This window comes from Hordeum vulgare, chromosome 1H (genome assembly GCF_904849725.1).
Source record: "Hordeum vulgare subsp. vulgare chromosome 1H, MorexV3_pseudomolecules_assembly, whole genome shotgun sequence".
NCBI lineage: Eukaryota > Viridiplantae > Streptophyta > Magnoliopsida > Poales > Poaceae > Hordeum > Hordeum vulgare.
The window spans coordinates 511,827,900-511,899,758 of record NC_058518.1 but is presented as its reverse complement, the minus strand read 5'-3'; the positions used below and the strand labels follow the sequence as shown (position 1 = coordinate 511,899,758).

The 71,859-nt window shown below is 43.9% G+C and overlaps 2 protein-coding genes across 3 annotated transcripts; both read left to right on the top strand.

Annotated features, from left to right (window-relative positions):
- Positions 1-23,695: 23,695 nt before the first annotated feature.
- Positions 23,696-30,045, top strand: LOC123421312 (paired amphipathic helix protein Sin3-like 3). Of its 2 annotated transcripts, XM_045107527.1 has the most exons (16): positions 23,696-23,845; positions 25,816-26,041; positions 26,114-26,336; positions 26,418-26,519; positions 26,629-26,703; positions 26,786-26,840; positions 27,151-27,281; positions 27,365-27,510; positions 27,644-27,750; positions 27,848-28,099; positions 28,245-28,546; positions 28,679-29,014; positions 29,127-29,188; positions 29,291-29,429; positions 29,616-29,776; positions 29,863-30,045. In XM_045107527.1, the coding sequence occupies exons 2-16, from the start codon at positions 25,878-25,880 to the stop codon at positions 29,933-29,935; spliced, it is 2,328 nt and encodes a 775-aa protein (XP_044963462.1). In that variant the 5' UTR covers positions 23,696-23,845; positions 25,816-25,877; the 3' UTR covers positions 29,936-30,045. The 2 variants fall into 2 exon arrangements, with proteins under 2 accessions (XP_044963462.1, XP_044963463.1); XM_045107528.1 differs by lacking the exon at positions 29,863-30,045 and having other exon boundaries at positions 29,616-29,780.
- A 26,890-nt stretch (positions 30,046-56,935) lies between these two features.
- LOC123452347 (structural maintenance of chromosomes protein 3) lies at positions 56,936-70,296 on the top strand. Its single transcript, XM_045128991.1, has 29 exons — positions 56,936-57,059; positions 57,971-58,021; positions 58,112-58,187; positions 58,693-58,731; positions 58,837-58,904; positions 58,982-59,053; positions 59,272-59,351; positions 59,437-59,515; positions 59,586-59,703; positions 59,780-59,955; positions 61,026-61,271; positions 61,348-61,469; positions 61,547-61,691; positions 62,223-62,395; positions 62,489-62,588; positions 65,124-65,260; positions 65,350-65,551; positions 66,430-66,517; positions 66,597-66,746; positions 67,213-67,364; positions 67,478-67,669; positions 67,745-67,928; positions 68,015-68,085; positions 68,278-68,429; positions 68,581-68,749; positions 68,835-68,981; positions 69,060-69,155; positions 69,363-69,537; positions 69,789-70,296. Exons 2-29 carry the CDS (start codon positions 58,007-58,009, stop codon positions 69,977-69,979), a joined length of 3,615 nt encoding a protein of 1,204 aa, XP_044984926.1. The 5' UTR covers positions 56,936-57,059; positions 57,971-58,006; the 3' UTR covers positions 69,980-70,296.
- The last annotated feature ends 1,563 nt before the right edge of the window (positions 70,297-71,859 follow it).

The window sequence follows — 71,859 nt, the reverse complement described above, 5'->3', positions numbered from 1 at the left end:
ATCCAAGTAACTATCGCAAACTCATCCCTTGCATTTACTTTTTTGCCTTTTGCCTCTCGTTTTCCTCTCCCCACTTCTGAAAAACAAAATTTACAATTTTTTTGCCTTTTTCGTTCGCCCTTTTCTTTCGCTTGCTTTCTGTTCGCTTGTGTGGTTGTGTGCTTGCTGAAGTCACCATGACTGAAAACACCAAATTGTGTGACTTCTCGAATACTAATAATAATTATTTTATCAGTACTCCAATTGCTCCCGCCACTAGTGCGGAATCATATGAAATCAATGCTGCTTTGCTAAATCTTGTTATGAAAGAGCAATTTTCCGGCCTTCCTAGTGAAGATGTCGCATCCCGTCTTAATACCTTCATTGAGTTATGCGATATGCAAAAGAAGGAAGATGTGGATAATGATGTGATTAAATTGAAGCTATTTCCGTTCTCATTACGAGATCGAGCAAAAACTTGGTTTTCATTTTTACCCAAAAATAGCATTGATTCTTGGAACAAGTGTAAAGATGCTTATATATCCAAATATTTTCCACCGGCTAAGATTATCTCTCTCCGTAATGATATCATGAGTTTTAAGCAACTAGATCATGAACATGTTGCACAATCTTGGGAGAGAATGAAATTGATGATTAGAAATTGTCCCGCTCATGGCTTGAGTCATTGGATGATTATACAAATCTTCTATGCTGGTTTGAATTTTGCTTCTAGAAATATCTTGGATTCCGCCTCCGATGGAAATTTCATGGAAATCACATTAGGAGAAGCCACAAAACTCCTAGACAATATCATGACAAACTATTCTCAATGGCACACTCAAAGGTCACCTACTAGTAAAAAAGTGCATGCTATAGAAGAAATTAACTCTTTGAGTGCTAAGATGGATGAATTAATGAAATTGTTTGCTAGTAAAGGTGCTCCTCTAGATCCAAATGATATGCCTTTGTCTTCCTTGATTGAGAATAGCAATGAGAGCTTGGATGTTAATTTTGTTGGTAGGCATAATTTTCGCAACAACAATGCTTATAGAGGTAACTTTATTCCTAGGCCTTTTCCTAGTAATCCCTCTAATAACTTTGGCAATTCCTACAAAAATGCTCATGGAAATTACAATAAATTACCCTATGATCTTGAGAGTAATATTAAAGAGTTTATCAACTCGCAAAAGATTTTCAATGCGTCCATAGAAGAAAAACTGCTCAAAATTGATGACTTGGCTAGGACTGTTGATAGAATGTCTCTTGATATTGATGCTTTGAAATTGAGATGTGCTCCTCCCAAGATAAATATGGATGAAACTTTGAAAGCTATGTGTGTTTCCATGAATGAGAGTAAAGAAAGAACCGCCCAAATTCGTGTTAGATATGAATGGCTTAAAAAGCCGTGTTCTCGTGATGAGAATCACGAAGATCTGAAAGTGCTTGGTGTGACTCCCATTGAATCCTTGTTTTCTAATGTCAAACCTAATGATGATTGGGCTGGATATGAATCCACTTTGGTTGAAAAACGCCCAATAATTCAGAGTCTATCTACCTTGATGCTAAAAGCATTGAAAGTGGAGTAGAGGATATCAAAACTTTGAGTAGTGATGAAATTACTACTTTGGATTTCAAGTAATTCAATCATGATACTTGCTCTTTGATTGAATGTATTTCCTTGATGCAATCCATGCTAAACTCTCCACATGCTTATAACCAAAATAAAGCCTTTACCGATCATATCGTTGGTGCTATGATGAAATCTCTTGAAGAGAAACTTGAGTTGGAAGTATCTATTCCTAGAAAACTTCATGATGAGTGGGAACCTACTATCAAAATCAAGATTAAAAACTATGAATGCAATGCTTTGTGTGATTTGGGTGCTAGTGTTTCCATGATTCCAAAGTCTTTATGTGATGTTCTGGGTTTTAATAAGATTGAAGAGTGTTCTCTTAATTTGCATCTTGCGGATTCTACTGTCAAGAAACCCATGGGAAGGATCAATGATGTTCTTATTGTTGCAAATAGGAACTATGTACCCGTGGATTTCATTGTTCTTGACATTGATTGCAATCCTACATGCCCTATTATTCTTGGTAGACCTTTCCTAAGGACTATCGGTGCCATCATCGATATGAAGGAAGGGAATGTTAGATTTCAATTTTCTTTAAAGAAGGGCATGCAGCACTTTCCTAGAAAGAAAATAAGATTGCCTTATGAATCCATGATGAGGGACACTTATGGTTTGAGCACCAAAGATGACGATACGTGCATCTATCGCCTTTTGCCTAGTTAAGGGTGTTAAACAATAGCGCTTGTTGGGAGGCAACCCAATGAATTTATTTCTTTTTCTTTCTCTTTTGTTGCGTCCACACTATCATAATTCTGTTATGATTGTGTATTTTTTTTTCTTTTTGTGTTTGAGCCAAGCAAAACTTTTATGATTAGTCTTGGTAATGGTTGTTTGATCCTGCTGGAAAAAGACAAAAACTTTTCACTCACGAGATGATTTTTCATTTTTATTCAGAAAGATCTTTTGAGTTGATTCTTTTTGCTACTGGTTGATATGCCTTTTTCCCAGACAGTCGTAATTATTCAGAATTTTTTAGGTACCAGAAGTATACGAAGTATACAGATTGCTACAGACTGGTCTGTTTTTGACATATTCTGTTTTTGTTGAGTTGGTTGCTTGTTTTGATGAAAACTATGGTTAGTATCGGGGGGTACTAGCCATGGAGAAGTGAGAATATAGTAGCCCAACACCACTATAAATAGAAATCAAGGTTGCTACAGTACCTAAAGAGGTGGTAGTTTGTTTTCTTGTGCTAATGATATCACGAGTTTCTGTTTATGTTTTGTGTTGTGAAGTTTTCAAGTTTTGGGTGATGTTCTCATGGACAAAGAGATAAGGAGTGGAAAGAGCTCAAGCTTGGTGATTCCCAAGGCATCCTAAGCCAAATTCAAGGACACCAAAAAGCCTAAGCTTGGGGATGCCCCGGGAAGGCATCCCCTCTTTCGTCTTCAATCCATCGGTAACATTACTTGGAGCTATATTTTATTTCACCACATGATATGTGTTTTGCTTGGAGCGTGTTGTATCGTAGGAGTCTTTTCTTTTTGTTGTGTCACAATCATACTTGCTGCACACCTTTATAGAGAGACATGCACTCATCGTAATTTTGCTAGAATGCTCATAGTGCTTCACTTATATCTTTTGAGCTAGATAATTTTGCTCTATGTGCTTCACTTAGATCTTTTAGAGCACGGCGGTGCGTGACTTGGTAGTTGGCGTATGCTTTGAAAGTAGTCCCAAAGGTGATAGGTACCCAAAGAGGATACAAAAACCTCCATCTTCATGTGCATTGAGTAGAAAGAGAAGTTTTGATTCCTCTCAATTAGTTTTGAGACGTGGATTTGGTAATACTAAGAGTTATGTTAGTAGGGTGTTGTGAATCTAGAAATACTTGTGTTGAAGTTAGTGATTCCCGTAGCATGCACGTATGGTGAACCGCTATGTTAGGAAGTCAGAGCATAATTGATGTATTGATTGCCATCCTTTGTGTTGAGGTTGGGATCGTGCGATGGTTAACACCTACCAACCCTTCCCCTCGGAGTATGCGTTTAGCACTTTGTTTTGATTACTAATAAAAACTTTTGCAACAGGTATGTGAGTTCTTCGTGACTAATGTGAGTCCATGGTATAGATGCACTTTCACCTTCCACCATTGCTAGCCTCTCTAGTGCCGCGCAATTCTCGCCCGTACACAAACCCACCATATGCCTTCCTCAAAACAGCCACCATACCTACCTACTATGGCATTTTCATAGCCATTCCGAGATATATTGCCATGCAACTCCCACCGTTCCGTCTCATCACTTGTGCCGTCACTCTCATATTGCCATTGCATGATCGTAAGATAGCTAGCGAGATGTTTCAACATCATACGCCAAGCTAGATCGTTGCACATCCCGGTACACTGCCGGAGACATTTCCTATAGAGTCATTTCTAAGCTTTGAGCTGTGAGTAAATAAAAGTGTGATGATCATCATTATTAGAGCATTGTCCCATGTGAGGAAATAAAAAAAGTAAGAGGCCAAAGAGCCCAAATAAAAAAAAGAGAAAAAAAGAGGCCTAAGAGCCCAAATAAAAAAAAGAAAAAGAGAGAAGGGACAATGCTACTATCTTTTTCCACACTTGCGCTTCATAGTAGCACCATGTTCTTCATGATTGAGAGCCTCTCGTTTCGTCACCACCATATGCTAGTGGGAATCTTCATTATATAACTTGGCTTGTATATTCCAATGATGGGCTTCCTCAAAATTGCCTAGGTCTTCGTGAGCAAGCAAGTTGGATGCACACCCACTAGTTCTCCTTTTGAGCTTTCACATACTTATAGCTCTAGTGCATCCTTTGTATGGCAATCCCTACTCATTCACATTGATATCTATTAATGGGCATCTCCATAGCCTTTTGATATGCCAAGTCAATGTGACCATCTCCTCCTTTTTTGTCTCACAACCACCACCACACTCTATTCCACCTATAGTGCTATATCCATGGCTCACGCTCATGTATTGCGTGATAGTTATAAAACGTTTGAGAAAGTAAGAGTGCGAAAACAATTACTTGGCCAATACCGGGGTTGTGCATGATTTACATTAGTTGTGTGAGGATGATGGAGCATAGCCAGACTATATGATTTTGTAGGGATAACTTTCTTTGGCCTTGTTATTTTGAAAGCTCATGATTACCTTGCTAGTTTGCTTGAAGTATTATTGTTTTCATGTCAATAGCAAACTATTGTTTTGAATCTTACGGATCTGAACATTCATGTCACATGAAAGAAGTTGCAAAGGACAACTATGCTAGGTAGCATTCCACATCAAAAATTCATTCTTTATCACTTCCCTACTCGAGGACGAGCAGGAGTTAAGCTTGGGGACGCTTGATACGTCTCCAACGTATCTATATTTTTTTATGGTTTCATGCTATTATCTTGTCAAACTTTGGATGTTTTGTATGCCTTTTGTATATTTTTTGGGACTAACTTATTAACTCAGTGCCAAGTGCCAGTTCCTGTTTTTTCCATGTTTTTGACCCCTTTCACAGGAGGATTTTAAACGGAGTCCAAACGGAACAAAACTGCCAAAAAGATTTTTCCAAAACAGAAAAAGATCGGGAGACTGAGAATCAGGGCAGGAGGTCACCAGGGACCCCACAAGCCCCCTAGCCGCGGCCAGGGGGGCTGCGCCTCTCAGGCTTGTGGGCTCCCTGGGCCTCCTCTACCCTAGGTCTTTCGCCTATAAATTCCCTAAAATCCTAGAAAAAATTAGAAGATCATTGAAAGTACTTTTCCGCCGCCGCAAGCTTCTGTCTCCGCAAGATCCCATCTGGGGCACGTTCTGGTGCCCTGCCGGAGGGGGGATTCGGATACGGAGGGCTTCTTCATCAACACCATGACCTCTCCGATGATGCGTGAGTAGTTCACCATAGACCTACGGGTCCATAGCTAGTAGCTCGATGGCTTCTTCTCTCTCTTGGATCTTCAATACAAAGTTCTCCGTGATCTTCATGGAGATCTATCCAATGTTATCTTCTTTTGCGGTGTGTTTGTCGAGATCTGATGAATTGTGGATTTATAATCAGATTATCTATGAATCTTATTTGAGTTTCTTCTGATCTCTCTTATGCATGATTTCATATCCTTGTAATTCTCTTCGAGTTGTGGGTTTTGTTTGGCCAACTAGATCTATGATTCTTGCAATGTGAGAACTGCTTGGTTTTGGGTTCATACCGTGCGGTGACCTCACCCAGTGACAGAAGGGGTAGCGAGGCACGCATCTTGTTGTTGCCATCAAGGGTAAAAAGATGGGGTATTCATCATCGGTTTGAGTTACTCTGTTCGTCATGAACCCAATACACTAGATGCATGCTGGATAGCGGTCGATGTGTGGAGTAATAGTAGTAGATGCAGAAAGTATCGGTCTACTTGTCTCGGACGTGATGCCTATATGTATGATCATTGCCTTACATATCGACATGACTTTGCGCGGTTCTATCAATTGCTCGACAGTAATTTGTTCACCCACCGTGATATTTGCTATTTTGAGAGAAGCCTCTAGTGAACACTATGGCCCCCGGGTCTACTCCACACCATATTTTCAGCCTTACACTTTTTCTTCATTTCACTTTCCGCCTTCAGATCTCACTTTGCAATCAATATTGAAGGGATTGACAACCCCTTTATAGCGTTGGGTGCAAGCTCTTTTGTGTTTGTGCAGGTACTCTGGACTTGACGAGATTCTCCTACTGGATTGATACCTTGGTTCTCAAACTGAGGGAAATACTTACTGCTCCTGTGCTGCATCACCCTTTCCTCTTCAAGGGAAAAAACAACGCAAGCAAGTCTCCGTCAACGTGTCAAATTTTGGTGATGTTGTTTGAGAAGTAGCAGTGATTCCCGTAGCATGCACGTATGGTGAACAGCTATGTTAGGAAGTCGGAGCATAATTGAATTATTTATTGTCATCCTTTGTGTTGCGGTCGGGATCGCGCGATGGTTAACACCTACCAACCCTTCCCCTAGGATTATGCGTTTAGCACTTTGTTTTACTAATAAAACTTTCGGAATAAGTATATGAGTTCTTCATGACTAATGTGAGTCCATGGTATAGATGCACTTTCACCTTCCACCATTGCTAGCCTCTCTAGTGCTCCGCAACTTCCGCAGGTGCACAAACCCACCATATACCTTCCTCAAAACAGCCACCATACCTACCTACTATGGCATTTTCATAGCCATTCCGAGATATATTGCCAGGAAACTCTCACCATTCCATCTCATGACATGTGCCGTCACTTTCATATTGCCATTGCATGATTGTAAGATAGCTAGCGAGATGTTTTAATGTCATACGCTAAGCTAAATTGTTGGACATCCCGGTACACTGTCGGAGGCATTTCCTATAGAGTCATCATTGTTGGAATTATGCCCTAGAGGCAATAATAAATATAGTTATTATTATAATTCCTGTATCAAGATAATCGTTTATTATCCATGCTATACTTGTATTGAATGAAGACTCATTTACATGTGTGGATACATAGACAAAACACTGTCCCTAGCAAGCCTCTAGTTGGCTAGCCAGTTGATCAAAGATAGTCAGTGTCTTCTGATTATGAACAAGGTGTTGTTGCTTGATAACTGGATCACGTCATTAGGAGAATCACGTGATGGACTAGACCCAAACTAATAGACGTAGCATGTTGATCGTGTCATTTTGTTGCTACTGTTTTCTGCGTGTCAAGTATTTGTTCCTATGACCATGAGATCATATAACTCACTAACACCGGAGGAATACTTTGTGTGTATCAAACGTCGCAACGTAACTGGGTGACTATAAAGATGCTCTACAGGTATCTCCGAAGGTGTTCGTTGAGTTAGTATGGATCAAGACTGGGATTTGTCACTCCGTGTGATGGAGAGGTATCTGTTGGAATTATGCCCTAGAGGCAATAATAAATATAGTTATTATTATAATTCTTGTATCAAGATAATCGTTTATTATCCATGCTATAATTGTATTGAATGAAGACTTGTATACATGTGTGGATACATAGACAAAACACTGTCCCTAGCAAGCCTCTAGTTGGCTAGCCACTTGATCAACGATAGTCAGTGTCTTCTGATTATGAATAAAGTGTTGTTGCTTGATAACTGGATCACGTCATTAGGAGAATCACGTGATGGACTAGACCCAAACTAATAGACATAGCATGTTGATCGTGTCATTTTATTGCTACTGTTTTCTGCGTGTCAAGTATTTATTCCTATGACCATGAGATCATATAACTTACTAACACCGGAGGAATACTTTGTGTGTATCAAACGTCGCAACGTAACTGGGTGACTATAAAGATGCTCTACAGGTATCTCCGAAGGTGTTCGTTCAGTTAGTATGGATCGAGACTGGGATTTGTCACTCCGTGTGACGGAGAGGTATCTCGGGGCCCACTCGGTAATACAACATCACACACAAGCCTTGCAAGCAATGTGACTTAGTGTAAGTTGCGGGATCTTGTATTACGGAACGAGTAAAGAGACTTGCCGGTAAACGAGATTGAAATAGGTATGCGGATACTGACGATCGAATCTCGGGCAAGTAACATACCGAAGGACAAAGGGAATGACATACGGGACTATATGAATCCTTGGCACTGAGGTTCAAACGATAAGATCTTCGTAGAATATGTAGGATCCAATATGGGCATCCAGGTCCCGCTATTGGATATTGACCGAGGAGTCTCTCGGGTCATGTCTACATAGTTCTCGAACCCACAGGGTCTGAACACTTAAGGTTCGACGTTGCTTTATGCGTATTTGAGTTATATGGTTGGTTACCGAATGATTATTCGGGGTCCCGGATGAGATCACGGACGTCACGAGGGTTTCCAGAATAGTCCGGAAACGAAGATTGATATATAGGATGACCTCATTTGATTACCGGAAGGTTTTCGGAATTACCGGGAATGTACGGGAATGACGAATGGGTTCCGGGAGTTCACCGGGGGGGCAACCCACCCCGGGGAAGCCCATAGGCCTTGAGGGTGGCGCACCAGCCCTTAGTGGGCTGGTGGGACAGCCCAAAAGGGGCCTATGTGCATTGGGAATAAAATCAAGGAGAAAGGAAAAAAAAGGGGAGGTGGGAAGGAAAGGAAGGACTCCCACCCACCAAACCAAGTCTAACTCGGTTTGGGGGGGGAGACCTTCCCCCCTTGGCTCGGCCGACCCCTTGGGAGTCATTGGACCCCAAGGCAAGGCTCCCCCCTCTTCCTCCTATATATAGTAGGGTTTTAGGGCTGATTTGAGACAACTTTTGCCACGGCAGCCCGACCACATATCTCCACGGTTTTACCTCTAGATCGCGTTTCTGCGGAGCTCGGGCGGAGCCCTGCTGAGACAAGATCATCACCAACCTCCGGAGCATCGTCACGCTGCCGGAGAACTCTTCTACCTCTCCGTCTCTCTTGCTGGATCAAGAAGGCCGAGATCATCGTCGAGCTGTACGTGTGCTGAACACGGAGGTGCCGTCCGTTCGGCACTAGATCGTGGGACTGATCGCGGGATAGTTCGCGGGGCGAATCGAGGGACGTGAGGACGTTCCACTACATCAACCGCGTTCACTAACGCTTCTGCTGTACGGTCTACAAGGGTACGTAGATCACACATCCCCTCTCGTAGATGGACTTCACCATGATAGGTCTTCGTGCGCGTAGGAAAATTTTTGTTTCCCATGCGACGTTTCCCAACAGTGGCATCATGAGCTAGGTTCATGCGTAGATGTCTTCTCGAGTAGAACACAAAAGTTTTTGTGGGCGGAGATGTGCGTTTTGCTGCCCTCCTTAGTCTTTTCTTGATTACGCGGTATTGTTGGATCGAAGCGGCCCGGACCGACATTACTCGTACGCTTACGAGAGACTGGTTTCATCGCTACGAGTAACTCCGTTGCTCAAAGATGACTGGCGGGTGTCAGTTTCTCCAACTTTAGTTGAATCGGATTTGACCGAGGAGGTCCTTGGATGAGGTTAAATAGCAACTCATATATCTCCATTGTGGTGTTTGCGTAAGTAAGATGCGATCCTACTAGATACCCATGGTCACCACGTAAAACATGCAACAACAAAATTAGAGGACGTCTAACTTGTTTTTGCAGGGTATGCTTGTGATGTGCAACGATGTGATGTGATATATTGGATGTATGAGATGGTCATGTCGTAATAGAAAATATCGACTTGCACGTCGATGGTACGGCAACCGGCAGGAGCCATAGGGTTGTCTTAATAACTAACGTTTGTGCTTGCAGATGCGTTTACTATTTTGCTAGGATGTAGCTTTAGTAGTAATAGCATGAGTAGCACGACAACCCCGATGGCGACACGTTGATGGAGATAATGGTGTGGCGCCGGTGACAAGAAGATCGTGCCGGTGCTTTGGTGATGGAGATCAAGGAGCACGTGATGATGGCCATATCATGTCACTTATGAATTGCATGTGATGTTAATCCTTTTATGCACCTCATTTTGCTTAGAACGACGGTAGCATTATGAGGTGATCTCTCACTAAAATTTCAAGACGAAATTGTGTTCAACCCGACTGTGCACCGTTACTACAGTTCGTCGTTTCGAGACACCACGTGATGATTGGGTGTGATAGACTCAACGTTCACATACAACGGGTGCAAAACAGTTGCGCACGCGGAACACTCGGGTTAAGCTTGACGAGCCTAGCATGTGCAGACATGGCCTCGGAACACATGAGACCGAAAGGTCGATCATGAATTATATAGATGATATGATTAGCATAGGGCTGCTTACCACTGAAACTATACTCAACTCACGTGATGATCGGACTTGAGCTAGTGTAAGTGGATCATGAACCACTCAAATGACTAGAGAGATGTACTTTTTGAGTGGGAGTTTAGCGAATAATTTGATTAAGTTAAACTCTAATTATCTTGAACATAGTCTAAGTCCACTTTGAATATATTTGTGTTGTAGATCATGGCTCACGCGACAGTCATCCTGAATTTTAATACGTTCCTAGAGAAAGCTAAGTTGAAAGATGATGGAAGCAACTTTGTAGACTGGGCTCGTAATCTTAAGCTAATCTTACAAGCTGGGAAGAAGGATTATGTCCTTAATGCTGCGCTAGGAGATGAACCACCCGTTACGGCTGATCAGGATGTTAAGAACGCTTGGTTAGCACGTAAGGAGGACTACTCAATAGTTCAATGTGCAGTCTTGTATGGCTTAGAACCGGGACTTCAACGTCGCTTTGAGCATCATGGAGCATTTGAGATGTTCCAGGAGTTGAAGTTTATCTTTCAGAAGAACGCCCGGATCGAGAGGTATGAGACCTCCGATAAATTCTATGCTTGCAAGATGGAGGAGAACTCGTCTGTCAGTGAACTTGTGCTCAAAATGTCTGGGTACTCAAACCGTCTAGCTAAGCTGGGGATTGAACTCCCGCAAGAAGCTATCACTGACAGAATCCTTCAATCACTGCCGCCAAGCTATAAAGGCTTTGTGTTGAACTACAACATGCAAGGGATGAACAAGTCTCCCGCGAGTTGTTTGCGATGCTGAAAGTCGCAGAGTCTGAACTCCGTAAAGAGCATCAAGTGTTGATGGTGAATAAGACCACTAGTTTCAAGAGAAACGGCAAAGGCAAGAAGGGTAATTCGAAGAAGAGCGGCAAGCCTGTTGCCAATCCGACGAAGAAACCCAAAGCTGGACCTAAGCCTGAAACAGAGTGTTACTATTGCAAGGGTATGGGTCACTGGAAGCGCAATTGCCCCAAGTATCTCGCTGATAAGAAGGCGGCCAAAGAAAAATCAGGTATATTTGATATACATTTTATTGATGTGTACTTAACCGGCTCTCGTAGTAGTGCCTGGGTATTCGATACCGGTTCTGTTGCTCATATTTGCAACTCGAAACAGGAACTACGGAATAGACGAAGGCTGGCGAAAGATGAAGTGATGATGCGCGTAGGAAATGGTTCCAAGGTTGATGCAATCGCCGTCGGCACAGTTTCACTTCAGTTACCATCAGGATTAGTTATGAACTTAAATCATTGTTATTTAGTGCCTGCGTTGAGCATGAACATTATATCTGGATCTTGTTTATTGCGAGACGATTACTCTTTTAAGTCAGAGAATAATGGTTGTTCTATTTCTATGAGTAACATCTTTTATGGTCATGCACCCAATGTGAGAGGATTGTTCATATTGAATCTTGACAGTGATACACACATACATAACATTGAGACCAAAAGAGTCAGAGTTAACAATGATAGCGCCATATTTTTGTGGCACTGCCACTTAGGTCATATTGGTGTAAAGCGCATGAAGAAACTCCATGCCGATGGACTTTTGGAGTCACTTGACTTTGATTCACTTGACACGTGCGAACCATGCCTCATGGGCAAGATGACTAAAACTCCGTTCTCCGGAACAATGGAGCGTGCAAGTGACTTGTTGGAAATCATACATACCGATGTGTGTGGTCCGATGAGCGTAGAGGCACGCGGCGGATATCGTTATTTTCTCACCTTCACTGACGATTTGAGTAGATATGGTTATGTCTACTTAATGAAGCACAAGTCTGAAACATTTGAAAAGTTCAAGCAATTTCAGAGTGAAGTTGAAAATCACCGTAACAAGAAGATCAAGTTCCTACGGTCTGATCGTGGGGGCGAATATCTGAGTTTCGAGTTTGGTGCTCACTTAAGACAATGTGGAATTGTTTCACAATTGACACCGCCTGGAACACCACAACGTAATGGTGTGTCCGAATGTCGTAATCGTACTTTATTAGAGATGGTGCGATCTATGATGTCTCTTACCGATTTGCCATTATCATTTTGGGGTTATGCATTAGAAACAGCTGCATTCACTTTAAATAGGGCACCATCAAAATCCGTTGAGACGATGCCATACGAACTATGGTATGGCAAAAGGCCAAAGTTGTCGTTTCTTAAAGTTTGGGGATGTGATGCTTATGTCAAAAAACTTCAGCCTGAAAAGCTGGAACCCAAAGCGGAAAAGTGCATCTTCATAGGTTACCCAAAAGAGACAGTTGGGTACACCTTCTATCTCAAATCCGAGGGCAAAGTGTTTGTTGCTAAAAATGGAGCTTTTCTCGAGAAGGAGTTTCTCTCGAGAGAATTGAGTGGGAGGAAGATAGAACTTGACGAGGTTGTCGAACCTCTCATCCCTCTGGATGGTGGCGCAGGGCAAGGGGAAACCTCTGTCGTTGCGACACCGGTTGAGGAGGAAGTTAATGATGATGATCATGAAACTCCGGTTCAAGTTTCTGTCGAACCACGCAGGTCGACGAGACCATGTGCTGCTCCAGAGTGGTACGGTAATCCCGTCTTGTCAATCATGTTGTTAGACAACAATGAACCTGCAAATTATGAAGAAGCAATGGTGGGCCCAGATTCCAACAAATGGCTAGAAGCCATGAAGTCCGAGATAGGATCCATGTAGGAGAACAAAGTGTGGACTTTGGAAGTATTACCTGAGGGCCGCAAGGCTATTCAGAACAAATGGATCTTTAAGAGGAAGACGGACGCTGACGGCAATGTGACCGTTTATAAAGCTCGACTTGTGGCAAAGGGTTTTTCACAAGTTCAAGGAGTTGACTACGATGAGACATTCTCACCCGTAGCGATGCTTAAGTCCGTCAGGATCATGTTAGCAATAGCTGCATTTTTTGATTATGAAATCTGGCAGATGGATGTCAAAACGGCGTTTCTTAACGATTTCCTTAAGGAAGAGTTGTATATGATGCAACCCGAAGGTTTTGTCGATCCTAAGAATGCTAACAAAGTGTGCAAGCTCCAGCGATCCATTTATGGACTGGTGCAAGCATCTCGGAGTTGGAACAAACGCTTTGATGAGGTGATCAAAGCATTTGGGTTTATACAAGTGGTTGGAGAATCCTGTATTTACAAGAAAGTGAGTGGGAGCTCCGTGGCGTTTCTAATATTATATGTGGATGACATATTGCTGATTGGAAACAACGTGGAGTTCTTAGAGAGCATAAAGGATTACTTGAATAAAAGTTTCTCTATGAAGGACCTAGGAGAAGCTGCTTACATTCTAGGCATTAAGATCTACAGGGATAGATCAAAACGCCTGATAGGACTTCCACAAAGCACATACCTTGATAAAGTTTTGAAGAGGTTCAAAATGGAACAGTCCAAGAAAGGGTTCTTGCCAGTTTTACAAGGTACGAGATTGATTAAGACTCAGTGCCCAGCAACTGATGAAGATAGAGAGCATATGCGCTCCGTCCCCTATGCTTCAGCCATAGGTTCTATCATGTATGCAATGTTGTGCACTAGACCAGATGTTAGCCTAGCCATAAGTATGGCAGGTACGTTCCAGAGTAATCCAGGAGTGGATCACTGGACGGCGGTCAAGAATATCCTGAAGTACCTGAAAAGGACTAAGGAGATGTTTCTAGTATATGGAGGTGACGAAGAGCTCGCCGTAAAAGGTTACGTCGATGCAAGCTTTGACACAGATCCGGACGACTCTAAGTCGCAAACCGGATACGTATTTATTCTTAATGGCGGTGCGGTAAGCTGGTGCAGTTCCAAGCAAAGCGTCGTAGCAGATTCTACATGTGAAGCGGAGTACATGGCTGCCTCGGAGGCGGCTAAGAAGGGTGTCTGGATGAAGCAATTCATGACGGATCTTGGAGTGGTGCCAAGCGCACTGAAACCAATAACCTTGTTCTGTGACAACACGGGTGCCATTGCCCTAGCAAAGGAACCACGGTTTCACAAGAAGTCCAGACACATAAAACGACGCTTCAACCTCATCCGCGACTATGTCGAAGGGGAGGACGTGAATATATGCAAAGTGCACACGGATCTGAATGTAGCAGACCCGCTGACTAAACCTCTTCCACGGGCAAAGCATGATCAACACCAGAACTGTATGGGTGTTAGATTTATTACAATGTAATTCGCATGATGATGTGAGGGCTAGATTATTGACTCTAGTGCAAGTGGGAGACTGTTGGAATTATGCCCTAGAGGCAATAATAAATATAGTTATTATTATAATTCCTGTATCAAGATAATCGTTTATTATCCATGCTATACTTGTATTGAATGAAGACTCATTTACATGTGTGGATACATAGACAAAACACTGTCCCTAGCAAGCCTCTAGTTGGCTAGCCAGTTGATCAAAGATAGTCAGTGTCTTCTGATTATGAACAAGGTGTTGTTGCTTGATAACTTGATCACGTCATTAGGAGAATCACGTGGTGGACTAGACCCAAACTAATAGACGTAGCATGTTGATCGTGTCATTTTGTTGCTAGTGTAAGTTGCGGGATCTTGTATTACGGAACGATTAAAGAGATTTGCCGGTAAACGAGATTGAAATAGGTATGCGGATACTGACGATCGAATCTCGGGCAAGTAACATACCGAAGGACAAAGCGAATGGCATACGGGATTATATGAATCCTTGGCACTGAGGTTCAAACGATAAGATCTTCGTAGAATATGTAGGATCCAATATGGGCATCCAGGTCCCGCTATTGGATATTGACCGAGGAGTCTCTCGGGTCATGTCTACATAGTTCTCAAACCCGCAGGGTCTGCACACTTAAGGTTCGACGTTGCTTTATGCGTATTTGAGTTATATGGTTGGTTACCAAATGATTGTTCGGAGTCCCGGATGAGATCACGGACGTCACGAGGGTTTCCGGAATGGTCCAGAAACGAAGATTTATATATAGGATGACCTCATTTGATTACCGGAAGGTTTTCGGAATTACCGGGAATGTACCGGGAATGACGAATGGGTTCCGGGAGTTCACCGGGGGGGCAACCCACCCCGGGGAAGCCCATAGGCCTTGAGGGTGGCGCACCAGCCCTTAGTGGGCTGGTGGGACAGCCCAAAAGGGGCCTATGCGCATTGGGAATAAAATCAAGGAGAAAGGAAAAAAAAGGGGGAGGTGGGAAGGAAAGGAAGGACTCCCACCCACCAAACCAAGTCCAACTCGGTTTGGGGGGGAGACCTTCCCCCCTTGGCTCGGCCGACCCCTTGGGAGTCCTTGGACCCCAAGGCAAGGCTCCCCCCTCCTCCTCCTATATATAGTGGGGTCTTAGGGCTGATTTGAGAGAACTTTTGCCATGGCAGCCCGACCACATATCTCCACGGTTTTACCTCTAGATCGCGTTTCTGCGGAGTTCGGGCGGAGCCGTGCTGAGACGAGATCATCACCAACCTCCGGAGCGCCATCACGCTGCCGGAGAACTCTTCTACCTCTCCGTCTCTCTTGCTGGATCAAGAAGGCCGAGATCATCGTTGAGCTGTACGTGTGTTGAATGCGGAGGTGCCGTCCGTTCGGCACTAGATCGTGGGACTGATCGCGGGATAGTTCGCGCGGCGGATCGAGGGACGTGAAGACGTTCCACTACATCAACCGCATTCACTAACGCTTCTGCTGTATGGTCTACAAGGGTACATAGATCACACATCCCCTCTCGTAGATGGACTTCACCATGATAGGTCTTCGTGCGCGTAGGAAAATTTTTGTTTCCCATGCGACGTTCCCCAACAGTATCTCGGGGCCCACTCGGTAATACAACATCACACACAAGAGTTCACCGGGGGGGCAACCCACCCCGGGGAAGCCCATAGGCCTTGAGGGTGGCGCACCATCCCTTAGTGGGCTGGTGGGACAGCCCAAAAGGGCCCTATGCGCATTGGAAGGAAAATCAAACAGAAAGAAAAAAAAAAGAGGAGGTGGGAACGGAAGGAAGGACTCCCACCCACCAAACCAAGTCCAACTCGGTTTGGGGGGGGAGACCTTCCCCCCTTGGCTCGGCCGACCCCCTTGGGGCTCCTTGAGCCCCAAGGCAAGGCCCCCCCTCTCCCACCTATATATACGGAGGTTTTAGGGCTGATTTGAGATGACTTTTCCATGGCAGCCCGACCACATACCTCCACGGTTTTTCCTCTAGATCGCGTTTCTGCGGAGCTCGGGCGGAGCCCTGCTGAGACAAGGTCATCGCCAAACTCCGGAGCGCCGTCACGCTGCCGGAGAACTCTTCTACCTCTACGTCTCTCTTGCTGGATCAAGAAGGCCGAGATCATCGTCGAGCTGTACGTGTGCTGAACGCGGAGGTGCCGTCCGTTCGGTACTAGATCGTGGGACTGATCGCGGGATTGTTCGCGGGGCGGATCGAGGGACGTGAGGACATTCCACTACATCAACCGTGTTCACTAACGCTTCTGCTGTACGGTCTACAAGGGTACGTAGATCACTCATCCCCTCTCGTAGATGGACATCATCATGATAGGTCTTCGTGCGCGTAGGAATTTTTTTGTTTCCCATGCGACGTTCCCCAACAATCATTGCTCTACGTATTGAGTTGTGAGTAAATAAAAGTGTGATGATCATCATTATTAGAGTATTGTCCCATGTGAGGAAATAAAAAAAAGAGGCCAAAGATGCCCACCAAAAAAAATGAAAAGAGGCCAAAGAGCCCAAACAAAAAAGAGAGAGAAAAAGAGAGAAGGGACAATGCTACTATCTTTTTCCACACTTGTGCTTCACAATAGCACCATGTTCTTCATGATTGAGAGTCTCTTGTTTTGACACTTCCATATACTAGTGGGAATTTTCATCATATAACTTGGCTTGTATATTCCAATGATGGGCTTCCTCAAAATTGCCCTAGGTCTTCGTGAGCAAGCAAGTTGGGTGCACACCCACTAGTTCTTCTTTTGAGCTTTCACACACTTATAGCTCTCATGCATCCATTGCATGGTAATCCCTACTCATTCACATTGATATCTATTGATGGGCACCTCCATAGCCCGTTGATATGCCGAATCAATGTGACCATCTCCTCCTTTTTGCCTCACAACCTCCACCACACTCTATTCCACCTATAGTGCTATATCCATGGCTCACGTTCATGTATTGCGTGAGAGTTGAAAAAGTTTGAGAAAGTAATAGTGCAAAAACAATTACTTGGCCAATACCGGGGTTGTGCATGATTTAATTCGTTGTGTGGGGATGATGGAGCATAGCCAGACTATATGATTTTGTAGGGATAACTTTCTTTGGCCTTGTTATTTCAAAAGTTCATGATTACTTTGCTAGCATGCTTGAGGTATTATTGTTTTCATGTCAATAGCAAACTATTGTTTTGAATCTTACGGATCTGAACATTCATGTCACAAGAAATAAGTTACAAAGGACAAATATGTTAGGTAGCATTCCACATCAAGAATTCAGTCTTTATCACTTCCCTACTCGAGGACGAGCAGGAGTTAAGCTTGGGGATGCTTGATACGTCTCCAACGTATCTATAATTTTTGATGGTTCCATGCTATTATCTTGTCAACTTTGGATGTTTTGTTTGCATGATTATGCTATTTTATATCTTTTTTGGGACTAACCTATTAACTCAGTGCCAAGTGCCAGTTCCTGTTTTTTCCGTGTTTTTGACCATTTTCAGAGAAGAATATTAAACAGAGTCCAAACGGAATAAAACCTTCGGAAATATATTTTTTCCGTAACAGAAGATTCGCATGGAACTTGAGAACCAAGGCAAAGGACTCCGGGGGAGGCCACAAGCCCCCTAGCAGCGGCCTGGGGGCGCGCCTACCAGGCTTGTGGGCCCACCATGACTCCTTTGCCCTACTTCTTCTGCCTATAAATTCCCTTAAAATCCAAAACTGCCAGAGAGAGCCACGAAAATACTTTTCCGCCGCCATAAGCTTCTGTCTCCGCAAGATCCCATCTGGGGCACGTTCAGGTGCCCTGTCGGAGGGGGGATTCGGATATGGAGGGCTTCTTCATCAACACCATTACCTCTTCGATGATGTGTGAGTAGTTCACCACAGACCTTCGGGTCCATAGCTAGTAGCTAGATGGCTTCTTCTCTCTCTTGGATCTTCAATACAAAGTTCTCCATGATCTTCATGGAGATCTATCTGATGTAACCTTCTTTTGCGGTGTGTTTGTCGAGATCCGATGAATTGTGGATTTATGATCAGATTATATGTGAATATTATTTGAGTTTCCTCTGATCTCTTATATGCATGATTTTCGTATCCTTGTAATTCTCTTTGAGTTGTGGGTTTCGTTTGGCCAACTTGATCTATAATTCTTGCAATGGAGAAGTGCTTGGTTTTGGGTTCATACCGTGCGGTGTCCTCACCCAGTGACAGAAGGGGTAGCGAGGGACGCATCATGTTGTTGCCATCAAGGGTAAAAAGATGGGGTTTATATATATTGAATGAATTTATCCCTCTACATCATGTCATCTTGCTTAAGGCGTTACTCTGTTTGTTATGAAATCAATACACTAGATGCATGCTGGATAGCGGTCGATGTGTGGAGTAATAGTAGTAGATGCAGACAGTATCGGTCTACTTGTCTCGGACGTGATGCCTATATGTATGATCATTGCCTTAGATATCATCATGACTTTGCGCGGGTCTATCAATTGCTCAATAGTAATTCGTTCACCCACCGTAATACTTGCTATCATGAGAGAAGCCTCTAGTGAACACTATGGCCCCCGTGTCTACTTCACATCATATTTTCAGCTCTAAACTTTTACTTTGTTGCACTTTCCACCTTCAGATCTCACCTTGCAATTAATCGTGAAGGGATTGACAACCCCTTTATAGCGTTGGGTGCAAGTTTGTTTGTTTTTGCGCAGGTACTTTGGTGACTTGTCTTGATACTCCTACTGGATTGATACCTTGGTTCTCAAACTGAGGGAAATACTTACTGCTACTATGTTGCATCACCCTTTCCTCTTCAAGGGAAAAACCAACGCAAGCTCAAGAGGTAGCATTTGCTAAAATGGATCTATGTTGTTTGAATTCGGCCGATTTGCTTTTAAATTCTTGTAAACTTGCTTTTCTGAATCGGAGCTCGCCGGCGTTGCCATGCTTCGTCGCTGGAGAAGAAGAAGAGAGAGGATGCGCGCGCAGGGGAAAATTGTTTGACCGTAGTCGCCGCCATCTGGGTCCCATGCCGACGTGGATAAGCTGTGGGTCCCGCCGGTTCCACCTAATCCTGATAGATATTGTGCTTAAGGGCCATGTCGCGCATCGGCTATTTGTGCGCACAGAGGTGTCGCAGCAGCGCCATTCTTGCGAACAATGCCGGTTTGCAGCCAGTTCGTATCAAAAACGTCGCACAGTAGCTATTGACCCCCCAACTACACATATTGAAGAGGATCAATGTCGTAGACTGCCATTTGGGTTAGGGTGCTGGTGATTTGCTAGAGATGGGGATGAAGAGTATGATGGCAGTGATGATGGTGGAGGCAATTTTGAACATGGCGTTGAAAGTGGTACGACACGTGGAGGGGAGGGTGTTTTTTTTGGGAAAATATGGAGCTCAAAACATCTGGAGTTAAGCCTTCTTTGTTGGATAATGATAAATTCTCACAATGGTTGGTGCAATTCAATGATAAGCCACCCATGCCAAGGCAATGATGTCAATCGTAATACCTTGTTGTGATATATTCAACAATTTCATCAAGGCCGTGTAAATCATGAACCATTTGGTGGGATTGATAGATGTAGAAAGCACACCACTTTCTCCCTCGTTCTCATAGGCTGTAAGATCAAACTGGTCAACTAATCCAGGTCCAGAGTTTCCAAGCCTTTGGTCAAAGACTAGGCTTGGCCCAACCAGGAAAAAGTCAATTTGTGTCTCAACATATGATAGAGTGGACTCAAATCTAAGACTCCCATTCCATGTATCAGGGCCCAACAGTAATGTTTGACGATTCCACGGTTTCATTCATTCCGCTTAAAGGCCATGTGGACTCTGGCGCAACGAGGGGAGGAGTTATACCAAACTAGATGGAAGTAAATGTCTTTGTTCACACTGAAAATTCAACACAGGTGGCGACACCAACTGCTTTTTATGCGGCTCAAAATCATAAGTAGCCATATATATAAAGAGCATTAAGTTTTCCTGATCTACTCCATTAATATCAATAACCATCCATGCATCATAATTAAGTATAGTTGGAAAACACATGCTTTTATTGGGGGGGCTAGAATTCAATTTGAAGGACTAATACTTGTCCATTGCATTTAATGTTCATTTTTCCAATGATTGAATTCTTGGACCACAATTAGGTTCACCCTTGCCCCATAAAGGAAAGTATCACTTAAACTTATGGCAAACAAAAGTTCTCCGATGCAAATCCAACCTTCTTGCAAGGGACCGCAAATGAATATTTACCAATAGATGATATCTACATCGCATAAGCCTTACCACCAATTGAGTATTTCAAAGCAATACAAGCAGATAGCCACGTACCTCATTAAGCTTGAAATATGTCCTTCCAAAAGGGACAACCATATTTAAATGGTCAGACCTATAAGTGGGGTGCACTCTCAATGAGGTACACCATTGCACCTCCTAGACAAAAGCCAAGCCTAACTTTGTATCAAGCCCAGGGTGGATAACATGGAATGTGAATCATGTTAATCGCAAGAAGACGTTGGAGAGGATGATCGTATTAGAAAGAAAATTTGGTGGGTGGAAAAGGAGATCAGCGGTGGCTAGGTGGAGGGGATCACGAGGAGGCTTAAGGGGAGCCACTTTATTCCCTTTACCATCCTTGGCAACAACTCTTTATTTGGAAAAATCCCTTTACCACTTTTTTCCCTTTACCATCGCTGGGAATAACTCTATTTATCAAATCCTAGACTATCATATGTCTTGTTTATACTTAAGTCTATGACATCTACATAGAAAAAGCTCAGCTTCATTCCCTTTAATTCTCCTCAACTTAGTGCCAAGGACTCCATGGATTCCTCACTAAGACTGTAGTCCACTGGTTCGAGTTCATTGCAATCAACTCTTTATGTTCCAAATCTTCAATCTCATCATCTTCTTTCTATCAGATCATCTTCATCATTCCTATCCATGGGCGTATTGAGAACATGTTGAAGAAAATCATATTGTCGTTGTACTTCGAGCTCATACCTCTTCTCCTCTAATTCAAATTACTTCATTCCCTTTTCCTCTAAAGCTAGCCTAAATGTTTGGCTGCCATTTTCTCCCTCTATTTTTATGAGTTTTTAGAGGATCAACGTGAGCTCCACCATCAATGCCGATCTTCTTACTAGTCTCATTTTGAGTGCCTTTCTATTTTTCTTCAAACTATGCTAGGGGTAAGCTTCCCAAAGTAATCACTTATCTTTATTATCCCACATTCTCTTCCCAAGATTTCTTCCTCAAGTTGTCATTTTCTATAGCACCTATCTCATGAGCTTTTAACCCTTGTATCTAAAGGCCCTCTTTACTTCTCATGATACCATCCTTGCTCCACCCCCTCTAACTCAAAGTCCACTCCAAAGATCAATATCTCCTTAGAAAAAAAATAGTTTAGGGTGCTATTTTGTTAACATCCCCAACTCCTACTTTGGCTTTAACCATTTCATGTGCAATAGCATCCATGTATATTTTCATAACTGGTCTCGGGGCAAAGGCAATCTCACAGAGCCTAAGAAATGTTTAAGGCGATGATGCACCCTCCAATCCTCACCGAGATGGTATGGAGCTTCCCTATGGCATGACTGTCAGGACCCAGTAGGTCACTTTGATCACCACCTCAATTTCTAGCAACATGAAATCACCTAAGTGCTTCTTCAATACAATCGGTTTAGCCTAGTTAGGAAATCTCATGATGTAAAATCCTCTTTTCTTGGGCTTTTTCTCTCCATCAACAATTCTAGCAAAACATAGTTGGAGAACCATTGAACAACTATGTCTCATCCAGATCACCAAATTTGATCCCAATTAATGTCATTGGGTTGACTTGTTCTATGTGATGCATGTACTTAGGTCATGTACCAAGGACCAAAAACCATATGTCTCTCGGTTAAAAAAGGAATACCAAGCAAAAAAATGTGCACACAAAGATGTAAGACACGAAGGAGACTAGAGCTTGAGGATAACATTTAGGTGAACACACACACACAAACACTCTCTCTCTCTCTCTCTCTCTGCTCTCTCTCTCTCTCTCTCCCTCCCTCCCTCCCTCCCGCTCCCCCCTCTCCCTTCCTCCCTTCCTCCCTCCCTCTGCCCACTCTCCCTCTCTCCCTCCATGCCCTCTCTCCCTCTTCTCCTCTCTACCCCCTCTCCCTCTCCCCCTCCCCCTCTCTCTCTCCCTCTCACTCTCTCCGTGTGTGTGTGTGTGTGTGCGAACATCTGCAATAGCATTAAGACCGAAGAGCATGTGACACAACATATGTGTATTCAAAACAACCACCATGCTCCGAGATCTCATGAACAACGAGGCTCGCGACCGCCTTTCATCTAGGGAACATCCATGGGCTAATATTTTGCAATGTCTACATCAGATTACCATACTAGTGATACACACGAAAGCATGGATCGCCTCGGTCGCTTACGATGAAATCGGCTTCTTCTACATGTCCAAGCATGCCTTCGTCATATTCCTATTCCCTCTCCTCTATGTTCATCTCAAGCAACTCGCCAAAATCCTCCCTCCATTTATGTTCTATACTAGCTTTTGGCCATGAGGATATTGCACCAGTTGAGGCTCTATTTGTGAGGTGCACAAAAAATGGTTATATCAATCATATTTTGTATGGACCGTCAAATCTTAATTCAATGGTTCAAAATAGATTGCGCTAATGTTCATCTTCCTCCTCCCTTCCTACTTCCTCTTTTCGATCCCGAACACCCCCAACCTACCCCGCCCTAACCGCTGTCCTCCACCACCCGCGGCCGGCGGGAGCTACCACGCACCGCCCCACCCTCCCATCACCAACCTACCCCCACCGTCGTTGCTGGCATCGTCCTGACCATGCATCCCTCTAATCCCGACACCGTCCATGAAAACCTCGTGCGATCCACTGCACGTCTCACCCCTAAGGACAGATAACAAAGCCATTACTTCACCCTAAGATAGATGGTGAGGCTATTTCTATTCCGGTGAGCTTGTTTCTCCTCCGACGAGGTTCCGCCGAGAGGGAAGGAGGGAGGAAAAGGTGAGTGACCCGAAAAGGAATTTCGGGCACACGAGAAATGGCACATCCGTTCTTTTTTTACCTAGTACTGGCCGCTCTGTGTACATGACCACTGGGTGACCCCGACTGCGACCCGGTCTGACCCCAAACCCCAACCCCACCCCGCGCCGCGCTCAAACCCCATTTCTACCTCATCTTGGCCGCGTCCTCGCCATCGCCATCGCCATCGGAAGCTTCCCTTCCTCCTCGCTCGATCCCGACCCAGGCCCGTCGCCGTCGGTACGTGCTCACCGACTCAGCTCTCGATCCCGATCCCGATCCCACCCACCTTCGCTCACCTGTTGTATCGATTGCCGGATGAAAGTTGCGACGGAGATCAGCCGACTTCCGGCGACCAGACGGGCCCACGCGCGCGGTCGCGCCGACCGGGATCCGGCGACCCAGTGCCGGCGGCACTGGCGTCGTGTGGTTGCGTACTCTTCTGGGCGCGCGGCGCCGGCGACCAGGGCCGGCGGCCTGTTGATTGCTTGCTTGATTACATCGCGTTAGGTCACGCCGGCTTTTCCCATCCCGCGGAACGCGAGCACGCCGATCCGTACGAATCCGCAGCAACCCTTGCCGTACGCACGCGCAATTGGTTTTCTTCCCTTCCCTGTTTGCAGTTCCCATCTCTTTCATAGCGGATTCCTTTTTTTAGAATTCTTTGGCCAATATATGAGATATGCTGGTGCTCATGCGATTACCTCTAGATGTTTTAGAGGTTCCTCCTTATTTTCAAGCCAAAGATTACGCTCGTCGGTCAAACCGAAATTAACTTGTTGTTCCGCATTATGACACTTCAGCCGGTGGATTATCGCACGCGAGCTCCGCCGCTTCCTCTGTGTGAGGCGTTTTCTTTGCGGTGCCTCCTTTTGCAACATTTTGTGCAACATCACGTGTGTTGCAAAATTGCCTTCCGCAACAGCACCCATGTTGCAAAAAAAGATGAAGATGAGAAAAGGTTGCAAATGTTTTTTCTGCAGCATCATCCGTGTTGTCAAAATTTTCTGCCGCAACAACACCCATATTGCAAAAAAGTGAAAGAAAAAAAAACTGTAACATCACCTATGTTGCAAAAGGTTTCTGCAACATAAGCTTTGTACCAAAGGATTTTGCAAGACTATCCTTGTTGCAATGATGAGGACAGTGTTAAACGCTACTAGCTTTAGATCTAACGGCTGCCGTGCCGCCGGATCTTTTGATCCGCTGACCTATTTTTAGACCGTGCTGCCTTATTTTCAACCCAAAGATATTGTGTGCTGATTAATTGAAATTATGTTCTTGCGCATTTAAGCACCTGCAGCGATTGCGAGTCTTCTAAGTCAACGGTCGTGGGTATTGATTAGTGGAAATTGAGGTTTTGGCTAGTTGCACGTTTTGCAGTCGTGTCGAAAAATATCAAAGTCAGCTAAAAATAGCACTTCCTCTTTTATTTCCCTTCTTATATACTATCTGCACCACTACACAAGATGTTTGCGTGTATATGAATATCATTGTCAAACACCCTAGAAAAAGGGGAAATGCGGCAATCATAGATTTTGGTAGTCTCGGAATTCAGACATGCCATTAATTGATGCATTTTCGTTTATGATGTGCAGGTGTTGTCGTTTGTGTATTAACTTGCAGGACTGGTTATATACTGTTAGGTTAGGCCAGCTTATCGCGTCGACGCAGGAGCCTGATTGATTAATTCGAATCCGCAGCAACCCTTTCCGTAGGCACGTGCTGCAATCGGTTTTCTTACCTTTCTTATGTTTGACATTCCCATCTCTTTCATAGAAGTTTCCTTTTCTGTATTTTTTGACCAATATACGAGATGTGCTGGTGCTCATGTGAGTACCTCTAGATGTTTTGGAGATTCTTCCTTATTTTCAAGCCGAAGATTATGAACGTCGGCTAATGGAAATTAAGTCGTTGCATATCTTAGCACTTGCGGTGATCGCAAGTCATCGATTAGTGGAAATTTAGGTTTTGGCTAGTTGCACATTTTACAACCGTGTTGATAATATAAAAAATCAACTAAAAGATAGAACATCCTCTTTTATTTCCCTTTTTATCTACCGTCTAAACCACTACACAAGATGTTTGTGTGTATAGGAATATAACTGCGGAACACCCTTAAAAAGGGGAAATGCGGTAATATATAGATTTTGCTAGTCTCAGAATTCAGACATGCCATTAATTGATGCATTTTCGTTTGTCGCGTGCAGGTGTTGCCGTTTGCGTATTAATTTGCAGAAGTGATCGTCAGAGCTAGCAGCAGTGAAAGAAAATGGTGTCTCCCAATGAAGCTGACGACGACAATATTGGACACAAAAAGGGGAAAAAAGAGCACACGTTGGAGACTATGCAATGTTTGCTGTTTGCTAGAGAGAACCTCCCCGGTGACGTGTACCACGAGTTTGTCAAGACCATGAACGAGATTGGGAAAAAACGGTATGTATGTTCTTAATAATTAGTCGGTATCAAATACTTTGTTCATCACATTCATACAATTCCCAACTGCAGTGCCGACCCTGACAGTGAAATAAGGAACATCTGCCCTGAAAACTGCATAGAGACGGCGTTAAAGCTATTCCAGGGCTGTGATACAGTTAAACAGAGCTTCCTGAACTTTACTGAAGGCCGTAGCCCCATCGAAGGGAATAGCAATGTCGATGCAGATGTCGAAGCCGTTGTTGTCAAGAACCCCCTGCTACAGAAACCAACGGATTTTCTTTCCAGAGTGAAGGTGCTGAATAAAAAACTCATGGTTGCTCCTTCTATCCGCCTGTGGTTGCTAACAAGATCTTCGACTACCTTATGACTGCAGACATGCCCTTACATCAGCGACGATGATTATGCCGCTTTTTTGCAAACTATGCAAGATTTTTGCAAGGACAGGACCATGACCCCTCGAGAAGTTTACAGTAATGTACGTATTAGTTCTTCAGAAACTGTGTATTAAGTAATCATGCAGTAATTTCTTTGTACAAGATTGGAAAAGACCAGGGTGTCTGATTCATAATTCTTTGTCTTGGTAGGTGGAGAGATGCATGCGCAACTGTCCCGAGCTGTTGGAAGAGTTTGTAGATAATTATCTCCCTGAAGACCTGAAGGTACCCTTTCTCATCAAAGCGACATCATTCAGTTTATTATGAACTCATGTGACATGGTCATGTCATTGATTCTCCTTTGCAGGCCTCAGTTAAAGCAAATGATAATCACAGCTTGGATGGTGTCCATATGAAAGAAGGTTTTTCCGCTCATCCTGCCCTGAATGCAAACAGTCCCTAGGTTCCTTATTTCAGCATTCACTTATGATAGCTGGATGCAAATATTTATGCCCTTTTCTTCTTAATTACTCCCTAAGATGCTATTTACAATCTGCGATTCAACCTATTTTGTTTAAGTGCATCCTTGCTATTTACCAACACATAAATATCGCAATTGCCATGTCTGATTGTCCCTAGATGAAACTACAAACTGCAGTTCTGCAGCAGGATCGGTAACTTAAGATATATACTAATCTCTCGTAGCTAATGGAGTGTTGCCTCATACTGAAGGGGACGAGGAAGGCAAGGTTAAACCCTTGCGAGAATGGACTACCTCAAGAATTGATGAATTGCCCCCAAAAGTGGAACCCAAGGAACTCAAAAGGCATTGCACTCCTAGCTATTACCTGCTGCCAGATAATGTAAATCCCTACAAACCCATGAGTTTCTCATGTAAATTACCACTGGCATAACTAATCCAAATCATACTTGTTCTCCATCGCAGTGTATACCTCTATTGAGTTACCGGACCAAACTGGGAAGGTCTATTCTCAACGATGCTTTGATTTGTCCTGTATCTGAGGAGGAAAGCCCTAACCATAAAACTGCAAATGAATATGAAGCAACAATGTCGCTTTGCGAAGAAGACATGTATGCACCAGTTGCTAATTTGTTCATTATTGTTCAGCCTTTGTTTTATTCGTAAATATATCAGCGAATAACCGATGATTTTCGTAGTGCCCTGTTGTTTTGAAGATGATTCACTGCGCTGTTCTTTCTTCAGGTTTGAGAGTGACATGCTCCTGCAGTGGTTTCGTGTGACTGCGGACTTCATTGCCAATCTCCAACATCGTGTTGGCAGCAATGTGAAGATTAGGGAGCAGCTAACTCGTAAGATTAGCTGACAGCACAGAAAACTTCGACTCATCCTCTTTGTACGTTCAGCTAACTAACTATTCCTTTTTTGTTTGTTTGTAATTGTGCAAAGCTCTACACAGGAGGTGCATCATAAGACTATATGGTGAGGAATTTCTTGAAGCTCTGTTGGATACCAACAATGCAAGTACTATTCTCCCTATTATACTTTCTCGTTTGAATCGGAGCATAGTAGAACTACGGGATGCACGATTGCATTTGCATAAGACTTGCTCAGAAGTTATAGCAAAAAATTACTACAAATCACTTGATCGTCGCGGCCCCTCTTTCAAACAATTGGATGCGAAGAGAATGAGCCAGAAAGGTAGTCTCAACTTTCACTCTGTCTCAAATATAATAGTACTTGTAAGTTGTAGCTAGCATTTGGCACTGCTCCATCTACTCAAGAAAGTCTTTCCTTTTTTTTTTTGTTATTATTAGTCTTGTTTTCATACATATTCCCCGTGCAGCTTTGCTGGCTGAAGCCAAGAAAATCAATAAAATGAAGCCAAAGGCTGAAGATCAATATGCTAATCCTGATATACACAAGGACATAAGCAGTATAATCTCATCTGCATGCGCTTCTGAAGAGAAGCAGATGGTGACTTGGACAAAAATAGTACATCCATTTCTTTCTGCTCACTGTGCACGGCCTCCATCAGAGGAAACCGCAGCTCCTGAAAAAGCTTGTGAACATTGCGGCACCAGAAAACATGCTCTCAATAGCAATCCTGATGCTTTCGCTGCCACTAATCTTCCTCTATCATCCAAGGTAATCATACACATAAGACATAACATTCTGTTCTTCAGAACTGTGTCCCAAATTTTGTATATGCAGAAACACAATTTGTTTAGTATCAATGTCGAGTAACAGTAACCTGCACCATGTCAATTTTCTTTTCAGAGAGGTGAATTTCTAAGGAAAAGTGCCCACGACTTTAGCTCTTCACATGATGGTTCTGGCGCAGACATTGAGGAGGGCGAGTTCATACCCGATCCAGAAACCATTGTGTCGGATGTCATGCTCGGTGCCAGAAAACCAGTAAGCTGTGATGTTGCTGCTTCTGTTAGAGATGGGTTGAGCTCTCGTTGGCGCATAATTGATACTTCCGAACCTAGTACTCGTGACCATTGGAATAAACATGAAAAGAAGCATGAATCAAGGCAAACATCTGCTAAACAGCGTGGTGTGAAAGGAGATACTTGTTGTTTCCTCGTTGTGCTTCGCAGGCTTTACCAGGTATTCTGCTTTATTTTTCTGTTGGAAGTCAAAGGAATATAGTTTTATTTAAACAAACTATTATGATATGTTCTTGTAAAATAATTTTTATTTATTTTTCCCTGTATGGCAGATTTTATATGACAGACTACAGAATGCGAGATATTTATGCACCAGTGACAACCTATATGCAGAGTAATGTTTAGGATGCATATATCTATCTAAAAAGAATTGCTCATTTTTTTCACCATGTAAGAGTTTGTTTTAAAACCACAACTTCTTCATTGAATGGTGCAGATTTAAGGAGAAACTCACCAAGCTACTTTATCGTGCTATTGATAATTCCAATTTTGAGGACTTCTGCCTGAAATTTCTTGGGCCAATGTCTTTTGAACTTTTTACTCTGGATACAGTGATAAACCAAGTTATCAAGCAGGTAATCTATATCCGGTATGGGGGAATGACTGTGAACTCTAACCTACCTATCTTTCTTCGTTCCTAGATCATCGTGAATTTGTTTAGCGTTTGATCGTTGTAATTTCATATAGTTAACACTGCTTATTTGTGTGAGATAGTTGGGCATGCATTAACTTATAATCCAGTTACTTCTGCTTACTTGCAGCTGTGCATAATTTCTTCCAAGGATCCAGACAACTCGATCATTCACTTCCTTGGGAAGTTACAAAGGCCAATTCTACCCAATGAATTGCCGAAGCATGGTCGAGAGGAGCAAGAGAAAGCTCGTGATCATACTGTAAAACTTCCGCGCCATTTTGAGAGACGGTAGTGATCCCCTAAAATGGACTTTATAACTCCATACTGTTTTTAGCCCGTTTTCATTAGTCTAACACTACGCATGTTTTTTCCAGGAAAAAACGCAAGTTGGAGAATGGTGGAACGGATTCAACTCAGCTTGGAGGAGTGACTGAAACTCATCATTGAATGTTATACCCTGGTGTAACGTAACATGCTGGATTTGATTATTTGAAGTATCGTTACAATGAAATTGAGAAACATTATGTTGCTTGTTATAAGAAACTATCCTTGTCCCATACATTTAGTTATAAACCAAAAATGATAATTTACCATCTTTTTGCTCAAAAAACTATTCGTGGTGTGCAATTGATGATTTTGTTTGTTAGAAAACTACTCCAGTCCCGTGAATTTAATTAGAAAGTAAAAAATGATCATTTACTTTGCAAAGTGCAAAAACTGTAAAAATAATCCAGTATGTGCAGGTCAATTGTGCGTCTGTTTTTCTTTTCATAGCGTAGCTATTGGGATTGGGTGATACTAGCCCACATTCCCATCCACCGTTGGTTTCTCCTTTTCATCCGACGGCTATCCAGGTTTGTTTTGTCAAGGATAGGTTTAGGCTGTACAATTCTTATACATGTAGCAGGTCTTGTACTAAAGCAGCATTTGATACATCTCTAACATCCCATTAGTGATTGTTATGATGGTCATCTTACCCGTTTGGCTCAGAGGAGGGTCAATACTAACCAGTCGTGTCACCATCGACGGTCAGTGATGAGAGGAGGGTCAATACTGCAGCACACAACACATGCACATATAACTATTGCATGCATTTCATATGTCATCGCATACAAATATACATTTCATACATCCATTTCATCAGTTGCACATACACTTTAATGTGCACATAACACATGCACATCTCATGCATTCACTACCAAATCAACCTGTGATTGGATTGTTAGAGTTGTATTCCCAGCCATCAGGGTTTAAATCCTGGTGCTTGCATTATTCTGGATTTATTTAGAATTTTCGGCAATGTGCATTCAGTGGGAGGACACGTTTTCGTCGACGACGAGGCCTCTATAGTGACTTCGCAAATCTCAAGATGATATGCCAGCTAAGTCTCTCGGAGGTGCTCATAGAGGTAGGTTTTATGTGTGCTTGTGTTTTCATAGGGGAGCATTTACGTCTGTATTGTGTTCACAAAAAAATCTCATATTCATTAAACATTGCATACATCAAAGTTAAAATATATTTGCGACACTCTAAAAACCATCTTGAAAGCATAATCTTGTATATAACACTATGCTCTTGCCTCTACTGCATGGACGGACGAGATGAGGACACCCAAATATAACAATCTAGACCAAGTCCCCCGCGAGCACGAAGCTCCATCGTCTCACTCTCCCGCTACCTCTCGATGGCTGCAACTAGCTGACAACGATGAGGATTGTGTAGTGGCTAGTGTTCCTTCCTACTCCATGCCTTCAGATCTAGAGGGCTCAAATCTGAAATCTCATCAATCAAGGTAATTATGAGTGGATGGCACGAGTTTTTGTGGATACAAAACTGTCAAATGAAATGTTTTCCACATATTGGATTCCCGAAGCACTAACTGTAACACCCTCCCTCTCATTGCACTTGCATGGTGCATGTAGAATAAAATGCATGCATGGCCACTAGTTTTTTATCTCTTATCTCTATGAATAAAATGTGATGTGAGAGTCAAAGCACTTTAAATCAATTAGACTCAAAGTGAGCCTAATATAATGAAAATCTATTTTTTATATGAGCCATTTAAACCAAAAAGGAAGGAGAGGCAATCTCATCACATATTGTCCCCAAACGTCTCATCACAGATAATGTTATTGTTGCTTATGAGTGCGTGCATGCAATAAGGACACGGAAAAGGACGAAGCCTCTGTGTGCGGTAGAACTAGATATGATGAAGGCATGCGACAGAGTGGATGTATTTTTCTAGAGCAAATGCTTGCACGGTTTGGCTTTGCGCCGGAGTGGATCACTACGGTCATGAGGTGTGTCACGTCAACGAGCTTCTCAGTCAAGCTGAACGGAGTATATACTTATTCTTGTTTTGTGTGGAAGGCTTCTCGGCCCTACTTAGGAAGGCTCAAGAGGAAAATAACATTAAAGGTGTTTCATTTGGGCGCACAGGCCCTCATGTGACACACCTTCTATTTGCAGATGATAGCATTGTTTTTCTAGAGGGCTCTCTCGACAACTTGGGTACATTAAAGGAGATCCTAAGGAAATATGAAGTGTCGTCGGGGCAAAAGGTGAACCTACAGAAGTCGCCCATTTTCTTTGGGAGGGGTTGTCCGCAAGAAGGTAAACAACTTATGAATGCTATTGAAATTGAGACTGAGGCCCTTGGTGAGAGATAGTTGGGGCTCCCGACAGTGGTTGGGCGCTCCAAGGATGGGACCTTCAAATATGTTAAGGAATCCTCCAAAGAAAAAGCTTCAGTATGGAAAGGACAGGGCCTCTCGAAGGCCGCAAGAGAAGTTTTAGTAAAATCTATGCTTCAAGCGACACCGACCTATACCATGAGTTGTTTTCAACTCACGAAGAAGATGTGCGGGAACCTGACTTCGATCTCTTTCAAATTTTGGCGGGCAGCTAATGGTGAACGGAAGGTGCACTGGATAGCATGGTACAAGATGTGTACTGCTAAACAAGATGGGGGTATAGGATTCAAAGATCCGACTACTTTCAACCAAGCTCTTTTGGCTAAGCAAGCTTGGAGGATTTTACAGGTTCCGTCCTCTTTGTGTGCAAGGGTGCTTAAGGCGATATATTTTAGGGATGAGAGCATCATGACTACTACATGTCCGGCTGGGGCCTCATACATTTTCTGAAGCATCTTATATGGGTGTGATTTGCTGCGGGAGGGCACCATTTGGCGCATAGGGGACGGCCAAAAGGTCCTTATCCACCATGAAAACTGAATACCCGGGGAGAGGAGTATGCGACCACTTGCGTAGGAATATGTACATGGTGTGATACGATTTGGTGACTTGCTTACACCAAGCGGGAAGGAATGTGACATGGGAAAACTGGAAAGGATGTTCTCACAGAGCGACATTGATGACATTAAGCAAATAAAGATTGACAGACCCGGAATAGGTGATTACCTGGCATGGAACTACACTAAGTCGGGGCAGTTTTCTGTACATTCAGCATATCACTTGAAAATGACGATGAACAGGGCGAGGACCAGACGGCCGGTTTCCTCATCTTCGGTTCACAAGCATAGAGGATGGATGGCATTATGGAATACAAATGCCCCAAACAAGGCTAAGACTCATATGTGGAGACTCATGAGGAACGGACTAGCAGTTAGTGCAGAGTTATCACGGCGAAGCATCAAGAACGGAGTGTTTTGTCCAGTTTGTGTAAGGGAGGAAACACTCTCCCATTGGTTCTGGACCTGCCTACACTCGAAGATGTTCTAGAAAATCTTGCGGTCGGAGAAAGGACTTGCGGTGGCGACCCCGCCATATTCTGCAGACTCCTCAAGCGCAATTGCAAACTGGCTGCTAGGGTGGTTCGCCAAGGCCACGGATGATGAGAGAGCTGCAATGGTACAATATATATATGGGCTATGGATAGCGCGGAACGAGACGAAGAAAGGAAAGAAAATTACTGATCCACATGAAATAGCTGCATCCGTCATGGCGTACATGGCTGAATGGAAAGTAGTCCACATGACTGAATGGAAAGTAGTCCACGAGAGGAAACCTTCTCACATGAAGGCTAGATGTGCAACGCTGGACAGCTCTTGACGTGGGATGGGTCAAAGCTAACGCTGATGGTGTTGTTTCTAGAAATGCAGGCAAGGGAGGAGGCGGCGTGATCCTCCGGGGTGACCAAGGCGACTTCTGCGCTGCAACTTGCGACTTCTTTGTCGGAGTCACGGATGCTGCTATGACAGAATTGATGGCATGTCGGCGGGCTATTGAGTTAGCTGCGGGAATTAACGTCCAGAAGCTACACCTTGAGACGGATAGCAAGGTGGTTGTAGGCATGCTAAGCGATCCAAACAAGAACTTGTCGGTTGAAGGGGCGGGTGTGGAGAAGATTAAGGAGATGATGTGTGCTTTTAGTAATGTCAAAGCATCATGGGTAGGCCTGGGCATTCGGTTTAACCGAGCCAATCGGTTCGGTTTTCCGGATATCAAAATATTTCGGTTTCTTTAAACTATAAACCGATCGGTCCCTTAAAAATTGAATAACCGATATTTTTTGAACCAATAATTCGGTTCGGTCATCGGTTTTGACCGAACCAAACTCAAGTTCACACATAGTGTATAGTAATTTTCCTTTTTAGCATGACTATGCCGCTCGTGCAAATGAAATGGATGGCAAGTTGCTACCTTTATAAGGCTGCGTATGCTTCCTTACTCAACATCGATTCGAGGTGGTACTAAACCAAAAGCACATGTAGACGTGAAAAACTGTATGGGCCGACTGCTAGATCAATCTTGAGCCTTAACAAACGTGTACGTGACGAAAACTGAGATACGTCGGCCTGCTGAGCCAGTTCGGCTAGGAAAGTGACTAGCGAGGACAGAAAATACTGGGAGGAGCAAGGCGTGTTATTTATTTTCGGTTTTTAAGCCTTTTTGGTTAGTTAAATGTAAAAACCGAATTTTCCAAATAAATTCCGGTTCTGCAGATTCAAGGACCGAAATAGGACACATAATTTTTGGTTTCGGTTCATTCGGTCTCGGTCTTGGTCCTTTCGGTTCGGTACAACGGTTCTCGGTTAATATGTCAGACTTAAATCGGTCTCGCCTATATAGCGCACTACTAGTCCGTCCCACTCATGTAGCTGTCGTGGAAGTTCATTTTTCTCTGTGCTTTTCTTTATCGATTTCCACTATTTGCATCAGTTTCCTTCAAATTTTCTATTGGTTTTCTCTCATTCTCTTTGGATTTTTTTAAATATGGTTTTATTGTTTCTTTCTTGGGCTTTCACCAGTTTTCTAGGGCTTTTTTACCTTTTTTCCTTTCTTCTTTTTTCTTTGTGTTTTTAAGACATGTCCATTTTGCATACACATTATACATTTTTTGTACACATCAAGAGCGTATTTTATACACGTTTAATTTTTTTCAAATACATGATTACCATTTTTCCAAATATACGTTTTGATGTTTACTTTTGAATGCACGATGTACCTTTTTCATATACATATGAAAATATATAAATATTTACTAAAAAATATTAAGAACAAAGTTTTGCGAATCAAATACAAGTTGAAGCATTTTTCTAGATGACACAAAACATTATTTTAACAATGCGAATATTTTCTAAAGAATGTATAAATATTTCCTGAAAATATCATGAACAAAGTTTTGAAACGTGTAAGTTTTTTAAAATTTCCACAGATGTTTTTTGAACAGTATATAGCATTTATTTGAATTACACTAATGTTTTTACATTATCTATTTTTTAAGTGTCAATTTAAATATTTTTGTATTATTTAAATGTCGTGCAATGCCTACAAGTTACACCGTGTTAACATTTTTCAAATTCATGGTCCTTGTTTGTAATGTAAATTTAAGTTTTATTATTTTTTCAAAAACATGAAAAAAGAAAAAAGAATGATAAAAACAAAGGAAAAGTAAACTAAGCTACATTGGCACGCCCATTAGTAGTGATGCCTGAGGCGTGACGAGCTTGATTCTCGCGCACGGCTATGTGTCGTCCATACCGAGACCTAATACATCTTGCCCAAAGTGTGCACGATAGGGAGCCAGTCTATTATTGTAGATGTAAGCGACTATTTTTCTGTGATTATTTATCAGGTTTTACGTTTCTCAAAATAATAATATTGTATTTTATTATTTTGCATTAGTTTCTTTAAGATTTCTCGGGGTTTTCTATAGTTTCCTTGCACATACTTTTTCCTTTTTCTTCTATTTTTTGTTTTTCTTTCGTTTCTATTTGGGTTTTTACCGGTTTCCCTTTTTTGTGTTTTATATTTATTAGTTTACACATATCTATTTTTCCATACAGATGTGTTTTCTTTTCTTACAAGTTAGGATGCGACTGATAGACCATCGTGTGTCTGGCCATATATATACATGAGAATAGAAAATTTACGAAATCATGAGTCGTGACCTTTTGAGCCACGGTGTAGTCCGTCATGTTTTCAAGTAATCACGTTCTGGTTTTACGCGACAGACGAATAATTTCAGCTATGAACGAAATGGCGTACAACAACAGAAGTGGTGGACAGACTAAAAGCAGACGAAATAGTGGTGGTAAGAACCGATAGACGCTTTATTATTTTGCAAAGATAAAGATAAAACATTTGTTTACACAAGTTTAGATTTGTTTTCTAATAAATGAATACCATTTTTTCCTGATACATGTTGTTATCAACTTTTCGAACCCATGTCAATATTTTCCAAATAGAGGAGATAGAAAATAATTTATGAAACAATGAGAATATTTTTTTACATTGTATAAATAGTTTTTAGAAATGTAAAGAAAAACTAAATTCCATTAAAATATACAATTTTCTGGATGGACCAAAACATTATTTGGAATTAAAAGATCATATTTTTTATAATGTATAGAATTTCACAAAAAATCAATTATATATTTTTTGAATGAGTGACCATTTTTTAAATGTTATGAACATTTTTTCTACAAATGCTACCAAATTTCCTAGAATTACACTAACAAAAAGTTTGCACTGTGTTAACATTTTCAAATCTCCAGCTTTTATAATATTTTTAAGTAAATTCAAGTTTAGGAATATATGTATTTATGTATCTGTTTTTCGATGATATGAGCAAAAACAAAAACAAAAATACGAAAAAACAAACATAATAAGCGAACTATCATGCAGGAAAGTTATTGGGCCAGAAATATCCATCCCCTGCCAGATGCGTACTGAAATTACTCAAGTTGAGCAAGTTTTAGATCGGAGTTGTGTCGTTCACCGTGTGTTGTACTATCAATAATGCTACATATACATAGGTTCACATGAGTTTACACGCGGGTGGATTTTAATTGGAGATTAAGGGGATGAGGACCCCCACCCCATTAAAAATCAGAAGGAAGAGGTTAGTTAGAAAGAAAAAATCCTAATGAGCATGTAACCCTTTATAAATCTTTATATGTTTAGAATTTTTGGTTGTACTAGTCATCAATCAATCAAAACAAGTTAAAAGAAGAAGTCGCAGGCGGGTGCTTCTGATCTGATATTAATTATAAGCCCGGCCGGAAACAATTAATCGCGTCAACAGAAAAATAGGAACGAGAAAGAATCGTTCTACTCATTATGTGCAATGAATCAACAAAAAAGAAAAAAACTAGCCAGCCAGAGAAAGAAGGAATCACTACTTTACTAGTACTGCTAATGAATCTATTGCTATACGATCGACATGCATTACTAGCTACAGTAGTACGTACATCATCTCTCTTATGATTCGGGCAGCAATCGAACGACGACGGAAGAAGAAGAGGAAGCAGATCGGCGGCATGCATGCATGCATCCATCCATGACACGATCACATTCACATGCATGCATCACTCACACCTCGGTGGTCTCGAGGTAGGTGGCGAGGCTGTCGGAGGAGCGGCAGGAGAGCGACGAGGCGGAGCGCGGCGCCGCGGAGGGCGGGCGCGGCAGGCGGCGGCCGAAGCTGTCGTAGTGGATCGCGCCGGCGAAGTCCAGCGGCTGGCACCGGCCCCCCATCAGGATCGCGCGCCGCCAGATGCCGTCGTCCTCTTCCTCCTCCTCCTCGTTATCGGCGTCCCCCTTGCCGTCCGCCGCCTCAACGACGCCGCCGGCCGGCTGCCTCCGCGAGCCGGCGGCGTCGACGACGGGGCGCGTCTTCCTGCGCGGGGAGGGGGAGGGGGAGGCGCTGACGCCGTAGCGGAGGCGGTGGCGGAGGAGGCGGCGGGTGGCGCGGGAGACGCGGCGGGCCAGGCTCGACACCCTGCCCACGAAGTGCTCCGTGTACCCGCCATGCACCGCCATCGGCGCTCGTTCGGTGCCTGGCGGCGCGCGCGCGCGTGACCTCTCTCTGGAGAATGGAGATGCGATCGATGGGAGTCGGAGGTAAGGCCGGGAGGAGGAGAAGTGGTCCAGGGTGTTGAGTGCGAGTGAGCAGTAGAGGAGGGATGGAGTGGTCCGACTTATCGGGGTGCGCGCGCGAGCGCGGGATGTTCGATAGGGGTTTGACTGACAACATGCATGCCACGCTAGCTCTTCCATCTTTGACTCAACCTCCGGCCTTTTATCTTTTTTAGTACCATCCAAATGGTCAAGATCCCGGCATTCTTCACCGCAATATGATGTTTCAACGTCGTTTGTGAGTAGGCATGTTATTAAGACATTCTGCAAAAAAAGAAAGGCATTCGTGAGACAAGGGTCACCAGGGCTTTTCCGCCCGCGTCGGGTATATAGATTGAATCCCTTCGATCTATAACTGTGTTTAATCGACGATGATTGTTCTTTTGGTGTCTTGATTCTATAAAGTTTTAGGACATCTTCAACAGTTTATTGGTTAGCTTGTTGGTAAAATATGTCATGTCATCAATCAACACTTTAACATCCAAATACTCCAATAGTTTGTATGAGCCTTGACGGTATGTTCGGTGTCCCGCTGATCAGCTTGTGAGTGTATCCGTGTCGATCCATCGTAAGGGCGCCATTGTCGATGGGCTTGTTCTCATCTCATTAATCGGTGACAAATTTCATGACGAACCAGACATGGATGAACACATTTCTTGTAGTGACAATTTCCTTAACAATGACTTCGGATTGGTTGAACACGTGGGTAATGCTGCAGAGAGAATTTTTTCCCCTGAGACCGTGCTTGCATTATGTGTGGGAACCATTCTTTCAAACCTGAGACCATCTCTTATTTAGCTATAAATTTGCTCAAGATTAATGGGCTTGCCTATGTCCTTCTCTCAGCTTCAACATTGTATCCTCTGCCACAAAATGGATCACAACTTAAAGGGTGCTTTGAGGCGCAGATTGGAATGTGCATCAATTTTTAGACATCAACAGTCCAATTTATTTAACTGCCTATAGGGGAGTTCAAAGTTGAGCTGGAGCCTCGCCATAGAGCTACATGTAAGAGCTATGGCCATTTGTAGACCAGGGTTGATAGATTTGTGTAGTTCTTATTTCTCTTTGGACACAGTGGCGGAGCCAGCTCGGCTGGAGAGCCGGGGCAAAATGCAATACGCTCTACTATATCAGTTGCTTGCCCCTTCAAAATGATGGTTAGCTGTACGTTTATTGCTATTGGTCAGGCTATAGTCCATGGCAGAGTCCAGGCAGCTGCCCCGGCTAGCCGGGAGGTGGCTCCGCCACTGTTTGGACATGTGTACCAAAAACTCCATATAAAGGAAATATCAATATATGTACAACACAAGAGTACCGATTCTGAGTCCCCAAAAAAGAACAACTTATTTGTCACTCCATTTAAATGGTCAGTGGATGTGGAATGTTTCAGGAAGTTTTATTTTCTTCTAAAAAGTAAGTCACAAGAGAATGATAAAACATCAGTTTTCACTCGTTGTTTCATGAACTTCACTGTCGCCCCATAAAATCACACATGTCTTAAATTTCGTTATAAAAAATGTATCATAATGACATGGTTGATTAGTAAATAAAAAATAGCACTGGCAGATTGGTAAAAGGTGTAAGATTGGCATACTCAATAGAATTTAGCTTTTGATGAGGTCAAGCATACAAGAGCAACTAGTTAGCGAGCACTTGTTCGAAAACTTTTCAACGATCACCCCTACGTGTCATCACTTGACGCGTTCTCAGCCGTCGCCGCGTGTCGCTTTCTAAACGTTTTTTTCTGGATTTCTTATTTTTATTCTTTCACACGCTTTTTTGGATTTTTAGATTGTTTTTTCCGGGTTTTTGGGTGATTCAGTTTTTCACCGGTCTTTCTTAGTTTTTCGATGATTTTTTAAAATTCCACAAAAAACATGTTTTTTGATTTTCGCGAGAGACGCGGTTTTGTCTCCGTGAGAGGCACGGTTTTGCGTTTGCGAAAGGCACGGCCATGCCTCTCGAAAATGAAAAAAAAAACTCATTTTTTGTTCTTTTATGAAAGGCATGATTTTTTTTCTTTCCAATATTGTACGTGGGCTAACAAATTCATCCTCGACCACCACGGGCCCGTATGCATCTGACAAAAGCCAGGCCCGCTCGACAAACAGGCCGCGATGCGTTGCTTACGTCCACGACCGACCGAGACACCGACCAGATTACTCAAAAAAATAAAAGACAAGACCCCAACGAGCTCCACCTCCACCGGCCACCTCTCCGTCCTTTCGATCTCTCTCTCTCTCTCCCGACCAATTAATGGCGGCTGCGGTCCGATCCACCATCGGCCTTGCGGCACTCGGGCGTGCGGCGTCCCCTCGCCTATCCTCCTCCGCCGGTTTGACGATCAACCTGCGGCGGCGCACGATGGCCACCAACGGCGGGCAACGCGGCGCCGTGTGGTGAGTAGTTTGTTAATCGACTGTTCTGCGCCTCTTCTTAATTATTGCTATTTTCCTCGGGTGTGATTGATTGATTGCTCTAACCGCCAGCGCCTACTTGGACATGATATAAGTATTTGTGATGTACGTACATACAGGAAGATGTGCAAGGATGCTGCTTTTACCGCCGTCGCCGGCGGTGCAGCCGGTGTCGGAATGATCCTCTTCCTTTTCCTCGCCGAGAGTGGGACGACTCGCCGGTGAATTGGGCCCGGAATATCATGACGATCGATGCCAAGGAGGATTTACAAGATCAAGAAAAGACAGCACGTCCGTAGGCCGGAACATATCTCAAATTAACGAATTATTAATATATATACTTTTTTCGTACTACTATATACTCCCTCGGTTTCTAAATATAAGTCTTTTAAGCGATTTAACTAAAAGACTACATACGGAGTAAAATGAGTAAACCTACACTCTAAAGCATGTCTATATACATCCGTATGTAGTCTTTTAATTAAATTTCTAAAAAGACTTATATTATGGAACGGAGGGAGTATCATCTATCCATAGCTATTAATTAATTGTAGAGATCGATCGTGAGAAGAGGACCTCAAAGGGAGATAGTAGAATTGCATGGGTGCAGTGCACGCACCTATATATGTTTGGTTTTAAAGGTAAATACATTAGTGGTGTCTGTACTTGATTTGCATGTTCGCTTTAGGTGTCTGAACTAACATAATACTTCTCCACATGATGTATTTCTCGTGCACACAATTGGCTAAGGCTGGCCATAGAGGGTGTTTGGATGCAAGATACTAAAACTAGTCTGACTAAAACTAGTCTTTTTAAGAGGCTAAAGTTCCAAGCACCCCTGACTAAAGAGAAGCTAAAACTAATATTAAGGCTAAAATCTTTTAGTCAGGGGTACCCCTACTAAAATGTGCATTAGTCATCTCTCTCCTTATTTAACTCCTCATGCAAGTTCTGGATTGGAGGGTTGGAGGATAATAAATATTCATTAACTTGATTTTAGTCTATTTAGTATTTGGATCCAAGCATGGGTGAGGCTAGCAAATTTTAGTCTCATTACTTTTAGTCATGGGACTAAAACGTATCCAAGCACCCCTATAGTGAGGGTATCATAGCTACTAACATAGTCTTGGGACTAGCAAACATGGTGATGTGGCAAGTAATTAAAGAAGAGAGAGAGTATTAGAGTAACATAGGTAGATACCGTAACATGTTAAATGATATGCTACTATGTGTCATGCATGCCAATAAATGAGATCACCTATGATACTAGTTTATGATACTATGCACTATGAAGGTAGTATCATACAATGGTAACGTATGCATGATACTACTATATGTTACTCTCCACTATGAGCAGCCTAACTGTGCAATATAGTGCATTCGCCGTCCATAGCCATTAAATGCACCGACTTGGCGAGCCAGTGTTGCAGTAGGCCTGCACCCTCCATATGAGACGTATGGGTCCAGCTTGTCGGTGTACAGAGAAATAAATAAGGGCGAACCTCGCCCCCACGCAAGCACGAGCTAATCCCTACACCTGACGCCATTTTTTTACCTTCTAAGCTAGAGCCTCTACCAAATCTTACGCAATACCTTTTCATTGTGGAATTGTTTTTGAATTTTTTTGAATTTTTTCTTCTTGTCCCTACTTCTTCGGATCGTCAGATGTATCATCCGGATCATGGTTGTCACCGTCCTCCTCACCCCCCCCTCCGGTTGCTGCTCTCCAGCGGACCAATGCTGTTGTTGGTGTGTGCCATTGCCGGTCTCTATGTAGGGTTGCGTGGCCATCTGGATGTAGGACTGTTTCTGTTGGTAGTTGTCGAACTGGCTGGATCCATGTCTTCCACCTGCTTGTCCTCATGGCCCCCTTCTCGTCCCTCATCTTTGTTGTCGATGATGTCAAGCATCTCCTTCTATGCATTGCATGCCGGCTCCCCCGCTCTAGGCATTGAAGCGGACAACATGCGGGCACCCATCTTACTTCCTGGCCGCCGTCAGCGTTCGGACAAGTTGCGGCGAAGAATACTCGAAAAAGAGCGGCACTACGTTAATATCGACGATGTAAGGCACCGTACCGATGGGGGTTCCGAGCTGCTTGGCGACATAGTAGTACGGATGCTTGTAAGGCTCCGGCCATGGCACCGTCTGTACTGTGGGTGCCCTCGTCTCGCGGCGTGTGCCATGGCCACGTCGGTCCCCTCGTCGGCCTTGACCTTCACGCCCATGGCCACCACCAGGCGCACCGACGGCTAAACGCTTCTTGAGCTTCTACTTCTTTGTGGTCTTCGCTTTGACGTGACGAATTTGCCGCGTCGCCGAACAAATCTTCGGGTGAGTGTGATGCTCGCATCTTGCGGCACCTACGTCGACTCCATCTTCGATGGGTTCTCTGACGGTTCCATGCGTCGGCGGTGGAAGGAAGGAGAGGGAGAAAACAGAGGGAATTAGGCGGAGAGCGGTGGGGAATGGAAGAAGAGAGAGTGGGATTTTTAAGCGAAAACAAGAGCGTGATACTACAAAAAAGGAGGCTCTGCCTTCCTTTTGGGTGGGACAGGGGTAAAGAGCGATGTTTCACATGTCCGAACTCCGGCAAAGTCTTTCATACTTCCTCCATTTCAAAATAAGTGTCTTAAGCTTAATATAATTTTATACTAGAGCTAGTGCAAAGTTGAGACAGTTATTTTAGGACAGAGGGTGTATTTGTTTTCGATTTGCGAAAGAAAACATGTCCGGATCGTGTCGTAGATCGATATAGGATCGCGTTGGATAGTTTCCATAATCCAAACAGTTACTGGAGGTTTGCTGCTTGGATTTGAAGATGTCGTAAGCGACGTCCACCGTCCCGTCAAACTGGTTTGATCTCTCCAGCGGACACGGTGTGTTGATCTCTCCGGCCGATACAGTTTCTTGGAGTATTTAACCAAAAATTACCACAATTCAGGCAAACGTGCCCAAAAACTACCATTATACGTTTTTGTGCGAAAAAACTACCATTTTTCTAATCCGTTGCTAAAAACTACCAAATGTGAAAACTGCTGGCTAAGCTTCGGTTAAACCAGAATATGACTACCCGACCCCACTTTTTGATTATTCGGCTAGTCGTGGAGTGTGATTGATCGGTGGTGGGGGATTCAAAACTTTACTTTTTTGTTTGAGAACCGCCTATAGCATGTGTAGCGTGGAAGATGGTGAGAACTCTTAGTCATTGCGTTGACAATGAAAGCATGCCACCCAAAATTATTTATCTCTGTCTTCAAAGCTTGAGATGTGGCACCTCTGCAAATCAATGTTTCCCTCTACGAAGGGCATGTCTATTTATGTTCCTGTTGAGTCATCTTTCTCTTATAAAAGCACCAATTAAAGAGCACCTCTGTCATTTTTATGTTTTGCTTTTAACTGTGATTGAGTATGACTGTGACTGGATCTTCTTTGCCATGAATTACAATGTTTAGTCGGCCCTTGGTCTTTGAAGGTGCTCTGCATTTATGTTTTGCGGTCTTAGAAAGAGCTAGCGAGATACCATCTATTCGTACTGCTTCATGTTGTTTTGATTGAAGTGTTGACGTTTGAGGCTTATTATTATTTGCTCGCTAGTTGATTATGCCATTGATATGAGTTTACCGTGAGACCTAGATGTCATTTGCTTATGTGGTTAGCTTGTGATCTTGCTGAAATTCCGGTTATGAGTTAGACATAGTTGCAACAACAAGATCAAACAGAGTTCGTAAAAGTTTTTCTTTTGTCTCTTTCAGTTTGTCAACTGAATTGCTTGAGGACAAGCAAGGCTTTAAGCTTGGGGGAGTTGATACGTCTCCGTCGTATCTACTTTTCCGAACTCTTTTGCCCTTGTTTTGGACTCTAATTTGCATGATTTGAAAGAAACTAACCCGGACTAACGTTGTTTCAGCAGAATTGCCATAGTGTTATTTATGCGCAGAAATAAAAGTTCTCGGAATGACCTAAAAATTTACGGAGAATTTTTGTGAAATATATAAAAAATACTGGCGCAAGAATCAACGGAGGAAGTGGAGCGGTGAGCCCACAAGCCCACAAGGTGCGGGCCCCCGTGGCCACGCCTGGCAAGCTTGTGGGGCCCACAACGCTCCACCGCCTCCAATCTCAGCTCTATTTAGTCCGTCTCGCCCGAAAAAAATCAAGAAGAGTTCATCGTGTTTTACGATACGGAGGCGCCGCCACCTCCCGTTCTTCATCTCGAGGGCAGGTCTGGAGTCCGTTTTGGGCTTCAGAGAGGGGAAATCGTCGCCATCGTCATCATCAACCTTCCTTCATCGTCAATTCCATGATGCTCTTCACCGTTCGTGATAATCTCATCGTAGGCTTGCTGGACGGTGATGGGTTAGATGAGATCTATCATGTAATCGAGTTAGTTTTGGATCCCTAGTATCCATTATGTTCTGAGATTGATGTTGCGACTACTTTGCCATGCTTAATGCTTGTCACTAGGGTCCGAGTGCCATGATTTCAGATCTGAACCTATTATGTTCTCATCAATATATGTGTGTTCTTGATCCTATATTGCAAGTTGTAGTCACCTACTATGTGTTATGACCCGGCACCCCCGGAGTGATAATAGCCGGAACCACTTCCGGAGATGACCATAGTATGAGGAGTTCATGTATTCACCAAGTGTTAATGCGTTGGTCTGGTTCTTTATTAAAAGGAGAACCTTAATATCCCGTAGTTTCCATTAGGACCCCGCTGCCACGGGAGGGATGGGCGATAGATGTCATGCAAGTTCTTTTCCCTAAGCACGTATGACTACATACGGAATACATGCCTACATTAGATTGACGAACTGGAGCTAGTTACATATCTCTCCGTGTTATAACTGTTACATGATGAATATCATCCGGCATAATCATCCATCACCGATCCAATGCCTACGAGTTTTTCCTACTGGTCCTTGCTACGTTACTTTGCTGCTACTGCTGTTGCTGTTGCTACTGTTACTCTGTCGCTACTGCTGTCACTTTGCTGCTACTGGTTACCATTGCTACTGTTGCTATCACGCTACTTTGCTACTGATACTTTCCAGCAGATATTAAATCTTTCAGGTGTGGTTGAATTGACAACTCAACTGCTAATACTTGAGAATATTCTTTGGCTTCCCCTTGAGTCGAATCAATAAATTTGGGTTGAATACTCTATCCTCGAAAACTGTTGCGACCCCTTATACTTGCGGGTTATCACGCGACGACTCCTCTTGGACTCTCTCGCTCCTTCTCCCCCGTCTTGCTCGCTCCGCCCCGCTCCGCCTCCGCTTCCCGCCCACTGGAGCGAGCTCGCTCGCTCGCCTGCTCCCATCGCCATTCCGGCGAGGTACACCCCTTCTCCCCTCCCCCGCTCCCTACACCCCCGCCGCAGTTCGAGCGCGTACCACGGGGGCCTCGAGGCAGGCTACAGGTGTAGTGCCCCAAGTGTAAGCCTTTCCCTTTTTGTAACCTTCCATGTGGGATCACCTTGACTTTGTCATGAGAGTTATCTATGCATGTATGATTTCATGTGTCACCTTGTGTTCTTCTTTTGCATGCATGCATCCATGTCATACCATCCTTGCCATACCTTATGATGCTATGTCTTGATATGATTGCATGTGATATTGCTAGGTGTGATTTATGTGATCTTGTGATTTCATGCTTGTGTGGCTTGAGTGGAGTGGTGCATGTGTTAGCAAGTGCTTAGTTTTCAAAACCAACCACCTTCTCCTCCTCTCTATTTTCCCCTATGTAAAATTCCACCTCTTCCTTTCCCTTTTAAAATAATGCCCATGTTTTAGCTAAAATTGTGATGGATGAGAGATGTGAATTGCTGGTTTTGAATGGGTGTTAAAGGTGCATATGAAATTACAAAACAGATCAAACTAATGTTGTTTTGTAAAATATCTACTTGCTCCTATATCCTTGGTCTTATTTTTATTAATTAGGAGTTGATTTTCCAAGTCCAGGGATGTGCTTGTTATATTTTTATCACTTGTATATACCCATGTGCATTTCTTTCTTCCCTATTATTATTTCTGTAGATAGGAAATCAAAAGGAATGGTTTTCCCTTATCTGCCGCCACAGGTGGGCTTTCTCCCTCCTGGCCGGCCCATCTTCTCTCCCTCACGTGCACAGAGCCCACAAGAGCGAACCTCTCTTCCTCCTCTCGACGTCATCTCTGTACGACCGCAGCTCAACCTCCCGATCGCCTCCCCTTCGATCATGTGGCCCTAGCGCCTCCCCCGAGGTGATATAAGGTGGAGGGAACCTTCCTCCTTCCCTAGGGTTTCCCCTCCTTCCTCCAGCGCCGCCGCCACCTCCCTCCTTTTCTCTTCCCTCTCCCTGGTAAGCTCTCTGTAGAGTAGGAGCATAGAGAGAGAGAACCCTCCGTCGTCGAACGTCGTCCTCCCGTCGTCTCCGGCACCGGTGGCCATGTCCAGGGGCACGGGAGGTCACCCCGCACTCCATTCCCGCCATCGCTGAGGTCGAGGAGCGACCTCAACGACGGCCAGGACCTCATCATCGCCTCGGTCCAGGAGCTCTTCTTCCTCTTGTTCGGTTCGACAGCAGCAGTTCGTCTCCTTCCTCTCCATCATCTCGTCGCCGTGGGGTACCCTCCTTCCTTCCCCAAGGTGAGGTGCCTTCCCCCCTTCCTTCTTCCTCCCTTCTCCCTCGTTGGCTCCGGCTAGCCGTAGTTGCTGCACTTCCGTGCCCGAGTTGTGATGTGTGTGCGTTGTTGGTTGTGTGAGGCGAGCTCGTGCAGCAGAGCAGGTCGTGGCTAGCACCACGCAGCAGCAGAGAGGTAGCGTCGGGGTAGACCTCCGGTGGCGCAGTAGCAGCAGCAAAACGACGAGTAGCCGATGATCTCTCTGTCTCCGTGCTACCTTGTCGAGCGGAGCAGCAGCAGGTTACCCTCGTTCGAGTGAGTGGTGTGTGGTGCAGCGCGTGTAGGTTGTGTGTGTGGGTGTGTGGCGCAGGGGGATACTCACTCTCCCCTCGTAGTAGTAGTAGCACCGAGGCTTCGGACCCCTCGCCGACGTAGAGCCTTCTTGTCTCCATGATCTCTGTCAGCGGAGAGTTGCAGGTGCTTCGCGCATGGAGGTTGTGTGTGTGTGTTGTAGTGCAGGTGCAGTCAGGGTAGGAGGCGTGCCGCAGCAGCTTCGTCGGCCTCCCTGATGCGGCGCAGCAGCAACAGCAGTGTAGAGCCACGGCAGCCTTCCTGTCGCCGGTGCTTCTCGGTGCAGAGCAGAGCGCGCAGCGTAGGAGCTCAGGTAGTTTCAGACCTCCCCTTTGTCAGTAATCGTCTCGTGGCGCAGTGGTGTTGTCTCTGTTGGTTTGCCGTCAGGTGCAGGGTTCGAGTCCCATGCGGCGCACCACCCCTTTTGCAGTATCTTTTTTCATCGATTTGGTAGTAGAAGCTCCAGCAGGCAGACTTAACCTTCCTGTTCCCCTATGTTCTGTTGATAGTATACCAGTAGCAGAGTGGCACGGTTAGTATTTGTGCACCAGGGGGTTCTGAGTTCAAAACCCAATGTGCCCCTTTTATTTTATTTTTTCCTTCATGTTATTTTTTCTTCTTGCCTCTTTGCTTGATGCCATATTTGTGCCACAATCCTTACATGGCTGGGCATTTATTTATTTTATCCTATGCTGCAATAAGAGGTGCCATATCATGTGTGCATGTGTGTGTTCATTGGAGTGGTGTATGTGTATTCACATGGTGTTGGCCACATGTGAGTGTGTGGTATAGTGATGCTTCTTAGTAGATGATCCTAGGAACATATTAATTAGAGTAGATATAGCATGTGTAGATTCTTCTTGGAAGTAGGTACTAGTAATTGATGTGTTGCAATAGGTTGTGTGTGTGGGGTGGCTTAGTGAGTAGAATTTATGTTGTTGATGTGCATGACACAAACATGGGGCTCAAACCCCCATGTCACTTTGTCATTGTGCACATGAACACCACCTTTGTAGTTGTGGTCTTAGTAGGAACTACATGAAATGATGCCCATTCCCTAGGCGTGATTTGGAGTAGTTTACTCTCCCTTAATTTGTGGTCACTTGTTCCAAGTAAGTGTCCCCATATTATAGATGATTTTGGGGTAGAATCTCCCAAGGAATCCAGTGGTGAAGTTTGTTTTTCCATTAGGATACTTTATGGAGTTGACATATTCAGATTAGTTGCAAGTTTGATCTTTGATTCCATGGAATAGGTGGAGCCCAAGGGCATGAGTTTTTGTGTGATAGTAGTAGGGGTTTTGCTCTACACCATAGTGGTGTCAATTATCACTTGGTGTAATGTGTGTGCAAACTATGCCTAGACAAACTGGGCATGTGGCTGAAAAATTCCAGTTTAGTGAAATCTGAAATTTCACCAAGTCTGGGATGCTGGAAACATTTTCTTCTCTTATAGATGAGGATGTGCTGGTCATTCTGTTGAGAACTAGCCTTAGTTCAGTGCTAGGATTTTGAACCTGGTATGTTTGTAAAGCTCCCTCTCAAATTTCAAATCATTTGGAGTCAATTAGGTTGTGTTTCGATTGCTGTCAAAAAGCTTCAGAACAGAGACAGAAACTCAGGTGCAGGAATTTTCACTAAGTCCCAGAGATCTCATGGTCTTGGGAAAGTTTGTTGCCTTGTATCTTCTAGAGTTTAATTCCTTTTGATGTGATTCTTGCTGGTGCTTGTAGTGTTCTTGGTTGGCTTCAGCCACATATATTATTTGTCATGTTTGGAGACCTGTAGCTATGTTGCATGTAGCTCCCAAAGAGCTAAGATGCAGATTATGGCAGATTATGTAGTTTTGCCATTTTGGTCATTGTGTGAGCTTAGGGGGTGTTGTGGTGTTCTTCCTTGCTCCATTCCATTCATGTTGGAATGATACATGTCTTGGCAACCTGGGAATACCAGATTTGTGCCATTTGAGTGTGTGGTGTTGATTCTTCCACGTAGAGCTTGATATCTTGTTTCGTTGATTCCCGTTGATCCGTAGCTCCGTTTGCAATGTTCTTGATATGGTTTTGCACCGTTTTCACGAGCCGCATCTGTTCATGTCTTTCTCATGCATGTCAAAATAGCTTAGTGTACAGTTCTGTCCAGAAACTTGCAGTAGTTTATTTTGCTTGTGCTAGTGATAGAAATAGTGGTGCATGCTCAATTTTCATCTCATGCATCATGTGATTGTTGCATCTTGTGGTGCTGCTGTTTATTGGCTGTTATTCTCATGTTGGGTAGCACCGGGATCGGAGAACGAATACGTGGAGTGAGGAGAGTACGTGCAGGACGAACCAGAACCATTCCAAGCTGAGGATATCACAGGCAAGATGATATGACCTTGATTCCATCTCTAGACTTGTTATGTTAGTTTCGTTTCCATGTCATATTGCTCGCTGCCTACCACTGAATTAAATTGCCTCTTGAAATGCCATGAGCCCAAACACCGTTCTCCTTCCTAGCAAACTTGTATGGCTAAGTAGGCTTGCTCAGCTACTAATGTTAGCATTGCTAGTTGCAGGTGCTTTGACTCATGTGATAACATGAGCTTTGATATCATTATCTTAAATTCTGTTATTTAATTAATGCACCTATATACTTGGTAAATGACGGGAGGCCTAGCCTTTTGCCGGGTGCTTTGTTCCGTTATTGCCGCCTTAGTTACCGGTTACCGGTGTTTGATTCCATAATGATCGCTCCTAACACGTTCGGGGTTGTTATGGGGACCCCCTTGATAAATCGCGTAGTGCTAAGGCTTGTCCAGCAGGACCCAACTTTGGTTTTAATCTGCTAATCACATAATAATCTGCATAGGGAATAGCTACCCCGAGGAATTTAATCAACAACCCGGGCCAGTGCTCCTCATGAGTGTTGGCCCCACCTGAGCGATGTCCGGGGCCCCACTGGTCACCCAGAGGTTTAGCCATCCCGACGTCTAGCTCATCTGTCGTGTCCTGAGACTGAGATACGCGGCTCTTATCAGGGTCGTCGACACGATGGAGGTCCTGCTAGCCTTGTCTTACCTTAGCGGTATATCTTGCGTATAGGAATCCCAGTGAAGCTTTGGTTTCCCCCAGAGTTGAGGTTTTCCTCTAAGGAATCCGACAAGATCACGAGATTCGTGATAGAGGATGCCTTTGTGGCCTGTGTTCATTTGTGATGGACTAGTTGGAGCACCCCTGCAGGGTTTAATCTTTCGGAAAGCCGTGCCCGCGGTTATGTGGCAACTTGGAATATTTTGTTAACATCCGGTATTAGAGAACTTAAAGCAGTTATGTGGCAACTTGGAATATTTTGTTAACATCCGGTATTAGAGAACTTAAACATAAACTAATAAAACTGCCAACTGTGTGCGTACCGTGACCGTCCCTTCGAAGATCTCTCTTCGATCGGGAACACGGTGGGGTTATGAATGCCGTAGGTAGGTGTTCAGGATCACTTAGTGATCAAGTAATCCCGACCGCTAGCGTAGCCCACCTTCACTTCTATTTTGCGTAAGTTAGCCACTTAATCAAGCATAGGATGCTGCAGCCTGATACACTTCTCCCTCAACCTACCCAATAACATGACTAGTTTTGGCACCAAGGTCTTAGATTGCTGAGTCCCCGTGGCTTACGGATTCCTCTGAAACTCCCAGCAGGTACAGGTACCCCAGAGACAGATGATCCCGACGGCACCCAGCTGGCGTGGCAGTACGACGAGGAGACAGACCGCCTCTACGTGAACCATCCAGAGGACTGAGGCGTGGTCGTGATCGTGGGACTGCAGCAGGGTAGCATAGCATTTTCCATGTTTTGTAGTCCGTAGCGGAACTACCTTGTTTGTATCTGTGTTGTACTCTGAGTTATTAATAAGAAGACAGTTCAATCCCGAATTGTCTACTTTTATTATTATTTGTGCTATGTTACTTGCTTGTGAAACGCTTAGATGCGCTTCTTTCCTATTCGAGGGCCTCGACCCCCAGATCGGAAAGGACCGCATCTTGGTCGTTACACCAGGGCTCGCTCCCTCCGACGCAAAACCCGGGCGCGCCCGAGCCAGGCTAGCTAGCTAGGGTTTCGGGTCCCGCAGCTTCTCCCCGCGCCCCTCGTGACCCCCCCCCCCCCCCCGTCGGCCTCCCGTGCAGCTGCCCGGCGTGCCTGTGGCGGCTGTATGGCGTTGACACTTACTATTAACTGGTAGTAGTGACGTGAATAAAACCAACCAACCCATCACTATATATTTATAGATTTAAAAAAAAGTTCCTTTCAAGGTTCTAAAACGGCTACATTCTATTTAGGAATCAATCTTCACTCGGAAAAAGTTCATTTCTTCCATCTTGTATGATCGGTCTTGTCTCCCTCAACGTTCTAGCCATCCAGATGGACAATTTTTTCGTGATCAACTTCCCTCACCATAATGGTGACATCTATTTGCACTGCATCTCCATAGTATTAGCTATAAATGTTAGCAATAGTGGTGACATCTAGCACCGCCGCGGGCGCAAAGCTCACGCGCTCGAGGAGATGAACACCGGTGCACCAACCTAGCGTTCGTGACACCGATCCCCTCAGACGCATCATCCATGATGCCGAAAAGCGACCTTGCCCGGAAGAGCGCTAGCCGCGCTATGCCGGAGTGGTTGTGGGGCTCACGATGACCTTTTGAAGGACGGGGCAACCGTTCTTGCGCTTTGGCCAATTGTGGTGACCGCGTGGCGTGCGTGACGAGCCCATCCGCCACCATACAGTTCCATTGGCCGCCATACGGGAAGTCTTTAGTTCTTCACGTTGAGCATGTTCGCCTCGGCAACACTGGCAATCATTGGTGATGGCCTCCTCGAGCGCATCAAGCTTCGTAGTGTAGTGCTGAAACTAGCACGGTGACATCGCCATGTAGGCTAGGTAGAGGAGGTAGGGAAGCCATCCAAAAAGCCGCGCTAGACTGAGAGACGAAGACAACATCGGGATCAGGTGTCCGCTGCTGAAGTGAGTTGTGCTGCTAGCAAGAAACGTCGTGTGGAATGCAGTTGTATGGACTCCTGCAGCGCACGTGCGCCGGGATGACGTGGGCCATCATCTCCGGGCGCATGTCCTCCATCTTACGTGTCAGCACAACGCGGGCGTTGGTGCCAAACATGGAGACCTTGATCAACATGCACGTGGACGTTTTTGGCTAAGATGACCGCCACGCCAGGTCCCACATAGGCCAAACCACTCTAAAAATCACTTACCACATGGCTAGGGGGTTATCTGTCTGGTTTTCAAAAGGTTAGGGGGATTAAGTAAGCCATTTTGAAGTTCAGGGGTGATGTGGCCCAGATCGAAAAGTTTAGGAGGTTATATACATTTAACTACAATGAACTGCCGCCCCCGCATCCCTGCAACAACGCGAACGACAAGATTATAGATGTAAAATTTGTGTGGAATCCAACCAATCGAGGTCATTCCAAAAACCAATCAAGATAGTGAGGTAGCATGACGCCTAGGACCTCCTCTTCGTCCCACAATCTCCCTCTCTGCTTCCTCGTTCTCCAGTCAGCACCATGTAGTGCCATGAAAATGCAAGGAAAGGAGGAGGGGGCAAAGGTACCTAACATTGGTGAAACAAAGGGGGCATCTCTATCTTGAACACGAAGGGAGTCCGAGGAAGCCATAGAAGCAGTTACAAGTGATGTTGCGCACGTCGGGCGCCACCCGATACACATCTTCACCAACAGTTGCACCGAATCGAAGAAATAAGTAAGTGGGGAGATAAGGAAGAAGGGGAGAGGAACGATCACGAATTGAGCGAAGAGGAGAGCTCGTCGCGTTTGAGTTGGAGGCAGCCGAAACCCTAGCCGAGGGAGGGGTCATGCGCGAGCGCTTGCGGTCACGAGGAGCGTATCTGGCCGGAGGGCAGGAAGCACAGTCACGAAGGGAGCTCGTGGGTGTGCTACGCTCCGACAAGGACCACCAAAATTCGCCGGAATGGCGACGCCTTCAGGCGGAGCAGATTCGCGAGCTCGCGGGGGTGGGGGGGAGCAGCAAGGCGAGCGGCAGCTGCGTCCCTCCGTATGACTCGGGAGAAGCTAGCACTAACGGGGGGCTACAAGAGGGAGGAGACGGGGAGGTGACGCTGGAGGAAGAGGCGAGACCAGGACCTATGAGGGTGACGACGCGAGGGCGCGAGGAGGCGCCGACTAGGTCTCCACAACGGGAGCAGCTTCCTTTTATACTAGATCATTGATGGCGCGCGTTGCTGCACCCGTCTTATTTTTTGATATAATAATAGTAATTTTCACACACATACATATATAGGCATTAAATATGTAGGTTTTATTTATTCAACCTAAAAGAATAAGTCATCAGGCATTTAGGAAAACGCTAAAAACTAAAATAGATTGGAATTCAAGATTATTTCATGTCATAATGAATAAATAACATAATCTCCCATGGTAACCAAGAGGTGAATTGGAGAAACAAACTCAACTTAGTATTGATCTCAAGCCCGATGTACAGATGTCATGCAACTAAACCTAATTGAAAAACTTGAATCATTATATAAAAGAAAATAAACAATGTTGAAAAACCTGTTGTGAATAAACGGTTGGATATATTCGAGATAAGAGAATAAAGGGTACTACTACATCATGAATGTTCAAAGGAAGATGCTAGATTACAGGAGTGCAACATCACATTTTTCGAAAGTAGATATATCTTGTGGGTAGCAAGTAGCAACACATGAATCGTTGGTTTCCTAATTAAACGATGATGAGTGGCGCCACGGGCTGCGCGGTTTGCCGGTTCGTAGTTATCCTTTTTTGACAACGTCTGCATTTCTGATTTTCAAAATGGTTACTTTATCACACAAAATAATTGGCAGCATGACAAAGAGAAAATACCTTGAGAGCTATATCTGTGTATTCTGCATGTGGCCATAAGCTCCTTCGCAATCTTAAGAGGAAGTATGAAACCACTGAACATAATAAGCATCTCGAAGATAAAACAATCAACAAAACATGCAAAAACTGACCAAGACCTAAAAACTGGGAAGAACACCATATCAATCTTAGAAGGAGATGTAACTTTAGATTTTTCTTCCAACTGATGTACAAATTAAAGACAGTTGTATACAGTGACCTTGTTGTTCCAAGATCTGAAGAAAAAAACTACAACAACATACCGTTGGTAGAAGCACCTGCTCTTTATCATGCTATAAGAATCCATATACTACATGTTAACATTTCTGTCCAACAATAGGCTATCTTTACTTTATTAGTTATGTAGATGGATAAAATCTGAGCTGGTGCATTTTTTATCAGTGCAAATCATAAGATGGAATCCATGATAACCTCAAAAAACATAAAATGAAATAAGCACCTCAATTGGACTTCTTTAATGTGCCCGTTCATGTTGAACACTTCATTTTTTGCAGTGTGGACACAAAATGTCATATAATGGAAACATTTAGAGATAACAATGATTGTTTTGATTGAATTGGCATCAGCGTAGTTAATATTGCATACATTATCTCTTTCTTGCGTATTTCTGCAGGTCGTCACAAATTAGAATGTCGTGACCAGCTTTTACTTACATAAGAGTAAGCTCTTGCATCTCAGGAAGACCACCATACATAACATATTTCCTACCATATGGTACCTGCCATTCAAAGCTAATTCACTTCAAATGCTTCTGCACATGCAGATCACTATAATCTCCAAACTTTACAAAAGTGGAACAATTCATGGTTGTACGCTTCCCTATGAAGAGCAATGCCAGGTATCCTATTTGCTTTACTTGGATGGTTGTATTACCGTACTATCAAAACAGGGAATTGTAGCAAGGGTGCAGAGGCATGGTGTGTAGAAACGGATTGCCGATGTACCATGCTGGCCGTCGTTGTTGCCGAGCATGGAGGTTGCACCCTCCGGATGGCAAATGTGGTTGCAGCTGCTGAACCGAACCATTCTCGTTGGTGCGGATGGTGTACATGCCTATGAACACACACGGGCACTGGCCATGGTATTGTTGTGTCCTGCAGGCTGAGCTCGTCCATGAGCACACCCACCTCTTGTTCTTCAAGTGGTGATTTGACTGTAGAGTGTAGACCATGCAACATCAGGTAGTATGTGAACAAATACAGTTATCAAATACTAAAATGGATGCCTGAACTATAAATTATCAAAAATCAAAATATGAGGATGACCATGTACACAAGCTATGGGAAAATGTTCTTCACCCAAATTTTACTGCAGCTTATTCCTATTCTTTTCTTTTCCTTCACAAACCTACATAATTATGAGAAGAAAATTATCTTTGATATATATTGACCGCAAATAAACATTGAACCACTACCGAAAGTGAGTTTTGGAAGAGGGGTTAGGCAGAAAAAAATCGTCAGCCGCTTAGCATGTACCTGTTCCCCTGAAGCTCGGCCATCGAAGCACAGTCACACATGAGGAGATCGACTCGGAGAAAGATCGAAAGCGTCGGTGCCGGAGGGCGAGGTGCGGAACAGCGAAAGTGGTGGGACCCTAAGACGGATCTGGATGGGCTCCCGTGGCATCAACAAATACAGTTATCAAATACTAAAATGGATGCCTGAACTATAAATTATCAAACATCAAAATATGAGGATGACCATGTACACAAGCTATCGAGTCGATGCCAGCACACAAGTCAGACTTGCCTTGACCCCGCACCTCCGGTGGATCCAATCAAGCGAGGCACGCTGCCACTCCATGCACTCGCATTGGAACTGGATGGAACCGGCCACTCCCTTTTGTGCCTCGCATTGGGACTGGATGCAGGACGTCGCGCCTTGATGTTTGGATCGATCCGCCGTTTTCCATGTTCGTCGGCGGTCATGGGAATCAGATGGTAGAGGCGGACGGACATAGAATACCCTCGAGCGAGAGGAAGGCATGAACGGGGACAGGGAACGGGTACCTTTGGTGGACGTCGGCACCGCAACGTGGGGAGGTGAGGAAGGGAGATGAAGAGGAGGCGGCCTCCGCGTCACGCTCCACTGCGCCTCCACCGGGATGTGATTAGGGTTCGCGAGTGGATGAACCTCACGCTCTCCGGCTCTCGCTCGTAGGCCTCCCAAGCCCAATAGTGGGGTTCCTTCGAATGGGCTGGCGTCTCGCGAAAGCCCAATGCACCGGAGGCCTTCCTTTCGGCCCGTGGAGTAGCAGCCCACATGACAGATGGGCTAGATTAAACAGACTGTGGATCACATCGACTTAAACATGAAATCTAACGGCCAGAAACGTCCAGATCGTAAAAACGTTCGGACAAAAATGCAAAACGTTGTGAGGGCTGGCATTAGGTGTGGTTATACTGTCCTTAATGCCAGCATGTGAAATGACAGAAATGCCTTGGGTGGGTGCACAGCAATAACGACGGTAGCACGAGGCGTAATTCAACTGTTCATTCCTACAGTGCTTCGCTTCGATCCGGTGGCTCAGATCTCTCCATCTCGTGATCCGACGGACAAAAATGCATCTAGCAGATGGATCCAACGGTCGAGAGGCTCTAGTCGCTGCGAGCGCGCGGGATAGGATGAACCAGAGACGCAAAGGGCCGGGACTGGAATGGTCGAGCCAGACCGCACCAGCACGCGAGCGGGAGGAGGAACCGGGTGCACGTTGGGCCCTCTCCTCTGGTCTCGTTTCGGAGCAGAGCAGAGCAGCGCGACGACTCCTCTTGGACTCTCTCGCTCCTTCTCCCCCGTCTCGCTCGCTCCGCCTCCGCTTCCCGCCCCCTGGAGCTCGCTCGCTCGCTCGCCCGCTCCCACCGCCATTCCGGCGAGGTAAACCCCTTCTCCCCCTCCCCCGCTCCCTCCGCCGCCGCAGCGGTTCGAGCGCGTACCGCGGGGGCCTCGAGGCAGGCTCCAGGGCTCGCTCCCTCCGCCGCCAAACCCGGGCGCGCCCGAGCCAGGCTAGCTAGCTAGGGTTTCCAGTCCCGCAGCTCCTCGCCGCGCCCCTCGCGACCCCCCCCCCCCCCCCCCCCGCCCCGTCGGCCTCCCGCGCGGACAAACCCTTACACTCGCCCCGCGCCCTAAACCCTAGCCCCGCCAGGTCCGAATCTGATGGGCGGGCTCCGGGCTCCGGGCTCCTTCTCGCGGCCGCGGGTGGAACGGCAATTCGCGGCTCCGGGGTCCTTCTCGCGGCCGTGGGTGGAGCGGCGATTCGCGGCCGCGGGTGGGGTGGATGATTCCTGGTATCCTGGAGTGGTTTACGCGGCGGGTGTGTAGTGTATTGTACTGTAGTGTAGTGCAGTAGGATGCGCACTTCGGGCTGCTGCTTCCTTACCCTGTACGAGTTATTTGTTGGCGTAGTCATGTATAGTTGCTGGCCGCCCTTTGGTTTGTTGGATTGATCTGTCTGTGCCTGTAAATCGGAGGCAGCGGTGCGCTGTCTCACCGGTCTGCGCGGCATTTTGCGACTGTTTCGTTCAGCTTTTGGTTTCTGAGATGCTGACTAATGGCCACCCCTCGCTCAGGCCGGACCAGGAGAACTTGGGAAACCTTAGTTGCTATATGTCCAATTCTTCCGGCATAACCGGACCACTGTAATCCATCCACATTAATTCTGGTCGCGGTTGCGGCTTCAAACCAGAACACCACCTTAGCACGGTTGTTTGCTCGCACATTTGCCGGCCACACTGTAGAGTTTCAGTTAACCCTGATGCTATTCACGAGTGATCTTCCTCTGCTTGCAGGAATTAATGGTGGTCTGATCTCTCCTTGTCTTAGCCATGTATATAAAGAAGGTAACTGTGCTAGCTTCGGAATGACTTGCCTGTGTCTTTTTTTTATCATGTCGCTTCTTCCTCCTCTTGACGTAATAGCTGTCTGTGCAGGTTATAATCGAAGGGTTTAAAAGCTACAGGGAGGAGACCTCGACAGAACCTTTCAGCCCCAAAGTTAACGTAGTCGGTAATCTTCCTCTCTCTGTAATGAACTTGGCCATAGGGTTCTGTGTTTCGCTTGTCAGCTGCCTCATGGTAACTTAAGGTGTTGTCACTGTCAGCCTGTCAAACAGCCACCTCCAGGTCTCTGGGACCTGGACCAGATAATCCTTATGTAGTTGGCTAATTGCATACTTACTATATGTTGATCCAAGACTCAAGTCATTGTTCAGTGTTTCTCTGACATTTTAGCATCGTTCTCTAGATTTGCATAGCCATCACAGACACGTTCGAATTAAATAAATGAAATGTGTTCTTGCGACGACTTCTTTTCGTTAAAACCTTTCAGTCTATCATGCTTCCATTATTGGCTTCCATGGTAGCGATTTCCGTTCTTTGTCTTCCCTGATGATATATTGGTTAAGTACTGAAATATCAGTTTATTGTAAGTATCATAGAAGTCCACTTTAGAGTTCATCGCATAGTTTTTTATGCTGCTAGTGCACTAACATTGATTTAATTGTTTGTTGCAGTTGGTGCAAATGGATCTGGCAAATCAAACTTTTTCCATGGTAATGCCTTAAAACATGAGATTCTGCTGAATTACTATTTGTTCTTATGGTTATTGATGCTTGTATGCTACTCCCATCCTAATTTGCCCATGCTGAATGCTGCAGCTATACGCTTTGTCCTGAGTGACATGTTTCAGAACCTGCGCAGCGAGGACAGGGGAGCTCTTCTCCATGTAGGCCTCCTCTTTCATTGATCATTCTGAATACTTGAAATAGGTGACTGGTGTTTGATACTAATAACCATTGTCAGGAAGGTGCTGGACACTCAGTTGTATCTGCTTTTGTCGAGATAATTTTTGATAATTCAGACAACCGTATTCCAGTAAGTCCTCTAGTTTATTAAGTGTTAGTATTTGATTAAAGTTATCCACTTCAGTCTCAAGCTGCATATTTCACTTGTAAAAGTATCAATACCCGCATCATCCATATGAGTGTTGTCATCATGAAAACTACTCTGCTGCACTTATACGGTTTGTCCAGAGCGACATATCAGCACCTAGATTTTGCAGTAGCCTTCTAAATTATGAAATTTGGCTGCAGGTTGATAAAGAAGAGGTACGCTTGCGAAGGACAGTTGCTTCAAAGAAGGATGAATACTACTTGGATGGAAAACATGTCAGGTATGTTGGCTTATGCCTTAAACCAGTAAAACAGTACTGTACCTTGTCTCTTGCTCAGGTCCTTTTTTATTGCTGTTTTGTTCAGTAAAACTGAAGTCATGAATCTGCTGGAGAGCGCTGGTTTCTCTCGATCTAATCCATACTATGTTGTCCAGCAAGGAAAGGTAATTAATATTCATCTGATTGTTCCAAGGATTTGTTCAGATATAATATTGACAATTTTTGCATGTCTAGATTGCATCCCTTACTCTAATGAAAGATTCTGAACGACTGGATCTTCTCAAAGAGATTGGTGGTACACGTGTTTATGAAGATAGACGTCGGGAAAGCTTGAAAATAATGCAAGAAACAGGCAAGTTTAAATCACCAAAAGTATCTCTATAATCTTTCTAAGTGGCACGTTGACATGTTCATAACTTCATTAACAGCCAATAAAAGGAAGCAGATTGATCAAGTTGTCCGCTACCTGGAGGAGAGACTGAGAGAACTTGATGAAGAGAAGGAGGAACTAAAGAAGTACCAGCAGCTGGACAAACAGAGAAGATCACTTGAGTATACTATATTGGACCATGAACTAAATGATGCTAGAAATGAATTAGCTTCGGTAAGACTCACCCTTTTTGTAATGTATGTTTACTTTGGTTAATATTGTGTTCTGTTAGGCAAGTTCTAATAGTCTGTCTTATGAGTGAATGCCTTCAGCTGAGTTTTGATGAACAAACCATTAACATTTCCCACTCAGATGATCCTTCAGCTGCGTTTTGATGAACAAACCATTAACATTTCCCACTCAGATGACCACCCGAGTATCTTTTTTATTGTATTTCACTCTCAAGGAAGAACCTTGCCTACCCCAACTTGTTTGGGACTAAAGGCCTTTTTGTTCTTGTTGTTTCATGGAAGAACCTTGTGGTTCCCTCTCATCAAGACCAAAGAACTTGGTGTAGAAAATTTAAAATGTTCTCTGAAAGCCCAGTGTCCTGTTCTGCAGCTGCTTTAGCAGCTGTGTAACTTGATTCTCAAGAAAGCATACAAGGCACTATTTTTGAAATATTTATTTCGTTATTTGATTGATGAAGGTAGTGTGGTAACTGATAAGTGTATTTTTTATTTCTTGAGAAAATGTCTCTGGTGTTTTATTGATTGTTTTTGTAACCAGTGGAAACATAAAATAGTAAATAAAATGTCATTTCATACACATGTTTAGTGTTCTGTTTCCCAGTCAGCCTTGTTAGTGAATTTCCTGTGAATTGATGCAAATTGGTTTTGTCTTACCTCCCCTGGAAACTGAGCAATTAGGTGATAAATAAATAAAATAAATAAAAATATTTTACCGTTGTTCTATTCAGACAAATAATTGTCAGTGGAAGCCATCCTCTATTTCCTTTGCCAAACGTTACATGTATCTCTTCAGTAACATGCCTATAAGATTGTAACATGCTTCACCAAACACCCCTGTAAACATTCTCTTCCTATCACTGCTTGCTTGCCATGCCATAATATATGCTACATCTCCTTGCATATCAACTATCTGTGGATTTTAGCCATTGTGCTGCACAATTTGTGCAAGGTACTATCTCCAATATGAGATATTCTAGACCAAACTTTCCGATATCATTGATCCTGCTGTATGCTATAATGCTTATCTACCTCATTTGATTTATTTCTTGTTAGATGGATGATAATCGAAGACAAATTTCTGAAAGGATGTCACAAGCGGACAATGAAGTGGTAGAGTTACGTGAGAAGGTCAAAAGTTTGGAGAAAGAAATAAAAGCCTCTACTAAAGGGATAAATGAAACCAAGTCTGAAAAGGAAGATGCAGAGAAGAAGCGTACTGAAGCACTAAAGGTAGTTTCTCAGATTGATCTTGATCTGAGAGATTTAAAAGACAGAATTTCAAGTGAAAAACGAGCAAAGGTATGCCATGCTTGGTCTTTCTCATGATGTTGAGTAACTTTGTTTTGTTGCCGGACTTAAAATATTCTATCGGCAGGATGAAGCCGTAAGGGAATTAAATAGTATGAGGAAAGAAAGTGAAAAGTCAAAGTCTGAATTGGCTCAAATTAGTAAGGTGCACGCGGCCAAATTGAAGGAAGAGGAAGATATATCGAAAAGGTAAAATATAATATACACATAAATACTTCCCACTTGTTGATAGATATTCCTATTGACGCATCATTTTGCGGTGATAGTATAATGGACCGAGAGAAGCGGCTGAGTATATTGTACCAAAAGCAGGGGAGGGCAACTCAATTTAAGAATGAGGCTGCCAGAGATGAGTGGCTTCGGAAAGAAATTCATGATCTTGAGCGTGTACTTTTATCAAATAGAAAGCAGGTATTCAACCAGTTACCTGTTTGATACTTGAAATTTCATTCTTGACCTTTGTTTTTGATGTGCTATTCTACTTATTACTTGGGTTCGCTTGAATTAGCACTGAACTTGACATTAGAGTGTGTATCACTTCCATCAGTCCAAAACATTAGTCTTTTAGGACATGCCACATTCTTCAATATGGTACTTTGTCCATCAATTTCTTTGCAAATATGGTGCCTCACATAAAAATAATTGTTAATTTGAAAATTCATTTCGTGATACATCTAGTTATATAAATTTGGTAATTTAAATGTTAGTATTTATTTCTTTATAGATGGTCAAATTTAGAAATGCTTGACTGGTAAAACTCTAAAATGACGTGCATTTGTGGATCAGAGGGGTAGTTTGATCCATTTCAGGTTATGTCATGCAGCTCATGCTATATGAGTTTAGTGCCACACGTTAAGATATAATTATTCCTATTTTTAGCTTTCACACTTCCATCGTTGATGCATAGCTGATACGTGGGCTGCAACTTTGCTTTTATTACAGGAAAGCTTACTTCAAGATGAAAGTCAGAAGCTTAAAGACGAAATTAATAAGTTGACAGACCACATTGAATCTCGCAGAAGTGAATCAAGCAAGTTAGAGTCTGCTCTTGCAGACAAGCAAAAGCATCACAATGACTTCACGAAGCAGAAAAATGCACTTCAAGATGAAAGGAAGTATGCACATTTCTTAGCATTCATAAATTTGTGATTTGATTCAAGATGTGCAGCTTTAGACTATATATACTTAGTACAAAATTAATTTGGCAGATCATTTTGGAAGGAGGAAAATAGTGTGACAGCTGAAATCGATAGGCTAAAGGAAGATCTTGTGAAGGCACAAAAGAGTTTGGACCATGCAACGCCTGGGGTATGGAAATCATTTAGTTGTCCACATGTTCTAGTTCTATTGTTAACATTTCTGACAGCTACTGACTTGTTAATTTCCAATGATTCCATTCTTATTCCTATGTACACACTTGCATATTCCATCTTAATATCTTATATATGCATCTGTGAATGATTGCTGAATGGGAAACTGAATATAACAATAAAAAATGACACTCCCTCTGTAAACAAATGTAAGACGTTTAGTGACCTAAAACGTCTTCCATTTGTTTACAGAGGGAGTATTTATTGATTATTAGTTTGAGTGTGCTGTGCATTGATAATAATATTTTGTGGATTTTATTTTTATGTGTGATGCTGCTTAGCCTTTCTCTTGGGGACATGATATACTGATATGTGTTCACTCTAATGAGGCATTCTTAGCCAGGAACATACAAACAAAAACCTTTGATTGTTGAATAAGAAATCAACAACACTCTTGTGATTTCTAGTGACTGTTCACACATTTTCTGATGTTGATAACACTGAATTTGCACTGACAGTTTTGCACATTACTTGTGCAATCAATCGACATGGGTCATTTTGCTATCTTGTACCTTGAAATGGTATGCAATTGAGACGTTTATTGTCAGGATAGCATATGTAAAACCTGGCTGAATATTAGGTAGAGATAGAAGAACATAATATAACCACCAGTTGGAAACTAAAAATATGGATTGTGCATGTGGTTACATGTTTTTAGTGTGATATATCAACCGTTTGAAATAATCTGATTGGGAGTTAGAGGTTGCAAACTGAGTTCTGCAGTTGCGGGTATTTTTTAAACATTGGTAAGAGTTTGTTTTTCCCAGAAAACACAAAAGATTTTGCGTTTCATTTCATTGAACAGGCAGATGGTTGGCAGGATCCGGTCGGAATTAGTGAAGCCATCGTCTTACATTGTTCCCCAAACTCCCATGCCCTATGCTGCAGCCCACATCACAGCAACGCATTGCCAGCAAGCCTCGCCGGAAAGACCGGGGAGGCCACCATCTCCAGCTGCCGCATCGGGGACTCCAAATGCAACCCAAGCAGCGCCTTCAATAAGGGAACAACGCTGAGGCGGCACCGCTGCCTTGTCTAGCGAACTGGACCAAGGGTTTCCCCCGGTGCTCAAGGAGAGGGTCCGGTCAGGGCCATGACAGCGCCTCCATGGAGGTAAACGACACCCTCAGGTTCGTTGTTGTCAGTGCTGGCTGTCGCCGCACATGACCATAGACTCACAAAGACCACCAAAGCAGGGGCAGATAGGAGACGGGGAAGCAGATCGCCGGAGAGGACCATCAGCACTGAGAGGGAAGCGACGTATCGTCACCGTCGAAGTAGGGAAGCACCAGCCAGCGCAGTGCAGCCGCCGCCGGATGGCTGCCAAACCAGGCCAGCCATCGCAGGGGAACGCGTCGGGCAAGGCCAGTGTCGCCGTTTTTCGAGAAAACGCAAGAGAGCTTGTATTCCATTGCATTGAAAAGAGGGGTTTATGGTTACAAGCCTCCTAGGAGGTGGTTACAGGGACTTGCCACCTGCACCTTGCCGCCGCCGACCATGACTGCCGCCGCGCTGGCCCGCGATGGCTGCCAGGATCTGCCGGGGCACAGCCTAGCAGCCGCAGCCGTACCCCCACAGGGTCAGGCCTCACCGCTCCTGTGCTCGCCACGCCAGGTCCAAAGTCCCGGGCCTTTGGATCTGGGGTTGCCGTCACGGGGAAGCCCCGGGGAGCAAAGGTCTCGCCATCACCGGATCCGTCCGCGCTTTGCCCGGTGGGTGGCACCGGCGCCGGCAGGGGGAGGGGAAGGGGGTCACGTCGCCTCCCGAGTCGCCCGTGGGGAGGGCGACGCGGGGAGGGGGGAACGTTGTTAAGAGTTGATGGGACTAACGAACATGTTCCTTCAGAAAGAAAGTTTTACTGAAACTCAATGGTCAGAAATGTGAATTGGAAAGGCATAAACATATCGATGTCTAAAATGGCAGGTAAAAGGAGCATATGCAGTGTTTCAATAAACATGTCCAACTGGTGACCTGACTCAAAATTTGCATGCCAAGAAAGCGAACCTTAAATTTGTATGACATGCTTGGTAGCTTGCAACTTGAGCACATAAAATCATGTGTTACCAAAAGCACATACGATTGTGATCATCATTTACGGTCTTGGTATCACTTCCTCATCGTTAGTATGAAACCGCGGTTACTTGTAAGGGGCAGAATAATTCAATGAGTTTGAGGGAAGAGGGACAATAGTGGTAAATGGAATGGCTTAGGTGTATTGTTATATACATTTAACAATTTTTAGGATATCTTATCATGGGTTTACATCAGTCGTACCTGACTCTGTGTTTATTATCGCAACAGATTTCATGAATTTTGGAGTATATAGCAACCCTAAACCTGGTTTTTCAATTGCTAGACCTTCTCCTTTTAAATATTGAGCCGTACCTCTTTGTCATACTATGGCATTCCTTTTTTACTTTCAAAATTGCTTAAAGCTATCTTTTGATGGTGTTAATTTTGTTTTCTTCCTCAGGATATCAGGAGAGGCCTGAATTCTGTTAGCAGAATCATCAGGGACCATGGTATTGGAGGAGTTTTTGGTCCAGTGTTAGAACTGGTTGACTGCGAAGAGAAGTTTTTTACAGCTGTTGAGGTCACTGCTGGGAATAGGTCTTGTTCTATTTCTTTTTTGTCTTGAATCTTCCCTTTCATTTCATCTTCTTTGTTGTTGAATAATCCATATTTTCTGATGTGAATAGCTTGTTCCATGTGGTGGTTGAAAATGACGATATATCGACAAGGATAATTCAGGTATTGACTCGAGAAAAAGGTGGACGGGTGACTTTCATACCACTGAATAGAGTGCACGCTCCGAACGTCAATGTTCCACAGAGCTCTGATTTTGTTCCATTGTTAAAGAAGTTAAAGTTTCGTGCTGAGCATCGTCGCGCTTTTGAACAGGTGTCATTCAAACTTTCCTGTTATTTTTTCTTTCCAATGGATGTCTACATCTTTTATTGGGCTGCCATGGTTAATTTAGTTCAGGCTTAATTCTGATCTATCTTACCCTTCATCTGCTTTACCAAATACCAATGCTGCATTTTCGTTATCATCTCTTTCTTTTGTTGCATGTACTCCCTCTGGTCCTTTTTAGTCTGCATATTAGCTTTGTCCGAAGTCAAAGTATCTCTACTTTGACCAAATTTATAGAAACATGTATCAACATTCACAATGCTAAATTAATATTGTTAGATTCGTTACGAAAGGTAGATTCATGAAATGTCTATTTTGTATTGTAGATGTTGATATTTTTCAATTTATATTTGGTCAAACTTTGTAAAGTTTGACTTGACACAAATCTAATATGCGAAGTAAAAAGGATCGGAGGGAGTATCTATCTTGGCTTTGTTTGCTTGGAGCGTTGACACCCAGCAAAATCACTCGAGTTTCGAGGGACATCACAAATTATTTTATAGTATATCCTTGTTTGGATACAGAAGATTTCATTCTATTTTATCTTCAGCTTCCAATTGGATGCCACGTTGGAGACATATTAAAAATATAAGGATAAGGTGTTCACTACTTCAGTTCTATTGATAACACATACTGTTCCACTCACTCCCACGTTCCCATTTATGCATGTTTTACCTTTAGCGCACTTCTGTAGAGGGTTCATGCCATATGTACGTACTTATGGGGAAACCTTGCTCCTCCAGATTATGTAGCTTCCCTTCCTCAATCACCTAAGCTAGTTTCTTCTGATTACTTTTCTTTTAAAAGTGTTCTTTTTTGGCTTTCGTATGGTTCTTTTTTCTGCTTAACTTTGAAATTTCTGTTAGGTTTTTGGTAGGACAGTTATATGCCGAGACCTGGAAACTGCGACCAGAGTTGCACGCAGCAATAGTCTAGATTGCATCACACTTGATGGTAATCCTGAATTTTGCTCTTGAGCTGTCATTGTCATTATTAGTTTTAACATATAAGTTGACATTGTTATTATCCTCAGGTGATCAAGTAGCGAAAAAGGGTGGCATGACAGGAGGTTTCTATGATTCCAGACGCTCAAGACTGAAGTTTGTAAAAGTAATCAGGGACAACAAAGCAGAAATCGAAAAAAAGACGGCACATCTAGAGAACGTGGGAAAAAAGTTGAAAGATATCCTGCTTTAGTTCAATGATATTCCTGTTTCTCTTGCCCGAGGCTAGTGCAAGGCCTCGTGTTTTGTCCATTTAGTGCCTGCTGCAGCTAAATATACACCTGCAACTGCTTCTTGCCACAGGTCCAATGGGCAAATAGTTTAAGGTTACTTTCTACATTTAAATTTGGGATTCCTTGCTTGCTTTGTTGCTCATTGTCGTCACTTGGAAGAACTATTTATGTGGTAATGATCTGGGATCCACCACACTTGATCTTAATCATATGGATGTGTGTTTTCAGTTATCAGTTCAACACAGTTTAGTTTCTTGGAACTCATGACACCTCGCTGCTTGCTTCTATTTGTTTGTTTTCAGTCCCTAAATAATTGAATATGTGATGGAAAATTTACAACTTCTCCTAGATGTTTACTGCTTATCTGCAAGAGAAATATCATACATCCAAGATTTTTCTTAACTTCCCATACATATAGATAAGAAAATTACAGATTTGATTACCAAACATCAGCAAATGGACGCTGAACGTGATCATGCCAAGTCGGAGTTGGAACAGTTTAAAGCTGATATTGCCAGTGCAACGAAGCAAAAGGGATCACTGGAGAAAGCCCTTGCAAAGAAGGTACCTAGTAATACCCTTTTTCATTGCTCTTTTTATTACGCAGATCCTTTGCTGTTTATATACTCTTTCTGTAATTGTGTATGGAATGTGATCTTATATTATCTACTTTGCAGGAAAAATCACTCGCGAACATCCGCAACCAAATTGAGCAAATCCAATCTGGCATTGCAATGAAAAATGATGAGATGGGCACAGAACTGATTGACCAGCTAACTTTAGAAGAAAGAGATCTCCTTTCGCGACTGAATCCTGAAATTACTGGATTGAAGGAGAAGTTCCTCTCGTGTAAAAACAGTCGCATTGAGGTTGTTGAAGCAAAATTTTGTAACCATACTCTTGTTTCCGAGATGCCATTATTAACTAATACAAACTTTATGTAGATTGAAACAAGAAAGGAAGAACTGGAGAACAATTTGTCAACTAATCTTATGAGGCGTCAGAAAGAGTTGGAAGCAATAATTTCATCTGCAGATTCTAAAACCTTGCCTGTTGAAGTCGAAGCAAAAGAGCAAGAATTGAAAGAGTCTAAGAGGACTCTTGATGAGGCGACAACAGTACTGAAAGGTATATATGCATCGATTGACTTCTCTTTTCCTTTTATGTTGTACTAGGGGAGTTGCCCCTTAACTCTTAAATGATCCTTTTGGCAGCTAATGTCGATGCTATTAATGCACATACAAGACAGATGGACCAACTGAAAAAACAAAGGGATGATCTGAAGGTAATTTATGTACTCCCTCTGTTCTCTTTTATAAGACGTTTAGACAATTCAGACATCGCACAAAACAGTTTGATGTCAGCTGTCCAAAACCTCTTATAAAAAATAACGGAGGGAGTAGGTTTACTGTTTTCTTGGGTTTTAACTTATGTAGCTATTGTTGACTTGTTATGTATCATGTACATCTACACACAGGCTCTTGAAGCTAATTTGGAGCAGACGGTGCAAGATGGGGCAAAAGACTTGGAACAGTTGATGAGCAATAGGAGTACGTATCTTGTCAAACAAGATGAGTGTATGAAGAAAATCCGTGATCTGGGCTCATTGCCTGCTGATGCTTTCGAAACGTATGTTTCCTTTTTTCTTATGCTGCTAAACCGGCTGACTCATTTGCACAATACCTGTTTACTTGTGTTTGTTATCCTGTAGTGATTTTCAGCAGATAAATAGGGTGGTATTGTGATGCTGCGTTTACTTGTTTTTTCACCAATAATATAGGTACAAGAGAAAAAACAAGAAGCAGCTACAGAAGCTACTCTATGACTGCAATGAGCAGTTGAAGCAATTTAGTCATGTCAACCAAAAGGCTCTTGACCAATATGTGAACTTCACTGAACAGCGCGAACAACTTCAGAGAAGACGGGCTGAACTTGATGCTGGTGACGAGGCAAGCTTTTTGATCAGTACAACCTGTTTCCCTTTTGATTGTCCTAAGACTAGAATCTCATAAAATCTACTGATTGGTAATGCAGAAAATTAGAGAGTTGATATCAGTTTTAGACCAAAGGAAGGATGAATCAATTGAGCGCACATTTAAAGGAGTTGCAAGGCACTTCCGCGAAGTGTTCTCTGAATTAGTGCAAGGTGGCCACGGATACTTGGTTATGATGAAGAAAAAGGTTTCTATTTCCTTTTACTTTACCCGCCAACTTTGGTTCTGTTTCTTTCACTTCTAGCTCGTAACTCCATTTCTACAGGATGGTGATGCTGGCGATGATGACATGGATGAGGATGCGCCTCGTGAACCAGATCCTGAAGGGAGGATAGAGAAGTATATTGGTGTGAAAGTCAAGGCATGTGTTCTTTGCAGAGATCTTTTATGTATTCATGTATATTTTATTCTAAATCCATAATAAAAATCCAAATGATGCTATGATACTATTTCCAAGCTGTCCTGTAAAAAATAACTGTTCCCAAGTTATTAAACTCTTCCTGAATTACTATGGTGATGATGACTTAATGGCTGTCTGTCTGGAGACTCATGCTTAGTCATGTTTCAGGTTTCCTTCACTGGCAAGGGAGAAACTCAGTCCATGAAGCAGTTGTCTGGAGGGCAGAAGACAGTGGTGGCCTTAACACTGATCTTTGCTATCCAACGATGTGACCCAGCTCCGTTCTACCTCTTTGATGAGATTGATGCTGCTCTGGATCCTCAGTACAGAACGGCTGTCGGGAGTATCCTTTTAATTATTTCTTTCTTTTGCATTTTTATCCTTGCCATGGAGGAACTTTTATATGTTTGTTCTTCCAACGAATTCAATCCTCCGTAATATCATGTCATACACCTCATGGTCTAGTGTCTGTCTAGCTGGGTGCATGCCCAACAATGCCCTCTGTGTTCATTAAGCTAAATCACATGGTATACAGCTGCTGCTGAGAATATCCATCCGAATCTTTATTGCTGCTTTCCTTAAGTCCTGTTGTAGGCGTGGTTCGACGTCTGGCTGACATGGCGGACACCCAGTTCATAGCCACCACATTCAGGCCGGAGATCCTGAAGGTCGCGGACAAGATCTATGGCGTGACGCACAAGAACAGGGTGAGCTTCATCAACGTGGTGTCCAAGGAGCAGGCCATGGACTTCATCGAGCACGACCAGACGCACAACGCCAGCTGAGGCCGACCGAGAGGCACAAGGAGCTGCTGTGCATGTTGTTCCTCTTTACATTTTGAGTTATCTTGGAAGCCCATCATCGTACGGAGGAGCGGCTTGCAACGTCGCCATCTCTGTTTGTTTCTTGTAGCAAGATGTTTACACAGGAAACGAAAGATACATGGGCTCATGTTGCCGTTTGTCTACCCCTGGACATTGTATGCCACTGTTAATGTAGCTGTGTATATTTAGTTAGCCTTTGGATTGTTAACTTGAAGAGTGCGTAGGAGCCTTTGGATTGCTAAAACTTATTTAAGTATGCTTAGGGAGCATTTGCGTGATTGGAGATGTGTGTTTTTCGAATTTGTCTAATTTGTACTGCATTACTGCAAAATTTGGTCCATCATCTCTTGGTGATAACCCGATAGATAAGAGTTATGTGTGGTTTGCTGTGAGTTATATTTTATCTCGAGTTGTAACTGAAGTTGGAGGCAAAATGTCTAGGGCATATACTTTAAGCTCTAGGCCCTGTTTGATCGGTAGGACTCTTTTCTTAAAACTAAATGATCTTGTATTTCTTTACGGAGGGAGTACATTTTATTTGCTAATTGCAACAAAAACCTACCTTATGAGTTGACGCGTCAAAAAAAAAAAAAAACAGAAACCTTATAGAAGTATAAGCTAAAAGACGCGTGGCTTTTGATAGGCTTGGCATTCAGTCTGAATCAATTATTTTTTTTGCATTCTGCCCGATTCGCGTACCATCAACAATCCCCAGTACCATCATAGTGATTTCATCGCCCGAGACGTCCCAATATCGTTGGGAAAAATGTGCAAAAAATGTCTACAGTTTTAGGGATGTCCGGGGTAATTAAGTGCCTAGAAAAACATTTATTATAGCCCAGAATAAAAGAATGTGCTCTAGAAAACATTTTGGACCGAGAGGCCGCTGCAATTGTGTTTTATCCTTGCCGAGGTGATGGAGACACTGAGAGCAGAGTGCGTTCTTTGAGTGAGAGCACCCCCTTCCGGTTTCGACAGCTCGCCTCCACCATCTCCTACGCGCCGTCGCTGCAATCCTCGTCGTGCTTTGAGGTGTGAGGTTTGTCGCCTTCGTCCGCTATCCTCTCATTCTCCTAATGTTGGCCTGGGCTCGAGGAAGAAGGCATCCGGGAGAGGACCCATCAAAACCCTAAGCTAACAAACTGCCTCTCCAGCATTCGCAGCAGTCCCTGAGGATGGAGAAGAGGAAGAGGGTAGAGAAGGAGAAGAAGAATCCTCCGACGGCAGAGATCCTCTCGGAGATCCTGTCGAGGGTGCCGTACCGGTCGCTGTGCCGCTTCAAGTGCGTATCCAGGGCGTTCTGCTCCGACCCCGCCGTCCGCAGGAGGTCGCACTACTAGGGAAAAGCCTATGCACAGGACCTCAGTAGTAGCCTTAAAAAAATAACACGCTGTTGTTAATTAGCAGTAGCGCTGATCTACTTGAGCGCTACTACTAAGAGCTTAGCAGTAGCGCTGCTTGTCGGGAAAGCGCTACTATTATGTGGGACCAGACGATGCCGCCGAGGGTAGCTGTAGTAGCAGCGTTGTCGATAAGCCAGCGCTACTGCTAAGTTTTTACCGGTAGCGCTTTGTTTTACACCACCGCTGCTGCTAGTGGGCCCCAATTAGTAGTAGCGCGCGTCTGTAACAAGCGCTACTACTACAATAATAGCAGCAACGCGTTCTGGTATGCAGCGCTACTGCTAGTTGCAGCTGGTGCCACCTTTCTACCCCTCTCCCCCACTTTGACCTACCTCCCCCTCCTTTCCCCTCTTCACTCTCCACTCTCCACACCATTGTTGCTCTTCTTCTCTCTTCCTCCTACCTCTATTCTCTCCTCATTAATGCCCCCCTTCACCA

Bases quoted from the DNA above. Each gene is read 5' to 3' on its own strand.
- LOC123421312 (XM_045107527.1), top strand. From the start codon at position 25,878: ATGGTGTCTCCCAATGAAGCTGACGACGACAATATTGGACACAAAAAG. The intron at 28,547-28,678 runs GTAATCATACAC...TTTTCTTTTCAG, and splicing joins ATCTTCCTCTATCATCCAAG to AGAGGTGAATTTCTAAGGAA. The intron at 29,189-29,290 runs GTAATGTTTAGG...TGAATGGTGCAG, and splicing joins AGTGACAACCTATATGCAGA to ATTTAAGGAGAAACTCACCA.
- LOC123452347 (XM_045128991.1), top strand. The intron at 58,188-58,692 runs GTAATCTTCCTC...TGTTTGTTGCAG, and splicing joins CCCCAAAGTTAACGTAGTCG to TTGGTGCAAATGGATCTGGC. The intron at 61,692-62,222 runs GTATTCAACCAG...CTTTTATTACAG, and splicing joins TTTTATCAAATAGAAAGCAG to GAAAGCTTACTTCAAGATGA.